Source organism: Bidens hawaiensis, unplaced genomic scaffold (assembly GCF_021521415.1).
Source record: "Bidens hawaiensis isolate Kalapana, Puna unplaced genomic scaffold, B.hawaiensis_p1.1 tig00064036_1, whole genome shotgun sequence".
Lineage (NCBI taxonomy): Eukaryota > Viridiplantae > Streptophyta > Magnoliopsida > Asterales > Asteraceae > Bidens > Bidens hawaiensis.
The window spans coordinates 1-62,566 of record NW_027501460.1 but is presented as its reverse complement, the minus strand read 5'-3'; the positions used below and the strand labels follow the sequence as shown (position 1 = coordinate 62,566).

Below are 62,566 nucleotides of genomic sequence, written 5' to 3'. Positions count from 1 at the left end.
CATTTTTGCATGTAATTAAAACTGAAAAACCCAAACTAAACTTATTAATTTTCATTTTTTATTTTGAACTTTAAGTAATTTATTAGAATTTAATATACAGTTAAACTCAAATATTTAAGCTCAGATAATAATCAATCATATTTAAATATTAACTAACAAAAAAAATTTAGGCTAAAACTCAATATCATTGGTCAACTTTTATTCTTGACTAAAAATTTTCAAACTCAAATATCAAAATTGAAAAAACCAAAACCTAACGAATTTTAAAAATCTTAAAATTCAAATTATTTAGTTTTAGCTTAAAACTAAACTAAACAAAACCATGCACATGCACACCCCTGAAATACACGTCAATGTGAATGTGTTATAGAAGTAACTAAGTTTTACGGCCGTATAACACGTGTCAATATTTTATAGGCGACTAAAAATTGAAACTCAAATATCAAAATTGAAAAAGCCAAAACCTAACGAATTTTAAAAATCTTAAAATTCAAAATTTCGATTTTTATTTAGTTTTAGCTTAAAACTAAACTAAACAAAACCATGCAGATGCACACCCCTGAAATACATGTCAATGTGAATGTGTTATAGAAGTAACTAAGTTTTACGGCCGTATAACACGTGTCAATATTTTATAGGCCACTAAAATATTTAGTCAATATGCTATGCACATGATATATTATACTTTGTTTCAAAATGTACAAAAAAAATCCAATCCAATTAGCAATTTGTCACATATAATAATAATAACACATGAATATTACTTTTGTTTGTGCTAAAACTTTTTTTTTCTATTTTTAACGGCTAAAATCCCCCAATAATTATAACAATAATATCGTACCTTAACAGCGCGATTGAGCAGGATACGAGAATAGCCCGGGTCACGTAACCTAAACACAATCGATGCGGCTGCCAAAGCCGCGGCAGTCTCCCCTGCCACGTCAGATCCCGGGTGGTTCCGATCGATTTTGTACACCGTACGCAACGTATCCATGTCCTCGGGTCGCTCCCAACAGTTATGATCCGAAATAGCGTCGCCTACTTGAACGTAAACGACGCCTTCGGTTGCGGTTGCTTTTAATAAGTAATCTGTTCCCCATTTAACTGCTTTAACTGCATTTGTTAGTTCACTTCCCATTATCCTACCGAAATCTATCACACTCCAAGCTAGCATTGTTGTTGTGAATGCCATTGGGAACCCGAACTTAATGTTGTCGCCTGCGTCGTAGTATCCGCCTCTCAAATCGATCTAATGCGCAATAGTATGAAATCGAGATCATGATTTGTTCGAATTTGGGGTGTTTACGGTCTGGTTTTGACGGTTTTTTAGCCAAACTGTTAGTAACGGCTTTTGGTTATCGAAACCAAAACCGAACTTTCAAATATAATTTTAAATAATTAGAAATTCTAACGCACATTTCACTAAATAATTAGAAATTCTGACTATTTAGCGAAATATAGGGGTGTAAAGTGTAAACGAGCTAAGCTCGAGCTCGTCTAGGCTCTAGCTCTAGCTCATGAGTATTTTTCAAGCTCTCATTTGCTAATTATTTATTAATTAGTTCGACTTAATAAATTAATTCGAGTTTGGGGTGTTCACCGTCTGGTTTTGACGGTTTTTTAGACAAACTGTTAGTAACGGCTTTTGATCATCGAAAACTGAAACCGAACCGTCAAATATAATTCAAAACCAAACCAGACCGAACAGTTACAAGCGCACAATCAATTCTAACACACAACATTACGTATGAAATCCTGATTAAATAGTAACCTACATTTCGCTAAATAATTAGAAATTCAGACTATTTAGTGAAATGTAGGGGTGTAAAGTGTAAATCGTCTAAGCTATAGCTCATAAGTATTTTCAAGCTCTCGTTCGCTATTTATTTATTAATTTACCTATTTATTTTATTTTACTTATTCTATCATAATTTTATATATATTAAATTACAAATTATTTTAAAAATATATAATCCATATATTAATTAAAAATTAGTTAAATAATAGACTTGTTTAGGCTTGTGAGTCAACAAATGAAGCTCAAATTCAGGCTCTTGTCATGCTCTGTTTCTAAAACTCGAGCTTGGGTCATTAGTAGTTTTTCAAGCTTGGCTCGTATATTATTTAACATCTATTAATTATTTTACTTATATTCATACCTATACACTTTATTTCACTTATTTTTATCATAACTTTATATATAACAATTGTAATAAAAACATACATACCTGATATACTAATTAAAAATTATTTAATGAGCTCGAGCTTGAGCTTGGCTCGTTAACAAACAAGCCTATCACAAGCTCAAGCTCATGCTTTTAACGAGCCTAAAAGCATACGATGTAAAATGTAACTACTTACACCAGCGGAAGCTCCGTCGTGCAATGCGGAGTGACTCCGCCACTTTACGCGCTGGTCCGGCGGCAGTTTGCCGGACCGCTGGCCTTCGAAGAACATAATGCACTTCCGTAGAGCATCAGAGTAGTCATGAGCAATAGCAGACGTTAATAATAATAATAATATCAAAATAATAAAAGTTGCCGGAAATTTTGCCGGAAAAGTCGCCGGAGAAGAAACTGATTTTGGCGCCATTTGGAAGTTGCGGGAGTGAGAAGAAAGGAATGGATAAAAGTGAAAGCGTCGTCGTTTGATTTATAGAGAATAATAATAATAATAATAATAATAATAATAAGTGGGTCATTGGATTCTTGGGTTTGGGTGAATGAGAGTGTGACACGTGGCGGGGTTGGAAGTGATGGGTCACGCTTTTGTTGACTTGTGTGGTAAATGGTAATATGGTGTGACTATTCGGGTCGGGTGGGAGTAGTGTAAGTAAGTAACCGTTAGGTGGGCCCACAAGAAATTGTGTCGTCTAGGGATGGCAAAAATGTATGAGTCCTGGCGTCCGGCATGTATACCTGAAACTCGAAACAAATGGAGTGGGTATATACTCGAAACCAGATGGGTATGGGATGGCATAGGATTAATGAACTTTTCATAGGTACGGGCCGGGTATGAGATTAGATGATACCCGACCCGATCACCTGAAAACACATACACGTTTACCCGAACATATACCCGAAAAATTCTTTGTATTCCGTAGGTTGTGAAACATTTAAATTGGTAATAATTGTTGTGTGAATAAAAGGCATACAATAATTATAGTGATAAAAAGATATACTTGAAAGTCCCAACGGTTATACCCGATTTCCACAAGTATGCTCGATACCCGAGGGGTAATGGGCCGGGTATGGGACACGATTTTATAGTCGAGTATGGGTATGTGATTCCCAATACCCGACCAAACCTGGCCGGTTGTCATCTCTATTGTCACGGGATCAACGCGTGAAGTGGCAGTCACTCTGTGTTACGTGATGAAACGAAAACAAACCGTTGGTGTAGTAGTTATATTTTTATAATGTATTCTCGAGTTTTTTTTTAATGAGCCGATCTTGTAAGTTGATCGAGATCGGCTTGGTTTTTTGCTCGAGCTCCAGCTAGGCTTGTTTAACAAATGAGGGCAGAGCTGGAGTGAATATTTAAATAACTTTTTTTATTAGGATATTATGAGTATTGAGTAAAATAGAATATAAAATTATAATAATAAGAAGTGGGTCATTGGATTCTTGAGAATGGGCGAATGAGTGTGTGACACGTAACCGGGTTTGAAATGATGGGTCGGGGTGATCACAGGCTTTTGTTGACTTGTGTGGTGTGACTATTCGGGTCGGGTTAAGATGGTGTGTGACTATTGAAAGTAAGTAACCGTTAGTTGTCCCCACACTAAATTGTGACCGTTTACTACGATACAATATTTTGACATATTCTCACTTTTGTGGTGAATCCGTGACAAATAATTTAATAATCATATTTGATTAAATAAAGTTATAAATCTGGTTTTTCATTAATAAGTATCCAAACGATTTACAAAGAAGTGGCGGGTAAACGGAAAACGATAACCCCTTTTAGATAGCAAATTCAATCCTACTCAAAACAAAGTTTTGGTCCGGGCCGATAAATTACTATGCACGACCCATTGAAATATAGTTTTTGTTGTTAAAATTAGTTTTGCTGATTGATTTTCTTTTCTAATAATTCTGCTCAAAAACCTCAAAGCCTGAGTAATGTGAAAATAACTTCGTGATATTGATAAAGATAAACAATGCCCTAAGAACAATGACGGATTCATGATTTATATTCATGGAAAATAACCGTGGGGTTTAACAAAATTTTATGGGGGTTAGTTAAGATTTTCGAGTATAAATAATACTAATTTTCTTTTATGGCGTGTTGTTGCCCTCTATGGTGTCTATGTGGGTGGGTACTGGGTTCGCCCTAAGAATTTAGGGGCGGACACATGGACTCAAGCAATGGAAATAAGAGAAGGAAAAAAAGAAATAATACTTACTTTTTTCAAACAAAAAATTTACTTAAATAAATCGAATGAAATATAGTGTTTCTTTATTCTTATTTTCGGTGTAGTATTTATACACTCAAGAACAATTCAAAAAAGTGTTGAACTCTGGTGTGTACAACAGGACATTAGATTTTTTGTAACGATGCATTATCGTGTTTTACTTTGTATTGTTGTCAGAATTTTAGGTGCATTTTTTCTCACCCTGTATTAGGGCACGTGATGCCTTGTGGATGTTCATAATGTTTTTTTATGTTTCTTAGACCGTGTGCAGTTGGGCTCTTTGTCCATCCGAAAAGCCCCAAAGCATCCGGCAACACCGCCTCCCTTGGGCTACTGAGGCGAATAGTGAAAGTTTGGTGGAGACTAATCGGTGGTTGATTAATTTGTTTTTTTAATAAAAAATTAAAAAAACAATAATTAGGTAATTAGTGGAAACACCCCTATTAGAAAAAGAAAAAACCTATAATGACATGACTCCAAATTACACAAAATACCCTGGAAAGACTTCATTCATTACACAGAGTCTTAACATTACTAAATAACTAAATGATTCAATGCACAATCAATTGATCAATTTAAGTATAAACATTCAAGACCACGACTATCTTTTATTTCAATTCCAATATATAAGAGATTTATGTAACCTGATTTTATCGCATTTTTCCCAACTATTATGATACATACTAAACAATATGTATAACTTTTAGCATACCGATACTAGCCTATCCCGGCTTTTAAACTCATTACAAATACCAACAAGAATGTGTATAAGTACGTGACACTTTGGATCCGATACATTAATCCTTTATCGTATAATAGGTAAGTGACACTTTGGAACGTCAATTTTCAATAGCCACGCTAACCCTAAAATCACAATCACGCGAGCCGGTCTTCGTCCACCTCTGCTCCCATTGATTCCGTCCACATTCACCATCACCGTTTAGCAATCCGTCACTGTCCACGTCCACCGTCCACCGTCGAAACCACCATCCACCGTCGCTTATTGTTGTTCACAGGTTTGTTTAGCCTTTGATAATAATTGAAATTGGAATTGAAGCCAATTGATCAATTAATCTTTGAAATCGAACAAATTAATCATCAATACGAAGCTTCAATCGATCAATTTTGACTTTGATGATGAGTTTTAACCATTGAAAACATATATTTTAAGTCTGAACGCTTTAGGTTTTAACCTTTAACGTTTTAGGTTGAACGTTTTTTTTTGTTTTAAATCTTGAGCGTTTTTCACGCACGTAATATACGTTAAGTGATTATTGTGCGTTAACTCAAGAAAGGTATATCTTATGTAGATATTATATCAAAATAACAAGAATTTCTAAAAAGAAAGTTAGGCGACAACACTTGTTTCTAGACTTAGAGCCAAATAAAATCTTAATCATTTGAGCCAACATAAAACATTTACCATATTTGGCTTTTGCCTTGCGCCCCTCACACCTTCACGGTTTCACCGACTTTTTATGATCTTTACCTTAAACTTTGTGCTATTGTCTACATCTTATTTCTTTTATTTCTTCTATAAAATAAATATATTCGAGTCATTATATCTTTGGAATATTGAAACTAACAAAAGGTAGAGCAAGCAAGAGCACAAAGTAGAAGTTAATATTACATTATTACTTATTAGAGATAATGGCGGTTTTTGTCTTTTGGGTTTGATCAAATATCTCCGCGCGGGCGCTCGCGGGGGCGCGGGGGGGAGGGACGCTGATGAGTTCAACAACCAGAGTTCATGAGGTTAGTTGGGTCGGGCTTAATTGCATGTGAAAACAAAGCTATTGGATGAAAATCGTAAATTTAAAACTATTGTACTAAAACCGCATATTTGATCAAACCACGATGACGGAAACCACAGTTCTCTCTTAATATATTAAGGATTATAGTATTATACCAATTGCTTTCGATCTAAAAATTGCATATTCACTCTAATTTTTCGTTCACAAAAATATGTTTGTCTATATCTCACCGCTATTTTGTTTTGGAGAAAGAATAAAAGATTGTTTCCTTTCAAAACTTCCCCTGCCTTCCAAATAAACCACAAAAACACCACCATTATACTACGGTTCAAGGAAAGAGGACGGGAAAACCAACACATCTCTTGTTGTAATCCAATTCGAGCCCCTAATTTGCACCAACCGAGTCATTATATGTGATGTAAAATTGTGTTATAAAATAGTAACTTATATTTTAAAACAATATGCAATCATCTATACATCCTGCATTTTATTCAAGTTTTTATGTATTTCCATTCATATAATTTATTAGTTTAATCTATAAAATATTAAAATGCGTCGAATATAATAACTAAAAAATTTTAGAAAAAGTTTTTACAAATAAATAAAATTAATATCTTACACATATCCAATATACTCGACTAAGATAACATATAGTCAATGAATATGATACAACAGAATACAGGTGTTGGTTGTGTTGAGCCCACCAACCATGGCTCCAACGAAATACGTTTGGGTCTTGGCTAAAGAAATAACAAGACCCAACCTTACAGTTTATGTTAGCTGTATGGACTCTAACGTGGGAAAAAGAACTGGCCCGGTGATGAATCCTTTTGAGTTTTGAGGGTAACAGGACAGCATCCTACCATGTAAGACATTTTCATCATATTATCCCTGAGTATATGTATTTAGTTCACATGTGAACCTGACAAAAGATTCAGAATTGATAGAATTGCATAGGGGTGAGCAATTCGCGGTTCCGAACCGCTAGAACCGAGAAACCGGAATCGAACCGCTAGATCCGAACCGTATTATTGTATTTCGGGTCCGGTTCCGGTTCTTAAATTTGGCTGAAAACGGTTCCCGGTTCGGTTCCAGTTAGAACCGACGGTTCCAGTTATAGAACCGCTAGAACCGAGTTAGGTTTGAACTTTGAAGATAATATTTAAAATCTAATTTATTTAGTAGGCTTTCATACTTCCATGTACGAGTGACCATCCACGTTCTCACTTTCCCCGTTACATTAAAACCCTTACAATATCATAAACAATAATCATCTTCCATGGCCCTAAATCTGTTTTAAAAGATAATTATTTTCTGAAATATTTTGAGTTATTCTAATCTATTTTCAATCTCCTTTATTAAAATATAATATGTTGATATGATAATGTTTTATTTTATGCTTTTTCTTGCACTTTATATTTCATATTTAGAATTTTAATTGAAAACCGGTTCTGGCAAGAACCATTTAACTCGGTTCCGAACCGAACCGGAACCGTTAAAATACGGTTCGGTTCCGGTTCTTATATTTAGCATTTAACGGTTCCGGTTCGGTTCTCGCGGTTCTGAACCGGCACAGCCACAGAATTGCACATATTATGGAATATGGACGCATAATATTTGGGCTTGATTGGGCCCAAATCGGGCTTATTGAAAACAAGCATTCGGGCCTTTTTCAGAAAGACCCAAAATATGCGTTGAGCCCTGTTGACTTGAGGCCCATGAATAAGGGAATGCCTGTGCGTACAAGTTTAGCTAAACTTATCCTGGTCATTCTTTAAGCAAATACACTAGATCAATATTTAAGCAAACACACTTGATAAGCTAAAACCGTAAAATAGACACCGTTAGCCTCGCCACATGAAGGAGGTTCACTTTGTGTCTACACTCCGACATAAGAATAAGTATTGGTCCTTTATGAGAGAAAATTAATAGAAGGTGCTAAATATTAGTGAGAGTATTCATGAGTGAATACCTTTGCTTTACCTCATCATGCATGGAATGTTATATAGTGGATGCATTAGGGCCACTATCACATGATTGTGGGCATGAGAAAACGGTGTAAACAGTTTGTGATAGTGACATCTTGATTAATATTGGTTGTTATCATTCCTTTTGTCATGTGGACCATCTCTACCATGTAGTAGGATCACAAATTCCGGGTCAGGTACCTATGGGGCATGGACCGAAACCAGGTCATACCTCTTATCAAAATTCGTTCTCTTGTAGTTTTTGGTTAAAAGCGACTAATAAATTTGTTAAAAGGTTTCTAAGTTCCTAGATTCATCAACCCTTTTGAGTTTAATAAAGTGTACGCATCAAAACCCCAAATCTTCAAGTTCTTAGCCTACTTAACTCTTCAACTTTTATATTTTATACCTATTTTAATCTCTATACAATATGTTATTAGTTTATCTATACATATTCAACAAACTTTATATTTAGCGAAATACAGTTTTAAAACCCATATTTGTTACAAAATAAAAACCAATTAACTAAATACTAGTAGAAAAGCCCACGCGTTGCGGCGGAAACACAACGGGAATTTGGTCGGTAGCGGTTTGGCTCGTTATATAGCAAGTCTATCATATCGTTATCTTGTTTTCTGAATAAGTATTAGCGTTAAATCTTATCATTATATTTTTAGAGATCATCTTAGATTGGTAGAACCAAAATTAGATAGCAATTAGGATTGGTTTATATATTCACTTGAAATTAGATAGCAATTACGATTGGTTTATAACTTTATATATTAACTTGCTTTGATCATCAAACCAATAATAATTTTAGTTTTCTTAAGATCCAACCAAAAAGAATAAAAATGTGTGAATTTTGCGCAACTAATTTCATCATAGATGGTAATTGAAAGATGCCCAAAATCTTGTTAAAATGATAACCACACAAGGTGACTACCTCAAATGCGGAAACAAGAGGTGTTTTGATGTAATTGCCATTTGGTGCACCTCATAAAATTCTCCAAGATAAATGCAATCACATAAATTCAAACTAATTAAGAAAGAAAAGGAGCTAAATATTCATTAATATGTTTAAATAAGATATACACTATATTTAAAGATGGTAAATGTGTAAAACTGGTTGCCACTATTTACAACTCAGTAATTAGAAACAAACATGACAAGTCATCTTCTTATTTGGGTTCCTCCACCAGCCTTATTTTCCATATAGCTGCTACCAACATCCAATCTACCATAAAACCAAATGAAAATTAAGCGAATGAATTGGCGCAAATATATTTTAAAAAACCGACACCGATCTATAGTATGCAAGTTTTTGGTTTTTGGTTTTCATATGGGTTCAAGGTGTCTGAGTGAAACCGAAATAGCCATACCCAAACGAAAACCATCCTTTTGGTTTTGTGTTTGGTTTAGCATGAATAAAAACTAAAAAAAGATTAATAACTTACGAAAGTTTAAAAAGGTGAAAAATGCTTAAAAAGTTAAGAACTTCAAAAGATACCTTGCTTAGAAAGGTTCTCATGGTCACGAGAGAAAACTAGTTAGTATGATTTCTTGTTGGAATATAGTAAGTTTACTCTCAAAATAGAACTGAAAAAGATGTAAACTTCATTACTTTGTGCAGCACAAATTGTGTAGTAAGCTCTACATGGATTTTAATCTGCAATACCATTCCAAGAAAGTCAAACACCAAGTCAATGTATTGCCTATATTTTTGTCATCGTGGACATGATATATAATAATACAGTTAACTAATATTCAAGAAAGAATGATCCTCACGACCTGTAACATCCTAAAATTTATAATGTTGAATAAAGAAAGTTACGTTTAGTGATTTCGCGTTATTAATTAATTAATATCGAGTAAAGAATGGAACATGGACTTAGATTAATTGAGATGGGTTAAATGAGAATGGGCCTTAGGTCCATGGGCTTTAAGGGATATAAATATCCCCTAAACCAAGCTAAAACCCTAAACCCTCATTTCATTTCCATCATAATCTCTACACACTCCAAACACACACACACACCATAAACGAGCAAGACCCGAGAGAGAGTAAACGTTAGTTGGTATTAGATCTTATTACACGAAATCTAGAGTGCATAAACAAGCTAACCAAGATCGAACGAGCGCTAAAGGTATGTTCTTGACCTTTAAAGTTTACGTTTTATTGAACGTTTAGCCTTTTGAATGTCCTTAAGCTTAAAGATCCAAGCTTTATAGTATATACGGGATATATATACGACCGAAAATGGTTAGGGAACGTTAGTGGGTGATGTCGAACCATAACAAGGGTATTAAAATCGCCAAAATGCTAGATAAAAACCAAACCCGTAGCTGAACTGGGCAACTTCGCCTGCGAACTGGGCAACTTCGCCTGCAAACTGATAACTTCGCCTGCAAAAGCTTAACTTCGCCTTCAAAGCTTAACTTCGCCTTCAAAAGCTTAACTTCGTCTTCAAAGCTTAACTTCGCCTTCAAAGCTTAACTTCGCCTACGGCCAAGTTCGCCTAACTGGTAACTTCGCCTAAGGCCAAGTTCGCCTAATTGATAACTTCGCCTACGGCCAAGTTCGCCTAACTGGTAACTTCGCCTAAGGCCAAGTTCGCCTAAATGATAACTTTGCCTAAGGCCAAGTTCGCCTAACAGATAACTTCGCCTAAAGCCAAGTTCGCTTAAGGTTTAACTTCGCCTAAAGTTAAGTTCGATTAGAAAATAAATTAAAAACCTAATGAAAAATGTGTTAAGACAGTTAATGGAAATAAAATTTTTCCAAGCTGACCTGGCAGCTCGACCCCAGCCAGGGGCTCTGCCCCTTGGACCCTGCTAGGGGCTGCCGCCCCTAGACCCCGCTGCCAGGGGCGCTGCCCCCGGACCCCCGTTCGTTGTGGGTCATATAAAGATAGAAATACAACATAAGTAGTAGTAGTTAATTGATACGTGTAAATATTATACAGTTAGCCGTGCACAGCTCAAGAAGGGAATAACTATTAACGGAGAGCGTAACAGGATTCAGGTGAGTTTCTAGCCCCATTTATGTGTTATGTTTTCGGGGCTGTGTGCATACTCGATATGTTTGTTAATACGCTTATCCTAAGAGATAAGTGTATGCCTTATGTGAATAATGTGATATGTATGAATGATGGCTTGACGGTACGTGAACGATCTTCGGATATTGCACGTACTGTCAGGTTGTAACGCTAAGTATAAGGTAAGTATGATATGTATGCTTATGTGTATGAATGTGATAAAGTTAATAAAAGAAGGAAAGGATTGTTGTATGGTTACGAAGAGGGTACCGGGCCCTAATAATACTCGAGGTATGATGTATGGTTGTATGGTAACGAAGAGGGAATCGAACCCTACTAATATTCGAGAACTAGGGAACCGAACCCTACTAATATTCGAGGAAAGAGGGTACCGAGCCCTAATAATACTCGAGGTATGATGTATAGTTGTATGGTAATGAAGAGGGAATCGAACCCTACTAATATTCGAGAACTAGGGAACCGAACCCTACTAATATTCGAGGAAAGAGGGTACCGAGCCCTAATAATACTCGAGGAAGGAGGGTACCGAGCCCTAATAATACTCGAGCCTAATAATACTCGAGGAAGGAGGGTACCGAGCCCTAATAATACTCGAGGAATGTAGGGCGTAATGCTCTTTATAACGTAAGATATGAAAGTAAGTTAATACAAAAGAAAGTATGAAAGTATGAATGAAAGAATATAAGTTTATGTGTATTGTATAGTGTATGATTAACTAGAACTCACTCAGCGTAGCTGACTTTTAGTATGCACGCAGGTGAGTAGGATGAGGCAGCTCGCTTGAGGAGACACGTGGCACTGAATAAGAGGCTGGCATCGGAAGACTCAAGACGTTTAAGTTTAATGTTTCGTTTATTTTGAAAGACAAAATGATGTTTTAAGACAAGACGTGTTTTGTTATGAAATGTTTTATGAGAGCTTTTATATTCCGCGAATGTTTTAATTAACTCTGATATTTAGAACTGCGTTTATGAGTAAATCCAACACGAAAGTAGGGCTACCGGTAACGGGGTCTTACACAACCATTATAATTAACCCCTCATTTTGACCAGTTTCTGCCAAAATTAAAGACACTACCATTTGACCTGTTGACTGTTTCAACTAAAGTTAAAGAATTTACCCATTTGACCCATTTCAGCCTAAACTAAAGAAGTTCCCCTTTTTGGGTCGTTGACTCGTTTCAGCCAAAATCATAGAATTACCCATGACAATTAATATGTTGTATACCGATAATTCAATTTAATATTTCTCCTAGATAAAAAATATCTTGTGTGCGGTTGATCTTTACCTTGTAGTTGAATCGTCTCAAAGAAAATGTGTTTTGCTGCCGGTTCTCAGATAAATACATCGGCAAAAATAATAGAAAAAAGTAACTTGTTCCACAAGTAAACAAGCAATTAAATATTAAGAAAAATGTTTACAAATATGGTACCAGCAGGAAAACAATCAATGACGCTTGACCCCTTTATTGTAAGATAATTGAAAATTGGCTCGCTCAAAGCTCGAATGAAGACAAGGTTAAACAAGTTTGAGCTTGAGACAAAAAGTAAGCTTGTTTAATAAACGAGTCCGACCCGAACTTCACTTATCGAACTCAAGTATGCTAGAGAGCCTGAACAAGCGTATTATATTTCAGATTTTGTTTCAGTTTTAAATATAAGTAATTAATCTAGGCATGTATGCACAAGTAAACATCAATACTATCATTTTAAATATATGAAAGCAATATTATATTTTCACTAAACGGTAACGAAATTTCGGTCCAAAGCTTCTGTTGTCCCTGAATCAAGTGGGCCTGTTGGACGGGTGCAGATACTTCAGCAACTGATGCTGGTGTTGCTGTTGTCTAAATCTTTGTTGCAGGTTCCATTTTATGATCAGTTTCAGCATGCGCTGTTGTGAAGCGCATTACCCAGATAATCTTGTTCTCAGATGATGCAGTCTCCACTAACAACTTACAATGGAAATATTAATATTTCAAATAAACTTTAACCACCGGAGACTTGTACTAAGCCATGTGTAGACATGCTCGAAGACTTCAAACACATTTAATATAACTATGTATTAGTAGTTTACTATTTTATCCTTCCTATCTCCATTATATAACAACAACAACAACAACATAGATTATAGATCTTCGAAATAAACAACATCAGTAAACATAAAGCATTTGGGTGAATTGTACACATGACACCAGTTTTAAATAAATTTAATCCGGACCTTTGGAGCTCAATTAGTATTTATTAGATTCAAAATAGAGGGCTTGACAATTGCAAACCAAACAGAGATTTAACTCGACATAAAATTAATCCATATTCAGAAATTAAAATATCACTACATTCAAGAGCAAAAACAAACAGAAATTACTAATTTCAAATAATCCGAATAACTAACCAGTGTGGGAGAGATGGTGTTGTGTTTATAAGCATGGCCTGATACAAAAGCATACAAGAATCAACCAATTAAGAAGGTCAAATGCAATATAACGAAAACCTAAAACCAAATTGAGATAGCGGCAGGTATGTGGGAAGTTTACCTATAAACAGTCATCGATTGTGGGCATAGAAGGAGCTATGGTTATAAGGTCGCTTTGTAGGAGGGCATGATTGAAGGTAGCACGTCTTCATTTGATTTAATGTTTCACGCAGAGGGGTGGTAACGTAACGTAACGAGCGAGCATCTCAATGGATTTTCAATTGATAAAATTAATGGGTTGTTAATGCCATAGGGTAACAGTCGCCGTTGAATTGAATTCGCCGGAAAACATTGAGGATGCTCCCGGAGACCTTAATGTGCATTTAATTCAAAGGCGAGAGAGTGTATAGGAAGATGAAAAGTTGACTACATGTTTTATAAAGTAATATAGATATAGATATAGATATATAAATGATATATAATCTAAAACTTTAAAAATGTGATGGGCAGAAACAAACTATTTGATGGCCATAAACAAACTATTTGTCAGGGGTGTGAAAAAAGTTATGCCGCTCGCAAGCTTCTTAATACCGGAGCAATAAAAAGCTTGAAATGAGCTGAGCTTTATTCGACCAGAGCCTCAAATTAAGTTTTAGAATAAACATAACTAAATAATATATATTACTTTATACATCAAATTATAATAGAATGCATATTTAATAATTATTAATTAGTATATATATAATTTTATAAAAAAATAAATAAACATAACTATAATTACACAAAAAATAATTGATAGATAGTAAACGAGCCGAGCTCGAGCTTGAGCTCTGTGTAAGTTAAACGCTTGGCTCGGCTCGTTTGCACCCATACCCACATTTTATCTTCCATTTCTTTTTTGAAACAAAAAAATCAGCCACACTCGATTTAAGAAAATTTGCATGAGCAACTTAATTAAAACATTTCGTTTTCGTAATTATTAAAGTCCAATTTGCGAATAAAATATACATTTTCTAAGGAAAACATACTACTAGTAGTCAGTAGTGAACCATAAAATCCCAAATAGAAGATAACATCTTTTAAGCTTACGTGCAGCAAATACTCACAACAAACTAAAATGCTTAAAATCTCCGGCACCGGTGGCGGTGTAGGCCAGATTCTCGCCGCCGTCGCGGCGGCGTTACTCCTCCGCCTCTTCTCCGGCCCCGGCCCCGGCCCGGCGTACTTGCCGGAAACCGAAACCGAAGAAGACGAAACCGAAGGCGCGGTTTCGGATTCTGAAGCTTCGGTTTCGGATAAAGTGTATCCGGTGACTGTCCAGTGGACGAATATTACGTGCTGTGTGACTGATAAGGCATCTAAATCGGTTAGTTATTGTTTATATGTTTATAATAGTATAATTAGTTAATTATTAGTTGATTATTACTGCATGTTGATTTAGGAGTTTATGTGATTGATGTAGTTAGGGTTGTTGATAAGTGATTAGTTAATTTTGTGTTAATTAGGTGTAATTGTGCGGTTGATAGGTTTATCTATGGTGCTTGAGATGTAATTCGGATCATATGCCTGATATGTTTGTTTGTTAAGCTTTTATAACGGTTCATGAACACATAACTGAATGAAATTCTGTGTCTGTCACTCAGGGGTGCAAACGAGCCGAGCCGAGACACATAGCTCGAGCTCGGCTCGTTTCGAGCTCTATTTTCAAAGCTCGAGCTCGGCTCGTGATTAGATTTTCAAGCTCGAGCTCGGCTCGTTTATTATTTATCAATTGTTTTTTATACAGTTATAATTATTTTTATATACTGTTTTCTATTGTGGTTTTATGTATAAAATAATATATATTATTTAGTTATATTTTTTTTTTACACAATGTTATATATATTAATTAATAATTATTAAATATATATTCTTAAAAATCATATAAATAGCAGGCTCATTTAGGCTCGCGAGCTGGCTCGAGATTGATAAGTGAAGGTCGGGCTCGGGGTCGTTTATTAAACGAGCTTACTTTTAGGCTCGGGCTCGATTAAGCTCGGCTCGATCGAGCTTTTTAACGAGCCGATCTCGAGTAGCTCGCGAGCAGCTCGGCTCGTTTGCACCCCTATGTCTGTGTTCGTTTGTTAAGGAAATGATCTTGTTCAGGTTCGTTCGCTAACTTTAAACCAATGCAAACGAACGTAGACAAACATATTAATTTGAATGTATAAAACGAACGCAAATGGACGGTTCGCGTCTCGCGAGAACATAACTGAACGGAATTTTGTGTTCGTGTTCGTTTGTTAAGGAAATGAACTTGTTCGTGTGTGTTTGTTAACTTTCTAAACAAACGCTAAACGAACATATATTAATTTGAAAATATGAATGTATAAAACAACATTGTTAGTCCGAAGCATTAGATATAATAATTTGAAAATATAGAAGTATAAAACAACATTGTTAATCCCAAGCATTAGATATAATAAACAATTAAACATAATCATTGTTATAAAAAAATAGTGTGAAAGGTCTAAGTTTCCCAAAGTTTGAATGTTTGGATAATAAACTAAAGAATATAAAATATAAAAAGCCTTTAATTTTAATGAAGGAACATAAACAAATGAACATGGATGAATCTAAACAAACGAACATAAACGAATGTCTACAAACATAAATGAACGAAACATGACCTTTGTTCATGTTCGTTTATTTGATTAATCGAACCGATTTTATTATTCATATTCCTCTGTTTATTAAACGAACGTAAATGAACTTTCCGCCGGACGGTTTGTTGAACGTATGGTTCGTTTACAGCCCTAAATTAAGCTCTTGCGATTTGATTTGTGCCATTGCTTGTAAACTAGTTGATTTTAGTGTTAATAGAATATTTTGCTCATTGATTACTTTGTATCAGATTGAATGAATCAATACAAGCATAGCACTCCTTTATATAGGAAGCTAGATCAATCTAACTAACTGTTCAAGTACCTAAAGCATACACAAGAGAAATGTATGTACAAGGGTGAACAGCTCAGTAACTAAATAACTAACTAACTAACTACCTTACTAACTAACCTTGACAATTTTCAGGTGCGGTTTTTGCTTAAGAATGTATGTGGAGAGGCAAAATCTGGAAGGCTGCTTGCAATAATGGGCCCATCTGGATCAGGGAAGACAACCCTCCTCAATGTGCTAGCGGGCCAGACTGCAGCATCATCTAGGCTACACTTATCAGGCCTGCTGGAGGTCAATGGTCAACGGATGTCAAACAAGTCCTTCAAGTAAGCCAAAGCATCCACAAATCTCATCATTTTTTCTATGAGGAGTTAAGCTATTTATTGAGGAATTCTTACTTTATAAAATCCGCACAGATTTGCTTATGTCAGACAAGAGGATCTTTTCTTCTCACAATTAACTGTTCGGGAGACATTGTCTCTTGCAGCTGAACTCCAACTGAAGGATACATATTCAAAGGAAGATAAAGATGAATATATAAACAATCTTTTGTTCAAACTCGGCTTGGTGAGTTTCACTGATTTCTTCACCTTTTATCTGATAAAGTAGATTGATAACTATATTAGACAAAAGTCATAAGTGGATTATGAAATATCATTCTCAATTCCTGTGTTGTTTACTCTATTGCTTTAAAAGGTTAGTTGCGTGGACACCCGAGTTGGTGATGCCAAAGTCCGTGGAGTAAGTGGAGGCGAGAAAAAACGGTTATCAATGGCTTGTGAACTAATTGCTAGTCCTTCGGTTATATTTGCTGATGAACCAACAACCGGTAGGCATAATTTTTTTTAACAAGTTTCTTCATTAAGGTGGTTTACATGAAACCATCAAATAACAATAATGTTGATTATGCTTGCAGGATTAGATGCATTTCAAGCAGAGAAAGTAATGGAAACTCTTAGACAACTAGCACAAGATGGACACACAGTAATATGCTCAATACACCAACCGAGAGGTTCAGTCTATGCAAAATTTGATGACATCGTGTTGCTGACAGAGGGTGAACTTGTATATGCTGGTCCAGCAGGCGATGAATCGCTAACCTACTTTTCAAAATTTGGGTTGTTAAATGTTAATAGCTGAAATATTGCGCATTGCCTTGTTATTGGTAAGATTACAAACTGATAATCTGTTACTTTAACAGGTATGTTTGTCCAGATCATGTAAACCCTGCTGAGTTTCTAGCTGATTTGATATCAGTTGACTATAGTTCATCTGAAAGTGTTGACTCTTCTCGCAAACGGATTGATAGCCTCGTGGAATCGTTTTCTGAACAGATTTCTTCAACCTTTTATGCATCAACAATCACCAAAAGTGTGGTCTTGAAGGATAATAATAAATTGAAAAGAAAATCTAAAGCCAAAGGTGTTATTGGTTGGAGGAGGCAATTTTCATTACTTCTTAAACGTGCGTGGATGCAGGTAACAACAGCTTCTATTCATCTTATGTTTGTTCGTTTATGTTCATCTCTGTTTGTTAGTTGTTAGTTTACGTTTGTTTTAAGTTTGTTCGTTTATGTATTAATATAAATCGTTAGGCCCATTACAATTTAGTCTAGTTTTAATAACTTTTAGGCCCAACAGATTGATATTCACATTTACTTTTAATTGATGCTTTCTCAGTTATGTTCATTTCTCTGTGCTTATTTATATTCGCTCATTTAAGTTCATGAACCGTTCGCTTATGCCATCAACGAATGAACATGAACACATTCATTATCTTAATGAATGAACCACAAACAAGAAAATCCCGTTCGTTTAGCTGTTTGTGTTCAATCGTTTGTTCAGTTAACCTCTTTTGACCTGTGATTCAACTCAACCATCTAAACACTTATGGGTTATAATAAGCGAGCCATATTTTATATTCATACGGCTAACATTTAGTCTGAAATTAACCAGGCTTCCCGTGACGGACCCACAAATAAAGTCAGAACAAGGATGTCAATCGCATCAGCGCTAATTTTCGGGTCGGTTTTTTGGAGAATGGGAAAGTCTCAAACATCAATACAGGATAGAATGGGCTTGCTTCAGGTATATATTCTTGCACATATAAATCTTTTGATAGCTTTAAAACCTGTAAAGTCGGATCGTTTAATACACGTTTTATTTAGTCACTTGAATACACATACATAGGTTGCTGCTATAAACACTGCAATGGCTGCACTTACAAAAACTGTTGGTGTTTTTCCAAAAGAACGTGCAATAGTCGATCGTGAGCGTGCAAAGGGTTCTTATTTATTAGGACCGTATTTATTATCTAAGTTAATTGCCGAGATCCCCGTTGGAGCTGCATTTCCATTATTATTTGGCACGATTCTTTATCCTATGGCATGCCTCCATCCATCTCTATCTAGGTAAATATATTAACCGAATATTATTAAATTAAAATTTTCTAATTGGTTTGAAGGCATGTGAAAAGGTTATAATTTTTTTTTTTAGATTTGGGAAGTTTAGTGGAATAGTGACCGTGGAGTCTTTTGCTGCATCGGCAATGGGTTTAACCGTGGGAGCTATGGTTCCAACCACTGAAGCAGCTTTGGCATTGGGCCCGTCTTTGATGACCGTGTTTATCGTGTTTGGTGGATATTATGTGAATGCCGATAACACCCCTATCATCTTTCGTTGGATCACACGTGTTTCTCTCATAAGATGGTTGAGTAGATTTTATTTCATGTTGCATTAAAAAGAATACTTTTAGTTCATTACGAGATAATATTTATCGTCTTCGATTATTGTTTCAGGGCGTTTCAAGGACTTTGCATTAACGAGTTTAAAGGCCTTCAGTTTGAACATCAAAATTCTTTTGATATCCAATCTGGAGAACAGGTCAGTAAATCACACCCATCTTTAGTTATGTAGACACAAGTCAAACCCGCATTGACCCGAACCGTTTATAAATATCGTGATACAGGCTCTAGAGAGGCTTTCTTTTGGCGGTAGTACCATATCCGAAACAGTGATGGCTCAAAGCAGAATTCTGTTATTTTGGTATTGCACAACATACTTCCTTCTAGAGAAAAACAAACCCAAATACCAACCACTTGAACCACCGCCAGCTGACCAGCCCGAACCACAAGTAGAACCCGAAGAGCTGGTGGAAAGCGACGACTCACCGGGCCAGTCATTTGAGATACTCTAGACTCCAAACGCTGACCAAGGTAAATCCGAACCACTGCAGCTTGAATCTCCTCCGGCTGAAGCCGAACTTAGTCTGTTTGAGCTAGACGGTTTGTGATTATTATCATTATACTTTCGCGTTGATCTCATACAGGTTCTTGAATTTAAAGAGTCTGCATGGTGGACAAATAAGCGACATACTTAGTACTACATATGTTCTAGGTAAACCTCGGTAGCGGTTTTAATGATTCCAAATTACATATAAGAAAGAAAGAATCTTTCTGTCCAATGTTGGATTCTTGACACATACTAGTGACTGGATCTTTTTAATAGAATCCTTTATGATATCTTGGTTGGTACATATTTATGTGTTCATGTTTGGTTTAGTTATGTTCTTTTACATATTTATGTGTTCATGTTTGGTTGGTACATATTTATGTGTTCCTTATTTTTATTGAAATTTGACGTTGTGGGTTCAGGCCTACCTGACTATTTCTATAAATATAAAACTAGCTGAGATTGAGCTCGGCTTATCTCATTTTGAGCTCTATATCAAAGCTTGAGTTTGAGTTGTAACTTTCAGTGTCAGGCTTTGTTAGTTTGTTATTTATTAATTATCTTATAATATTTATTTGTACGAGTATAATTATTTATTTGTGGAGTAAAGTGTCATTTTCGTTCTTATGGTTTGGCAAATAATGCGAATTTAGTCCAAAAGGTTTTTTTATTTATTTTTATTTTTATTTTTTGCATATGGACCATCCACGTTTCTTAATTCCCCAATTACATCCAAATCACTAACCTTCTTAAATTTAATTGTTAAATCAGGGGTAGAAATGTCTTTGTACTCTTTCTTTATTATATGATTTATTATATGAGTAAGGTGTCAAAATTGTCCCTAATGTTTGGTTTCATTTGCGAATTTCGTTCAAAAGTATTTTTTTTTGCAATTAGACTCTCGATGTTTCGGAACCGTTGCCAATTTCGTCCAAATTGTTATCTCGGTCTAAATTCAGCGTTAACTCAGGGTGTTACTGCCATTTTGCATGTTTGTTTAAATTATTAATTTGTTATTATTATTATTATTATTATACGTGTATACAGGCATATATATATATATAATTATAGTTTTATATATTAAGAATAATATACATTATTTAGTTATTTTTACCATGATAATTAATTATACATAATAATATTTATAAAATTAATAAACTTGTTTGGGTTCGTAAGTGTAGTTAAAGTTGGGTTTGGGCCTGTCGCATTTGTTTAAACGAGTTTTATAAATTAAAGCTTTTAGCATTACGATCTCGAGTGTCTTATGAACTGTAATCGAGTCATTTAAAGAAAAACATTCGTATAATTTTTGTTAAAAATATAGATCATGATCTCAACAAAAATTAAGATATTAAAATAATTTTTGTTTTATATTATGTGTTTAAAATTTACATTCATCAACATCATATTCATTGTCAACATCAGGTCAACGTCAAAAAAATGTTTCATAATATAGTTATAATGTTATATAGATGATTCAATTATAGTACAAATAAAGGCAAGCCTTTTATCTTACTTTAATTGATTATTTAATTTTCTGATAGAGATTGATCTAATGAAACAAACTTAAATGAAGTATCCTTTTATTGTTAGTCCTTATCTTCATTTTTATGTCTTTATTGTGGATTTTCTGATGTTTATAAATAAGTTTTGAAAATATATAAATTCAATATATTTATTTCATACATATTCCTATAAAAAGCTTTTTATTAAAAATAATCAAATAAACATACATTTTAATATAAGTAAATTTTAAATATTAAGGATGTAAATGGTGGTCCACCAACTCCATGCATCCGAGATCCCCCACCCCATAAACTAAAAAAGGTGCTAACTAATCTCTTTTAACTAATCAAAACATTGGAATTTTTTTTTTTTTTTGGACATTTAAAATTTAAAATAAATAATATTCTAATATTCACTTCTAAAGTATGCTCTTTTCTATCTTCAAACTCACACAATACTTTATTTTACCTTACATTATTAGTAGGTATTTTGTTTCTTTTTGTTTTATAATATCATTTTGACATTATTAAAAATAACAGGTTGTTGTTTGGTTTTTCAAATAGAAATAACTATGTTATGATAATATATTACTATCATATAAGGTTAAACTGTTATTTGGACCGTAAAGAACTTGAACTTGCAATAAAGCAAAATTACACAAATTGTACCTTTTTAAAACTTGAAATTCAATCTATTTTTAAACCCCAAAAGAAAAATCAAAGACTTATCATTGATTATTTTTAAAACTTGAACTTACGCAAACCGCCCCCAAAGGGAGGAAATGTTTGCTAAGATTGCCTCCAAGATTAAAGGCAAATGTAATGGAAAGCTTTGTCGCGATGACCATACTGCCCACGTGTCATCGACAGACATAACGGGTTGAATAACCGAAGTTTGAGGAAAACCTTCAGAGTGGTTTAGCGCGCGCTGTCATAGGTGACACGCAGATTAACCCATTATGTAACATAAGTATATGTGGACAGTTTTTGAATAAGATATATCAATTAGTTGTTCACTTGTTCTAAATATCAGTTGGATACTTGGATGATTTAGAAGATTAAGAATTAGTAATAGTGTATATGTGGTGTCTAACCCGAAATATACGAAAAACTGCGTTTATATGCTTAGCGAACCAATACAGCGTTTCACTGAAACGACACAAAGTTTCATGAATAAGTGCGTTGTCTGGTAGGTAATTCGGTTGGCGTGAACTGATGCTGTGACGTTGCCCTCTTGACCAACCTTTGCTAAAGCCGAATATTAGATTAGTTTTGGACAACCATGCACTTTTAATGATGTAGTTTCGGAAGCGATTAATAGCTCAAAAAACTTGCATCATTTAACCTCTTATCAAAAACTAATTAAACAATAAACCATTGATCTCAACCTATAGGATAGAATCACACTTAAATTAGGAAACCAAACAAGATAAAATAGGAAATTCAAATTAACTATAAAAATAAAAGATATCCGAGATAATCCTGCATCATTTAACCTCTTATCCCGTAACGAAGCTTATTTGGGTAACTTTTAGTTTTAGTTAGACGATGTGTAGTGGATGGAGCCCCTATGGGGGCGTTTTGCGTCATGTGGCGTCACGCCACCGTAGGGGTTTTTTTTTTACTAAAATAGGTGTAGTCAGTAGTGGATGGAGCTTATTCAAATCATTACCTCACTATTATTTTATCGTTTTTTATATTAAAAAAAACAACCAATTACCAGCAACACCCCCCCCCCCTCAAAAAAAAAAACGCCCCACTACGCTCGTTCTTAGTCCTGGTTACATAAAAACAATTTTCAGTCATCAAAATTTAAAAGTATATATGTATACACATATATAGTGATAAACAAGCTTTGTATTATATAATAACATATCATATCACTTTTATAACATATCAAATCTAAACCTAACTTTCATATTTCTAATCCTGAATTACTAGGGCCGGCTCCGAGAATTGAAAAAAAAACTGGGCTGAAGGCGAAAAATATTTTGGGCCAAAGTAAAAATAGTATTTTGTTTGGTTTAAATAATTTATTTTTTAAATTGATTTCTTTGGTTGTGACTTGGGTTGTGTAAAAAACTAATGTATAAAAATAAGCTTAATAATGCATCAAATGAGATTAGAACCCATAACATTTGGGTTGGAAGTCATACCTTTTACCACTAAACCAAGTTAGTTGTTACTTAATTAAGATTAAACATTAAGTACACATATAGTTTTTTTTATAAAAATACATATAATTTAAAAAAAAAAAAAACTCGGGCCTAACGGGTAGTCGGACCTATGGCCGTCGACCCCTCTGTCATATGCCATGGCTGGCCCTGTGAATGACTAACCAAAATACTAACTACTATATCCAATTTACCATTCTATACTTCACACAAACCGGTTCCTCCATAATCGTATCCAAAACCGGCTTTCGAGACCTACAAACCGCCAACCTATAACTAAATTCCGGCACATCCACCACCAACCTCGGCTGCTCGACTACATTCACTTCACTACCACCAACACCACCACCACCACCACCGTCTGTTGTTAATATTTGTTTACGCGTGTTACCACCTGTCATCCAAAAAACACCCATATCCGTGGGAGTAACCATTGAGTTCACTCTCCTCATAGGAAACATAACATAAACATTTCCCATCTCCAAATCCTCGTCCGCCAAAAGAGGCGTGAAACAACGGTTGATGGTTAACGTCCGTGCGTTGACCATGAAAAATCCCGGACACTCGAGCATGACCTCCGCCACCTTCGTAGGCTCCTGAACCACCCGAATTTCGCCCGAGGGGAATACAACTCTAGCCGGCTTATTACTTTTCGCGATCGAAACAACGATGAAACTGCATGATGATGCATAGTTACCCATTTTTTTTTTGTTATCAATGATTTAGTAATTTAGTTGTGTGTTAATGTGTTGCTTGTTAGTGTTGGTAAGTAGACATATAAATATGTTATTGTGTGCATAATTACGCGTGAAAGAAAAGTATAGGAAAGGGGAATACATTTTGACATTGTAAAAGTTGTGGTGTGACAAGTATGCGTGTGGGCCTATTTTGTAACAAAATAGTATCTGGTGAATAATAATAATTGGTCAAAGTTTATTTTGGATTTTGGGAGAGTGAAAGGCTGCCTCAGTCCTCAAGTACTTCCTATTTTAATTTTTAATACAATATGGAATGAATATTAGTTTATAGCTTATACTATTTATAATATTATAATAATATACATATATTGGTTAATATACAGTAATGGTAGATTAAAATTATAATGTGACTTTACCATATTTATTAAATAAGTTTATTGAAGTGATTAATCAGATGTAAGTTACTATTAAGATGGTTAAGAACTTTAATTAATTTTTTTTTTCTGATATAGAAACAACTAAAGTTTTATAAGTTATTCATTTAAAATGCTATGGTATCTAATTATATGGTATAACAAAGTTAAAAGTGGTTGTTAATTATATATTAAAGAGTAAGCTGCGGTTTTCGTTCATATGGTTTGTTCGAATCTACGGTTTTAGTCCAATAGTTTTAAATATGTTATTTTCGTCAATGTGGTTTCATTTAACTTGCAATTAAACCTGACCATACTAACCTGTTAAATGGTGATTAAACCCATCAGTGTGTTCCTTACGTGAAGAGCAGTTTTGTACTTTTTCTTCTCAAATAAACCCCAACTCGTTTTTCTTTCCCTCACTCGCACATGAGTATGTCGTTGGTTGAGGTGATTTTCTGATGTTGGACTCTCAAGATCAACCAGTTTCACTTTTTGATATAAACTTCTTTTTTCCGAATAATAGTTTGGCAAACATAATATATGACGTGGCGTATTGAGTATTTACATAGTTCTTGAATAAGTATGTACAACAATAATGTGAGAAACGACCAAGACCGTATCTTAAGTTGAAGTGGGATAATAGATAGTTGACATGGACTACCTCTTCTTCTGTGACTAGGTTGTCTTTGACTTTGACAAAACTTGTCACTCTAGTGAAGATCCTTGGTGAATTATTACCACATTTTATGTTCCCACTTAAGTCATTAGTTTTCACTAGACGTGGTTCAACACCAAACACTCTTTTAATGGTGACGTCATATATACCAATATAATGGGTTGATGAATGATGATGATACCAAGGAATAACCAAAAAAATATATGATAAAATAACGTTAAATTGTTAAGTATAATTACCCCACATTTTATTATATTTGTTCGTGACTAACAAAATTTTAATGATGTTAGTTGCAGGTCTTCGGAAAATCATTTTTGTTGATATTTTTTTTTCTTTGGGAGAAACTCAACATTGTCGTCTCGAATATCTTTGTAACATTTGATCAGACTTTTAGGAGCATTTTTCAAATACCCCCCCCCCCTCTCAATTATTGAGGTCGTCGGAATCCCAAATCTATCGTGTCTAATTAAAGTTATATGCAATGTTGCAAATGTTGGAATACCATATGCCCGAGACACATAATTATGTTAATGTGGCTAGCCGTGTTTGATCCAAGACGGGTCATACCCAATAACGAGTTAGACACACACCAATTATGTATTTGTTAAGATAAGATCTATAGGACAAATACAGAACACGACTCATTCAGAAAATCGGGTTTCTGAATATTTACTTGAAAGTGTTAAATAAATTCATTGGTTAATTTATTTATTCAAATAATTATTATTGGAATGATTATTTAATTATATGTTCTTTTATAAAATGGTTTATAAAAGATGGGGTGTTTATATATTTTATAATGTATAAAATAAATAAAAAATATATATATATATATATATTGGGGCCGGTTTTAGGGTGGGCCCCACACCCCATGTCTTGGTCAAATCTTGAGTATGGGTTACTTAAACCAAAATACCTAACATCATGGGATTTTGAATGATGATAAGAAATGATGATCAAGATACATTTTTGATATATATATATTTCAAGTAATCATAATCAAGACTTTCAAGTAACATCAACTATAACAACAACTCTTTCTTTCTTTCTTTTGGGGTTCGGCCGAAATCAAGAAGAAAGGTTGAGTCTCGGTTTTTCGTGTTCAAGCTCCCTAACATAGCTCGGTGTGTGTTGGAGGCTCGGGGTATATTCTGTTTGAGGATTTTCCCTTTGAAAGTCTAGCATCGACATCATCATCTTCTTCAACATTAACTACACTCTTAAAAGGTTAAGAATGTAAGTGTTTATGGCTTTGATAGTTTAGTTTTTCCGTATTACTTGATCCTTGCCTCGGGTTTCTAACATATAGATTATTGGTAATCTTATATCATGAATAAACTAGGTTATTCATGAACATATATTATATAGTTTTGTAATATATACATATATAAACACATGTGTACATAAGTTTAGTTTGTTAATATCTCGCTTCCGCCTTAATTGTGACTAGTTAAATGGTTAACTAAATTTATAAATTCCATAGAAACCCAACAAATGGCATCAAGAGCCGGGATACGGGAAACTAAGCTTCGGGTTCTCGGTTTTATATTTTTTCCCCTTGAAAGATTTTATACAAAAATTAACATGCATGATTTTTTTTTGTATTTAATCTTGTTATTGTTTTTGGCTTTGTTCAAAAAAAAAAAAATTAAAAAATTAAAACCGAGTAAATGGGCCGAAGCCCAATTCGGGTGAATTTGGGCCGAAGCCCACTTTAATATGGTTATTGGGCTAACCGGAAATTAAAGGGAAAAGCTATATGGGCCGAAGCCCATTTTTGGTTAAATGGGCCGAGCCCATGAGTTTTTTAATTGGGCCGAAGCCCATGTGTTTTGCACATGTGGGCCGAAGCCCATAATCTAGTTATTGGGTCAAGCCCAAATGGGTTGGGCTAGGCCCGATAAAGTCAAGGGGTTTTGGAACGGGTTCCTAAAACATAACGGGTTATGTTTGTTAAAACTAGACCGAGCCGTAGACCAAAGTGGATGTTTGTTTGTGGTTGATGTTGTGATTGTTGTTAATTATTCAAAGTTTCGGTTTGTAATAATTAATTAGGGGCTATTTTGTAATTATTTATTCATATGGGTATGTAATAAATAGGTTATTTGTAATATCTTTATTTTATAGAAAAAATGTATTAGGACATTTGATTTTGTAAAATTAAAGAAGATTGCAAAATTGGAAATTTGGGCCTAATTGGGCCGGGTATGGTGATAATGGGTCTCACAAGCCCATTAAAGGGATTCAAGCCCAAAAGGACCTAAGCCCACCAATTAAGCCCAAATGGAAGCTTATGGAAGCTAAGGCCCAAGTTCAAGCCCAATGGATCACAACGGGGTTGAAGAAGATGCTCGAAGCATTTGGATGCGGGATCGAGTGGGAGCTACAACATCCATGTGTCATGTGTCCCTTAGGATCGGACCTAAGACACACACTTGTTTCGGCTAACAAGTGTGGTCTAACTTAGTGGCTCGTGTCTAGTATAATTGTGTATGCTTGTTAATTAATTGATTGTTTGATTGTGTGGTTGTTAGATATTAGGATATCAACTTCGTCACATAGAATTAATTAACAAAGCATAAAACGGGTTCTAATAATTATCGGTAATTACGTGACACATAGTTTAATAAAATGGATTTATTAACTAGCCGTCTCACGCCCATAATAAAATGGCTTTATTATAAATTAGAATTTTGAAAATGGTTTCAAAATATCATGTTACTAAATGCATGTTAGAACATGATTTAAAGTTTTACAACTAGAATTATTAAAACTAAAAATCCCTTTTAAAATTAAGGATAATAAGTTAAACACCATCCTTTTGTATAACGCTTAACATATTAGTAAGCTCTTAGTTGGAAAAAGGTCACCTAACCGCGTAAGAGTAAATTAATATGTTAAGGTAATATTGGCATATAAATGGGAAAAAGGTCACCTAACCGTTTGTATGTTAATATTACAAGTTGATACAAGTAGGACGACTTAAATTAGAACCATGTGAAGAGGGTCACCCAAACATGGGGTCTAATAGGTGTTGATGGGATAAACATGCCGACACGAAATATGATTTCGAACCGGTCCCATAAACTCTAGAAGTTGCAAAAGGGTTTGCAATTGTTATGAATAACTACCTTGATAAATCGACAATGGGAAAAAGGTCACCTAACCGGAGTCGGGTTTATCGTTGGATTCTAGATTTTAATTATTAATTATATTTGGTATATATATAAAAGGGTATTAATAATTAAAAAGGTAAAACACTAAAATGAACTTAATTAAAATTCTGCAGATGGCCGCACACGTCGACGACAACATAATCCCTAACGTCCAAAATGTCTCTCTCCGATCTATTCTCGCTAAAGACCGCCTTAACCACAATAACTTTTCGGATTGGTTCCGAAATTTAAGGATTGTTCTAAAACAAGAAAAATTATATCATGTTTTGGAAACACCTATCCCCGAAGAACCGGAAGAGGGTAGTGAGGTCGAATATATGAATTGGGTCAAACTTACGGAAGATTCCATTCAAGTGTCATGCCTCATGTTGGCGACTATGGTTCCCGAAATCCAAAAGGATTTCGAAAACCATAATGCATACGACATGATTACTCAACTTAAGGAAATGTTCCTTAAGCAATCAAGAGTTGAAAGGTTCGAAACAGTTCGAGCCTTGCATGCATGTAGAATGGATGATAATCAACCAGTTTCAACTTATGTACTTAAGATGAAAAGTTACATTGATCGCCTCGCCAAACTCAATTGTCCCATCTCAAAAGAGTTAGCAACGGATTTGATCCTTAACTCTTTGTCGAAAAGGTTCGACACTTTCGTGTTAAATTATAACATGAACGGCTGGGACAAAACCATTGGAGAACTTCACTCAATGCTTAAGACAGCCGAGGCGAGCATGGGTAAAAGGGTTTTACCCATGTTTGCGATCAATGAAGGCAGATCCAAGAATCGATCTCAACCCAATCCTAAGGCTAAGGTAGCAAAAAGAAAGGGTCCACCTCTGCATCTTAAGGGTAAGGGCAAATCACCGGTTATGGCAAAGAAACAAAAGGTTATGGAACCGAAGGGTCATAAGGATGATCCTTGTTTTGGTTGTGGGGAGACCGGACACTGGAAACGCAATTGTCCGGTCTACCTAAAAGAGCTAAAAGACAAGAGGAATGTGGCGCATACCTCGGGTAATGTCTTTATGATTAATGTTGAGCTAAATCTTATTTCTTCTAACACATGGGTATTGGATACCGGATGTGGAACTCATATTTGCAATTGGTTGCAGGGGTTCAAAAGGAATGAAGACTTAAAGAAGGGCGAAGTGAATCTTTTCATGGGCAACGGTGCAAGGGTGCACGTGGTCGCTAGAGGAGACTTCACTTTATCGCTTCCAAGTGGTTTGGAAGTTGTTTTGAAAAATGTTTTGTATGCTCCTAGTTTGACTAGGAACATTATTTCTGTGCACCTTCTTAGACAATGTAACTTTGACTTTAAATTTGTAAGATCAGAAATGCATGTCTCATCTAATGGTATCTTTTATTTTAAAGCTGTACCAAACAACGGTATTTATGAATTGGTTCATGATAATACCTCAAATAGCTCATTATATCAAACTTCTACTAAAAGACTCAAAAAGGATTTGAGTGATTCCTACATTTGGCATTGTCGCCTTGGACACATAAACAAGAATCGTATAAATACTCTCCAAAAGAAAGGTCTTTTGAAAACAAACGAGTTAGGTTCGTTTGATGAGTGTGAATCTTGTATTCAAGGCAAGATGACCAAAGAGCCTTTCAAAGGTACAAATGAAAGGGCTAAGGATTTGTTAGGTATCATACATACGGATGTATGCGGACCTTTCAAGCCAGCTAGTAGGAATAGTGAAAGGTACTTCATTACCTTTACCGACGATTTTAGTCGATATGGGTATGTGTATCTAATGAAACACAAACATGAAGCCTTTGAAATATTCAAGGAATTTCAAAATGAAGTACAAAATCAGCTCGACCGAACAATCAAGGTACTCCGCTCCGATAGAGGAGGCGAGTACCTAAGTGATGCTTTTCAAAGTCATCTTAGAGATTGTGGAATTATTTCACAGCTCACTCCTCCTGGAACTCCTCAACATAACGGAGTATCCGAGAGGAGGAATCGAACACTGTTGGACATGGTTCGATCAATGATGGCACGAAGCTCACTACCGCCGTCATTTTGGGGATATGCGCTACTTACAGCGGCTCGTATTTTGAATATGGCCCCGACCAAAAAGGTGGATCGAATACCCTATGAAGTGTGGCATGGAAAGGTTCCATCTTTTTCATATTTAAGGGTATGGGGATGCATAGTTTATGTTAAACGTGACACCCCAAATAAGCTTGAGGCTCGATCCATCAGGTGTATCTTCATAGGATACCCAAAGGATGATATAGGATATATATTCTATGATCCTAGTGAACAAAAAGTGTTTGTTTCACGCAAAGGATACTTCTTAGAAACTAGGTTCCTTATGGAAGGACCTAGTGAAAAGAAAGTGGAACTTGAAGAGGTTCAAGAATCACTTGATGATACACAGTTGGTCGATACTAGCTTTCAACACGAGGATGTTGAAGATGATCAAATGGTTGATCATACACACGTTGTTCGCAGATCTAATAGGATTAGTCGACCTCCCAAGAAATATGGATTTCTTGTGGATGATTGTTACTTGGTCGATTCGGATGAACCGATCTCCTACAAAGATGCTATGTCACAACCTGATTGTGACAAGTGGCTTGAAGCCATGAGCGCCGAGATGCAATCCATGCACGATAACCAAGTTTGGGAATTGGTTGATCGTCCACTTAACTCCAAACTGGTTGGATGTAAGTGGGTCTTCAAAAGGAAAACCGATATGCATGGAAATTTAGATACTTACAAAGCACGACTTGTAGCAAAAGGTTTCACGCAAACTCAAGGGATTGATTATGATGAAACCTTCTCGCCGGTCGCGATGCTTAAGTCGATCAGGATATTATTTGCCATTGCAGCTCATTTTGATTATGAGATATGGCAAATGGATGTCAAGACCGCTTTTCTAAATGGATATCTTGAGGAAGATGTCCATATGGTTCAGCCTGAAGGTTTTGTCGATCCATCTAATCCTGATAAAGTTTGTAAGTTAAAGAAATCAATCTACGGGTTGAAACAAGCATCACGGATGTGGAATCATCGTTTTAATGAAGAAATCAAAGCGTTTGGTTTCGTCCAAAACGGTGATGAGGCGTGTGTGTATAAATGGGCTAGTGGGAGTATAATCATTTTCCTTATTTTGTATGTCGATGATATACTTTTATTTGGAAATGATATACCAAGTATGGAAAACGTTAAAGCGTGGTTAAGTAGTCGTTTCTCAATTAAGGATCTTGGAGAAGCGACATATATCTTGGGAATAAAGGTCTATAGGGATAGACAAAGAAAATTGATCGGACTCAATCAAAGTGCGTACATTGATAAAATCCTGAAAAGGTTCAGGATGGAAAACTCTAAGAAAGGTTTGGTACCTATTCCAAGAGGAACCGTGTTAAGCTCATCCCAAAGTCCTAGCTCTAAGGAAGAGCAAGATAGGATGAAGCATGTTCCTTATGCTTCGGCAATAGGATCTATTATGTATGCAATGATGTGCACCAGACCGGACGTCTCATATGCTTTAAGCATTACGAGTAGATACCAACACAACCCAGGTGACAGTCATTGGATGGCTGTCAAGAATATATTAAAATACCTTAGAAGGACTAAGGATATGTTTTTAATATATGGGTCTGGTGAGGAGGAACTCGTCGTAAAGGGTTACGTGGATGCGAGTTTCCAAACTGACCGAGATGATTCTCGGTCACAGTCGGGATATGTCTTCATCTTAAATGGAGGCGCTGTCTCTTGGAAGAGTTCGAAGCAGGATGTTGTCGCGTTATCCACTACAGAATCTGAGTACATCGCCGCTTCAATGGCAGCCCAAGAGGCTGCATGGATGAAAAAGTTCATCATGGATCTAGGGATTATCTCTACCATTCAGGAGCCCCTAGAGATATTCTGTGACAATGAGGGTGCTATTGCACAGATCAAGGAGCCTCGTGCTCATCAGAAAACGAGGCACATTGAGCGCAGATTCAACTACATAAGGGATGAAGTTGAAAAGAGAAAGATATGTATTCATAAAGTTCATACCGATCAAAATATTGCGGACCCACTCACGAAGCTCCTCGATAGGCCAAAGCATGAGGGTCATGTTTGTGCATTAGGACTTCGGTATTCTAGTGAGTGGATTTAATCTGTGTTTAGTGTTTGTATAAGAACGAATGTAATGGGTATCTCATGTGATTAATTATGTTTTAATTATTAAATGAGTTATGTTCTATATTTGCATGTTTAATCCATGAATGACTTATGTTGTTCTAAACGTCCGTAGTCGATCATGCTTGTGGGAACAAGTATGAAGGTAAGACTATTATGAACCCGGATTGGTTGATATTCATGTGATGAATATAAGGCATAGGTTTGCCACCAAGGTTCATAGATATTTGTGGGATACAAATGTTGGACATGATCCGCTCTCAAGGATCACTGCATGGAGTTAGTGCAACTGATCATAAGTAATCCTTGAGTAAAGGCGAGTATCATTGTGTCCTTTGACCTGAGATGCATATTAGATCTGGTTTTTCATCAAGTCTGATAACTTGACTCTCTTCTTTGTTTTTCGGTAACACGATGACGTTTAAGAAAGAGCTCAGATATCATATGAGATGTCAACAAGGATGTATGCAGTCAAGATGGGATTTGTTTCTCTTATGTGTTGAGAGTTTAGATGTCTAAGGCCTGTTAAGTTAAATCATTGAGAGAATGATTACTCTGTGTCTCTTCGATTTGACAGGACATCTAGTAACAAAAGGATGTAGTGATAAGACTTACCTATATCATATCAAGTATGGACTTGAAGGGGATGATGTTATTGAATGGCACTTAGTCAAACACACTAGAGATGGTGACCTGTTGTTAGGCGGTATTCACCATTAACATTAACTTCTTATGAGTCACGTGCAAGTGGGAGATTGTTGGAATACCATATGCCCGAGACACATAATTATGTTAATGTGGCTAGCCGTGTTTGATCCAAGACGGGTCATACCCAATAACGAGTTAGACACACACCAATTATGTATTTGTTAAGATAAGATCTATAGGACAAATACAGAACACGACTCATTCAGAAAATCGGGTTTCTGAATATTTACTTGAAAGTGTTAAATAAATTCATTGGTTAATTTATTTATTCAAATAATTATTATTGGAATGATTATTTAATTATATGTTCTTTTATAAAATGGTTTATAAAAGATGGGGTGTTTATATATTTTATAATGTATAAAATAAATAAAAAAAAAAAAAATATATATATATATATATATTGGGGCCGGTTTTAGGGTGGGCCCCACACCCCATGTCTTGGTCAAATCTTGAGTATGGGTTACTTAAACCAAAATACCTAACATCATGGGATTTTGAATGATGATAAGAAATGATGATCAAGATACATTTTTGATATATATATATTTCAAGTAATCATAATCAAGACTTTCAAGTAACATCAACTATAACAACAACTCTTTCTTTCTTTCTTTTGGGGTTCGGCCGAAATCAAGAAGAAAGGTTGAGTCTCGGTTTTTCGTGTTCAAGCTCCCTAACATAGCTCGGTGTGTGTTGGAGGCTCGGGGTATATTCTGTTTGAGGATTTTCCCTTTGAAAGTCTAGCATCGACATCATCATCTTCTTCAACATTAACTACACTCTTAAAAGGTTAAGAATGTAAGTGTTTATGGCTTTGATAGTTTAGTTTTTCCGTATTACTTGATCCTTGCCTCGGGTTTCTAACATATAGATTATTGGTAATCTTATATCATGAATAAACTAGGTTATTCATGAACATATATTATATAGTTTTGTAATATATACATATATAAACACATGTGTACATAAGTTTAGTTTGTTAATATCTCGCTTCCGCCTTAATTGTGACTAGTTAAATGGTTAACTAAATTTATAAATTCCATAGAAACCCAACAGCAAAATCCCGACCAGGCACCGATTAATCCCCGACTAATCGTCAGTCTCCACTTCACTGATTAATTTTGGGCTAGTCGGCCAGATAATCGGTCAACGGTCAATCCGACTAAAATCAACGTTTCCGGCGAGATTCCGACCAAAATAAGCAGTTTCCAGAGAGATTCCGACTAAAATCAGCTGTTTCCGGCAAAATTCCAGCAAAATCCAGCGGTTTCTAGCGAGACTCCAGCCAATTTCCGTCCAAAATATGTTTTTGTATGTATAAAACTAAAAATTACATAAAAAAATGTGTGCGTGTATATATCAAACTGAAAAAGATACACTAAAGTCCGATCCGATTAATCTCTAGTCCCCACCACACCGCCCAACTAACGCCTAGCGGTTTTTACAACACTGGTTAAATGGAAGAACACTAACATGCCTTTCTCCGTGTTCGTTCGTTTCGTATACCGACAAAAAATTATAATATATTACACATTGATCCTCCATCGTTTCACTATATACTTATTACCCCCCTCATCTTTTTATCCGCAATTTCTTCAGCACTCGATACACTGAGACTGAGACCTAGGGTTTCAATCGGACTTCAATGGCGGTTCTATTTAACAAATTTCAACAGGTAATTCGTTATTTAACCATCAATTTCACATTTGATCTGCAACGGCGTACTGTATTCGTCAATTTCCGTGAAAAATTAGGGTTTTGGAGCTCAATAGTCGAATTTAGAGTATAATTTGCTGATTTGTTGCTTATAAACTGTTGTAATGTTGACTGGTTTACAATTAGGTTTGAGTTTTTTTGTGAAATAGGTGTTTTGTTGGATCATTTTGTTGTTCGATAGCTTGAGCTCGGCTCGTTTATTATTTATTAGTTAATTTATATGCAGTTTTTTTTTATATATTTTGGGAAGACCTTTAAATGAGACTAGACTCGGCTGAAACACGTGTGCGGTAGCTTAAACGAGCCAGAGCTCGGATCGTGATCGGTTGTGTGGTGTGAAGTTAATACATGTAATCACTATTCAAAGTATATTTTGCTGATTGTTTACTTATAAACTGTTGTAATGTTAACTAAGTTGTAATTAGGTTTGACTTTTTTTTGTGAATTACGTGTTTTGTTGGATCATTTTGTTATACGAGAGCTCGAGCTAGAGCTCGGCTCGGTTCGAGCTCTTTTTCTAAAGCTTGAGTTTGGCTAGTGAGTTGTTTTTTCAAGCTTGGGATTGGCTTGTTTATTGTTTATTTATAACTTTATGTACAGTTTTTGCTATTTTTATAAGTTTTGAGAAAACCTTAAACGAGGCTAAGCTCGAGCTCGTGTGCAGTACCTTAGATGAGCCAAAGCTCGGATCTTGCTCGGTTGTGTAATGTGAAATTATTACATATAATTCCCATTCAAAGTATATTTTGCTGATTGTTTACTTATTAACTGTAATGATATTATTATATGTTTGAATTGTTGACTGTTTGTAATTAGGTTTAAGATTTTTGCGAATTGGGTGTTTTGTTGGATCATTTTGATATACGAGAGCTCAGGCTCGAGCTCGCCTTGTTTCGAGCTCTTTTTCTAAAGTTTGAGCTTGTCCGGTGAGTTGTTTTTTCGAGCTCGGGTCAGCTCGGCTCGTTTATTGTTTATTTATAAATTTACATACAGTTTTTATTACTTTTATAAATTTTGAGAAAACCTAAATGAGGCTAAGCTTAGTTGAGACACGTGTGCAGTACCTTAACCGAGCTAAAGCTTGGATCGTGCTCGGTTGTGTAGTGCTTGGCTCGTTTATTGTTTATTTATAAATCTACATACAGTTTTTATTACTTTTATAAATTTTGAGAAAACCTAAATGAAGCTAAGCTTGGCTGAAACACGTGTGCAGTACCTTAAACGAGCCAAAGCTTGGATCGTGCTCGGTTGTGTAGTGTGAAATTAATACCTATAAATACATTAAATTCAAAGTATATTTTGCTGATTGTTTACGTTTTAACTGTTGTGATGCTATTATATGTTTGAATTTTTGACTGATTTGTAATTAGGTTTCAGCTTTTTGTGAATTAGGTGTTTTTTTTGGATCTGGATTTAATGAAGTTGTTTTAGGGGTGCACATGAGCCTATCCTGAACTCGAGTGAGGCTCATTTTGATTTACAAGAGCTTGAGCTGGGCCTGGGGGTCGTTATTTCAAGCTTGGGGTCAGCTAATTTATTGTTTATTAATTAATTTACATACATTTTTAATATTTTTATGTATTTTGAGAAAACTTTAAACGAGGGTAATCTCGACTCGAGGTCGTGTGCAGTATGTTACTGTATTTGCCAATTCCGTGGCATTTAGGGTTACTGAGCTCAATCATCAAATTCAGAGTATAATTTGCTGATTGTTTGGTTATTAACTGTTGTGATGTTAATGTATGTATGAATTGTTAACTAATTTGCAATTAGGTTTGAGATGTTTGTGAATTAGGGTGTTTTGTTGGATCTAGATTGAACTACGTTGTTTTAGCTGTGAAAATGATTGTGAATGTGCAGTTAGGTTACTTTGGACTACAGACTATGATATGAATTTGAACTTGTAAAGGAAAAAATGGTCACATAAATAGGATTTTGCAACATGTACCGTGAAATTAGGGGTGCAAACAAGCCCAAAAGTGGCTCATTTTGAGTTACGAGAGTTTGAGCTCGGCTCGTGTGTCGTTTTTTCAAGCTTGTCTTGTTTATTATTTATTAGTTATTTCATATACAGTTCTTATTATTTTTATGTATTTTGAGAAAATCTTAAACGAGGTTAAGCTTGGCTCGAGCTCGGTTGTGGAGTGTGAAATTAATACATAAAAGACCAAAAGAGCTTAAATGTAAAACACACAAGGCTCGACTCGGGCTCGATAACGGGCTTTATTTAAGGCTCAGGGTCAGCTCGTGCTCAATAAAGCTCGACTCGTTTTGAGCCTTTTGTCTATCCGATATCGAGTAGCTCATCAGCGGCTCGGCTCGTTTGCACCCTTAACCATGATCAGAATGATTGTTTGCTAGCTTGAATATTAAGAAAACTCACATTTCATTTAACAAACTTTGTGATATTGGCAAGGTGAATAGTTTGTTTCTATTTTATGCTTAAAGGTAGAATAAGAATCATGAATAGCATCTTGGTTTAAAACGTGCGCCTTGAGGCGATCTAAAAACTGCCTCAGGGCCTTTGTGCATGTGGGTCAAAGTTAGGGTGTGTAGGAGGTTCATCTGTAAAAATGACCAAAATGATGAAGTGATTATGAATGGTTGTACATAAGCCTTATTGGTTGTGCATATAGCATGCCATTATTGTGTTAATATGCTGCAACTTTTTTGTAGTTTGTGTCAACACTTGCCAAAAGCCCGACATTTGCAAAAGATCCAAGACGCCTTCAATTTGAAACAGACATAAATCGGCTCTTTCTATATACCAGGTCATGTTCGTTAAAAGTCAAATATAATATACATGATTCTTTTGTTATTAGGTGTGTGATGCAAGATATTGATTTAGTAATCTGTTGTTTGCAGCTATAACCGTGTGGGGAAGGATGCTGAAGAAGCTGATATAGAGGAGATCATAAACATGGCAAGTAAATCTGACCTGGCAGATCAAGAAAAACAGGTTCAAGAAAACATTCATTCTCAAATTACAAACTTTTGCACATTTATGGATCATATTCTTCTTCCCGAATCAAAATCCCATGATGAAACATCTCAAAAGCACCCCACTCGTCGGAGTGGCCTTAGTCTTGCAGTTGGTCAAAACGCCCCACCGAACACGAAACTTGGTAATTTTTTATCACTCAAGTCTATAAATTCAAATATTATAATCATAATAAGATGTTGCTGTTACAGTTTTTAATGATGATAATTTCAGCACAGATATCCCCGAGACAAAACCGTTGACTTTTGCAGAGTCAAGTCAAAGGTTAAAAGATCTAATGGGATACACCCTTGAGCTCAAACCATCTCAAATTCCCCATGAACAAGCGGGCCGCGGTTTATTTGTAGATGGTGAAGCGGATGTTGGCTCGGTGATAGCACTCTACCCAGGTGTCATATACTCTCCTGCATATTACCGTTATATCCCTGGATACCCGAGAGTCGATGCACAAAACCCGTATCTTATAACCCGTTACGATGGGACCGTAATTAACGGTCAACCTTGGGGTACGGGTGGTGAAACTCGGGAACCTTTGTCTAGTGTGTATCGGTCCAACCCGAGTGAACCACCATCTGAGATGGGGTCGGACCGGGTGTGGAAGATGTTAAGTAAACCGTTAGAAGGGTCACGGTTAGGGTTCAACGGTGAGGTTTTGGAGAGAAGAAACCCGTTAGCGTTAGGTCATTTCGCAAACCACCCTACTAAGGGTACGGAACCTAATGTTATGGTTTGCCCTTATGATTTTCCTTTGAGTGAAAAGGATATGAGAGCTTATATACCAAATGTCGTTTTTGGGGGTGTAGAGGAAGTGAAGATGAAAAGATTTGGGAGTTTTTGGTTTAAGTCGAGGGGCGAGTCAAACGATGGTCAACTAACGGGTCCAGTTATGAAAGGTCTTGCACTTGTAGCCACTAGGTTGATATCTAATGAAGAAGTTTATTTGAATTATAGATTAAGTAATTCAAAGAGAAGACCTTCTTGGTATACTCCTGTTGATGAGGAAGAAGATAGAAGAAGATGGAGCTAAACAAAACAAAGAGGTTTTTTATTTTTATTATTATTATTTCTATTATTTTTTTTAATGTTTATTTTGTGGTTTAATAAGAACCAGAATGAGCAGTTTTGGATATTTAGAAACAAAATATTACCATTGTTGTTATGATGTGGTTAACTCACTTCAAAGACTAAGTGTTTTTGACTTGGTTCTGTTCTTCTATTGTTTTATTTACATTTTAAAATTGATTTCCAATGTATTGTAGCATGTATAGGGTTGCTCACGAGCCGAATCGAGTGAAGGCTTGCTCGTTGATTGGCTCGTTTACAATCGAACCGACCGGATGAAAATCGAAACGAGCCAAAATCGAATTGTATATAGTTAAACAAATTAGTAGTTTTAGATAATGTTTAGTATGTTGTAAATTTTTAGGAGAAATAAGCTTGAAGAGTTGAGATATAATAAGAATGCAAACAAACTTCTAGGATATGTTTGGTTGGAGGTAATGGAATGAAGGGGGAATGAAATGGGAGAAGGAATGGAATGGACAAGGAAATGAAATGGATAATTACCATTCATTAACCTATAGGAATGAAATCATTTATTAATTTTTATCGTTTGGTATCTAAAAAAATTGTAGAAATGAAATAGAAATAATAAAAACACTTCTATCTCAAAATACTTTTTAATCTCCCCCCCCCCCAAAAAAAACCTACAATGGCGACGGTGGTAGCTCCGACGACGAAAATAGTGGCGATGGTGGTGGCAGCGGTGGTGGTGTCGGCGGAGTTGGTGGTGGTGCCGATGGTGGTGGTGGTTGTTAGGTGGTGGTGTTGTTAAAAAAATAGGGTGAAGGAGGAATAAAATGAAAAAAAATAAGGGGGTGAGAAGGAATGGATTTGATGGAATGAGATTCCATGTGTAATGGATGATTCCATTGAGCAACCAAACACCACTTTTTTCATTCCTACGTAATGAATCATTCCATTCCTACTGTCATTCATGCGTATCAAACGCTACCCTAGTATTCTGAACACTTGAATCAAACTAATAAAACTATAAAATTGACAGAATAAGAACAATTTAAAATGATTTAAAAAATTGTATTCTTATATTTTATGTGTGTTGTCTATATATTTATATATTTGTTCATACATTTCGAGCGAGAAAACGAGCGGACACTTTCCGAGCAATTTCCGATAACTTTAGTTAAAGTGAGACAGTGTGACATGTGTCAGCTTGGAAAGAGCCAATATTCTTTTCTTTATTTTTTTTTTGAACAACAATTTACATTAAAAAGGCAAAGCTAGAAGCTACAATAAAAATAAGAATTAAAAGGAAAAGTAACACCACTCGTTCCAACGTAAAGCCTTAAACAAAAGCCTATTTTTTTTTATTCAAAGAAAATGCAAAGATATAACGTTTTCCACCAACTTTGATATCACTATCGGTTTGTTGGAGAAGGCTGACTTATTTCTCGCCTATTAAATACACCACCTATTAAATACACCACCACACAGTCATAATAATACCTTGAAAGACTTTATTCTTTTTATTACAAAGCCAATAGGTTAATGAACCGAAATCAAGCCAATAGGTGAAGTGATGCTTGCCAACATTTGTAGCTCACAAATATGACAAAGACTGATTATATATTTATAATTTTTACATATCTCAAGTTTCTAATAATTATGTGTTTTCGCTAATATATAATTTAAAGAGTAAACTGCAGCATTTGTTCTTGTGATTTGTTCAAATTCGCTATTTCAGTTCAAAAGTTTAAAATTTGCTAATTTAGTCCCTAAGGTTTCATTTACGTTGCAATTTTCGTCCATAAGGTTTCGTTTTCATTGCGATTTTTGTCTCTATGGTTTGCTAAAATCTCTTATTTCAGTCCAAAATATGTTAACGAAAAAGACAGAAATTGCAATGAAAATGAAACACTGGGAACGAAAATAGCAAATTTTAAACTTTTGGACTAAAATAGCAATTTTGAACAAACCACATAAACGAAAACCGTAGTTTACTCAAATTTAAACTCTAAACCATAAAATCACTTGACTAATAAAATATCATCTTAATTATTTTTTTGTGTAAAAAAATAATAAATAATTCATTTAAAAGTTAGTTTTCAAATGTTACAAATAAATCATATGCAGTGAAAAATAATATTAAATACCAATTAACTTTTTTTTTTTAAAATAGCAAATTTCATAAACCACAAACTAGTAAGCAGCTAGAAAACAAACAAAAAAGTAAGGTTAACTTAATATAAAAAAATACATCATCACTCCAATTATTTTCATTGCAACATATAGGTAGGGGCAAGGCTACTTCCTTCATGGCTTGCACATAACCTTTTTGCTTTTCGTACGCTAAATAATGTCAAAAAAGGCTTTTCATAAATAAAAAAATATATACTATAAAAAATTGAGCGTAAACAAGAAGCTTGCCAAGACTTGAGCTATGCTTGTTTAAATTATGAGAGCTCGAGTTTGGTTTATTTTAAGCTTTGTTTCTGAAGTTTGAAATGATCTCAAATAACACATGAACAGCTTAACTCATTAACACCCTTATTCAAAATCTATCATACTTATTTTCTCCTCTAAATATAGTGTATTGACATTCTTAAATTTGTTAAAAGATGTATGAGAAATTATCTCTAACCTAAGTTTTGTATATTAATATCCATACTTTCTTATATTCCTTGTAAATTAAGCATAATTTTAGCACATTAAAGGTTAAAATTTTGTCATAACTATACGAAAAGGCGTGCTAGTTTAAATTTTATCTGTTAAAATCTTTAAATTTCCGGCAATAAACTTTAACTTAACTGACATTGGGGGGGGATTGTGATAGATGCCACAAGGTCTTAAGTTTGATATTTTAACTCAATGGGTCTTTGGGCAGCGGGTTTTCCTCGAAACAAGAAATGATAGGCTTGAGCTACCCGTGACGAAGGATCATTAGGGCAAGGGGTCCCCCCCCCTCCCCTCCGGTTTTTGCGCAGCAGTGTAAATTTAGCTGTTTTTGGCCCGAATTTTTTATATGTAGTGTAAATTTACCTATTTTTAACCGAAAATTGAGCCCGACTCCCCTCTTTTATAAATTTTTTTGAAAAATAAATTTTGAGTCTGGCCCCTCCGGCCATCACGTGCAAGCTTCGTCACTGTGGGCTACCTGAACGTATGAGATCGATTTTTGCTATTAGATCTCGCTGGATAGTCAGATTTTATTGTTTGGTCGTTAAAATAAATAAATAAATAAACAACAAAAATAACTCAAGTGTTTCAAATAAAGAATAATACCTTGGGAAAATGTACTTAACTAAAATAACCACAAGTGCTTCCTTTTGATTCTTTTAAAGTACTTTTGAACATTTCATAGCTCAAGAAACACAGAAAAGAACCTTTTAACAATTAAAAAATTACACAACAAAGTTACTTTTTTTTAAATCTTTCACTTCCAAGAAAACTTGAATTATGTTTTTCCATAAAACTTGTAAAACTAGTCAGAATTACAGCAATAAAAAATTTATCTTTTTTCTGAATTTCCCATTTTACCCTTGTGTTCAGTCAGAGTGCTACATTACATATTATTCTGTCTTGTTTCCTTCTTTTTGCTCAAAACACCACTCAAGAAATGGCTAAAGATGAAGACTTTAAGCTTCTCAAGATCCAAGTTCACTAACTTTTATCTTTTTTAAACTTTTATTTTTTTTATATATTTTCCTTTAATATTCTTCACATTCTTGATTTACTGTTCTTCATTGTTTGTATTTATTTATTTTATTTATTTATGTACTTTTATCTGCAGACTTGTACTTTGAGAGTAAACCTGCACTGTGATGGTTGCAAGCACAAAGTCAAGAAAATTCTTCAGAGAATTGAAGGTGAGTTTTTTTTTTAAGCTAGCAAAAATGTAACTTGGGTTTTGATAAATTTGTTAAATTTATGCAAAATGTGGTTTTCTTTTGAAGATATTAAATCTAGAGGAATGTACAATTTTCTATACATAATGTACTAATTATCTCTGAAAATGAAGTTAATTAAATAATTATTACATATTCTACTATTTCAAGTATAAAGTGAAATGGGATTTTGAAAAAAGATTTATAATTTATGCAAAATGTGGCGTTCTTGTGATGTAATGCTTTTTTCAAGTCCTTTTTCATAGATAATGTTGCTAAAAGGCTAAATCCTATAATAAGTACAATGTTGTACATCTCTCAATGCATGATGTACAAGTCATGTTTTTTGGTTTTGCTTTGGATTTGTGAGCTTTTGAAGAAAAGATACAAATTTGATGTTCTTTTCTTGTGGATAGCTGATTTGTTTTGATGCTCAATAGGCCCTGTAAATGAACCGAACGAACACAAACAAGGGTATATTCGTGTTCGCGTTCATTCATTTATCTTTAAACGAAAACACGAACATAATCGGACAAATATATGTGTTCATGCTCGATCGTTTAAAAAGTAAGCACGTTAGTGTCGTTTATGTTCGTTCATTTAAAATCTAAACAAACTGTTCACAAACATACATCGACAATGGCGAAGGTTGCTTAGGGCCTGGGTCCCCCCCTCCCCCTGCACTAGTGTAAATTTACCCGTTTTCGTCCGAAATTTTTTATACATAGTGTAAATTTAGCCGTTTTCGGCCGAAATTTTTTATATGTAGTGTAGAATTTAGCCTTTTTCGCCTGAAATTTTTTATATGTAGTGTAAAATTTAGCCATTTTCAGCCGAAATTTTGTATGCATAGTGTAAAAATAGCCGTTTTCGGCTGAAAATTTGAGCACGGCCCCCTTCGTTTGTGAAATTTTGTATACATTTTGAGTCCGGACCCCCCGATGTCTTAGTCCAAGCTTCGCCACTGTACATGGAGATAATTGAACAAAAGATAAGCAAGCATTTATGAACAAACGTAAAGGAACATAAATGAACACGCTTAAATGAACACAAACGAACAAATATAAAACATTAGACGATCACGATTCATCAAAAGTTTTATCCTAAAATGAACATAAACAAACGTACATAAACGAACTAAATTTACCTTCACGAGCTTAAATGAGCGAACGAAACATGTGGTCATGTCCATTCGTTTAATAAAATGAACGCAAACTTTTTGTTCATGTAATTGTGTTCGGTGGTTTATTAAATGAACAAATATAAACGAACTTCCCGCCGAACGGTTCACTAAAAGCTCAGTTCTTTTACAGGCCTAGTCAACATATCATATAATATACATGTGTTTGATACACTAACTGTGTTATAATATTATATATAGGTGTGTATCACGTTAACATAGATGCAGAGTTACAAAAGGTAACAGTTTCAGGAAGTGTAGACCCTGCAGTTTTGTTAAAGAAGCTTGTGAAAGCTGGTAAACATGCTGAAATTTGGTCAAACAAGTCAAACCAAAGTCAAAGTCAAAATCAGCAAAATCCGAAAGGAATTTGTAAAAAAGATGACAAGAAAAACACACCCCAGAAAGAAAAATTCATCAAAGGCCTTGAATCTTTGAAAAAACCGGAAAAGATTCAACCTTTGACCGCCGGTGACGATTCGTTTGAAGATGATGAGGATTTGAGGTTTGTTTGTGGGAAAGCGAGTCAGTTAGGGATTTTGAAGCAGAAACAAGAAGCAGGTGCGGGTTTGGGTAATGTACCAAAAAATTCAAAAAATAAAAGTCAACCCAACAATGCAAATGCGAAGAAAAGTCAAAGCGCGGGAGGGCAAAAGGGTAATTTTGAGAATTTGAATGAGGGTAAAAGTGTGAGTGACTTGGCCTCCATAATGAATAGTCTTGGTGTCGGTGCTGGTGTTGGTGCTGGTGGTAATCTTGGAGCGTTTGAACCGGCTTCGGGTGGTCAACATATGATGATGAACATGAGTGGTTTAGGATTCAACCACCACCACCAACACCAGCAAGAGTACAACAACCACTCGGTTGTCGCCCCGTCATTAATGATGAACCTTCAAAACCGGCAATCAATGTATCAAAGGCCTCCTATCATGCCACCAACCACTGGCTACTACTACTACAACTACCACTACAACCCCGAGCCTTACCCTTACTATGACCACCCTAACGACGGCTACTACTACGCTAAGCACCCTAACGACGGCTACTACTACACGGGTGGCGGCGGTGGTGATGTGAACATGATGAGTGATGAGAACACAAGCACTTGTGCTATCATGTGAGGGGCAAAAGTGGAAAAGATTTAGGCTTTTAAGTATGGTAAAAGAAGTAATGGTTTGATGTTGTTGATGTTTTTCTTTGTTAACCATGTTGAAATGACTTGTTTAATAATGGTTGATGTTCTTGTGTTTGTAGTGTCATCAATTGTTACATTTATTTATTAGTTTATTTGGCAAATCCTGTGTAATATACGGGTTCAAAAGCTAGCTGCCTATATAAGGTAATGTGTAATGAGGTGTTATAAGGGCATATATGGGTGGGTAAGGTTCCTACACAGCTAAACCATCTCGGGGCATTATAAGGACGTGTGCGTTTTCACCGTAAAGTCTGTATGTATTTTGTAGTGGTAATGATTGAAAAGACATTATCCATTACATATGTTTTTTATTGAAGAAAAAAGTGACAATGACGTGGCAGAAACCCTTAAACGAAATTGACTATTATGCATGGCCAAAGCGAAATTGTTCAATCGATATTTCTTTGTTAATCATAAATAAGAGGAGGAGCGTAAAGTGTTACACAGATATAGATATTACGTGTTAACTTTTTTAAAAATATTTTTATTTTAAAGTTTGTTTTTCAAAAACAGATAATGTTCGTTGGCGTGAGACTTCGTAACCACAATACAAATATATTAAAGTCAACTCTGTGTCATTTGGGATGGTGGGACAAACCTTGGGAAGGACAATCCGTCCATAAGTGACGTATTATTAACAATCGACACACATTTTATATTGGTCCGGACATGATGAGTTCTAAAGGACTGTTTGATCGCTATTACTACTAATTGCTATTGAGTACATTGGCCATGCATACTAACTCAAGAAAAATAATGTGCGAGCTACTTGTGGTGAAACAAATATATCAATATGATGACGTGTTGGTGTATTTGAAATGCGATGAATGAAGCCATCTTCTTAAACAAAGAAATTCTGACTTCTAATTTCTAAATTGGTGAATGGTTTTAAATCTTTGGGGTTTTCTTTGGATGCCTTCATAGCCTTTGGGTTTTTTGGGAAGGCGTATAACTTAGAGGTGCACAAAAAACCTAAACCCGGAACGGGTTTTTTTTATACCCGGGTTTTACCATCCGAACCCGTACCGACCCTACCCGTAGGGTACGGAAGGGTATTCATTATAGTACCAAAATCCGTAACCGGAACTGGTTTGTAACCAGTAATACCTGAAACCGGAACCGGGTTTTTCAATTTCCTTATTTATACCCGAAATACTCAAAAAATACATGAAAAATACTCTAAAAAAGGGCAACGCCTTGAAAATCCAATCTATACCCGAAAAATACCCGGAAAAAACCAAAAGTAAGGTTTTTCAAAACCCGGAAATAGGGTATTCAAATACCCTGTTTTAGAATACCCAGTTCCATACCCGACCCGAACCCGGTGCATAGGGTATGGTTTTTAGAGACAATAACTCGACCCGAGTATGGCCAATACCCGATTTTCCAGTACCCGTTCATACCTGAACCCGGTTCCATACGCGAGACCAAGTATTAGGAAAACCCGATTTATAGGCCTCACTCTAACTCCTTGCTAACCATGCTCCACGTTGCTTTTTTAATGAAATTTGTTGTTAAAAAAAAAGACGAAGATAATTGTTTGTGTTTTGGAAAATTTGGTTTATTTATGAACAAAAAAATAAAAAATTCTTTAATACTCCATGTATGGTTTCAAAGCTTTTGTCTGATGAGTAATGATAGCTAAATGTCTCGTGCAGTATTTAATGGTGTCCAATCGAATAGTCAGTGGCGGAGCCACGATGTACACACCATCCCGTATTTTTTTCGAATTTATATATAGCCTGTATTATTGAATTAACGATCGAATTCGTTATTTTTCGGTATGCAAACCCAGTATCATTTTAAAAGAGCATTCGAATCCATTGATTATGAAAATTTAATTAATATTTTTAGCAATGAATATTATTTTTATAAATATAAAAGCTTAAAAGTATAAAAATCACTATCAAACATTATAATGAGCAAAAAATCACTCATATATAGATTATAAAAAAAAGGCCATGTTCATAAAATGGTGAATAAGCCCAACCCAATTAACCTTATTAATTGAATATAACACATATATAAGAAAAAAAAACAAAAACAAAAAGAACAACGATCAATTTCTGTTTCCATCGAGCAGAGTCAAAATGTCGTTGTCTCGTCTTCAACTCTTTGCCAGCTCGTCTCAAAGCTTCAACTATCGTCTTACCTTCAGACTTAAACCAGACCACAACGACCTAGCCAACTCTTTGTTTGCTGCTTCAAGACTAAAAGGTTTCAATTGATTATATGAATGATCGATTCTTGCATTTGTTATAGTGAAAATGAGTTCTTTTTGAAAGTCACGATTAAAATGTTATGGATCATTTTCAAAACATGAAAACATGTTGGGAACAACAATAATAATGGGAAATGTTAAAATACAAAGGGGAGACAAAAATGAAAAGTGCGAGAAGGATTTGTGGCCATACAAAAAATATAAATAAAAACAAAAAAGTTTAAAAACCAAAAATGTTTCCCTCGTCATTCTCGTTAAAAAAAAAACTTCGAAAAGACACAATGAAGAAAATGAACAAAAGACACAATTATAACTAAAAAAGAGACAATAAATCGCAAAATGTAACACAATGCCGAACAAAATATAACACAATGTTGAGTAATATAACACAATATCAAGAAAGAAAGACACAATGTCAAGGAAAAAAAACACAATCAATTATGAAAATAAACACAAAACACAATGATAAACAAAAAGAAACAATGGTCTTTTTCACTCAACATTGTGTCTTTTTCGAGTTTTTTTTAAGAACGAGGAAAACGGTGGAAACATTTTAGTGTTTTTACCATTTTTTGTTTTTTGTTAAATTTTGAGTTATGATTTTTTATTTATTTATTTTTTATTTTTTTGAAGGGTTTTTTTTTTGTGTGTATAAATCCTTCTTATTTTTGTCTCCCTTTGTAGAATAACTTGACCCTAGGTTAAAATAGGATGTTTTGAGTTTTGTAAGGATCAGATATTCTAGTCCATCAATTCTGGATTTAGATGTGTGAGATTCGTCTAGAAGAATGATCAAGTGTCATATAAGGGGAAAAGTATACAAGTAATAATACACATTCGTTGAGTTGCTACTTCATATGCAACGCACCCCCCCCCCCCTTTTCTCTTTAAAGCGTTAATACCTTTTTACACGGCAATTTATTATTATAAAAAAATCACCATAATAACGAACATCTTTTTTATCTTTAATATGGGTAACATATTGCTATATAAAAATCAAAACAAAAATAGACTACGATTAGCGGCGAGCTTAAATGGTAGCGCTTCACCAACTCCTTAGAGTAGAGGTGCACAAAACAACCGGTTTCGGACCCGACCCGACGGTTCCTACACGGAACCGAACCTACCCGTGGGTATGGACCGGGTTTTGGATTTCCCTATGAAACTGTACCCGAAAACAAAACTGAACCGGACATGGTGGGAACCGGTTCCGCCAATACCCGGTCAAAACCCGGTCGTACCCTACCCGAAACCCGAAAAAAAAAACCCGATGGAACCGGTCAAATACCCGACTATACCCGGACCCAGTTTTGACTTTTGTTGACTATACCCGGTTCCGGTTCCTGAGAATACCCGGTTTGTGCACCTCTAGCTTAGAGGATCCAGCCCTACTAGTTAGGCGAACACCACTCTGTGCGAGAGGTGTGAGGTTCGACCCCAGTCACTGGGGACATATTTTGGTAAATGCGATACAAATTAACAAATCAAATGGATTAAACGAACACATGCATTTCACGACAACCATTGATCCGGTACAGTAAGAAAATAACTGGTCATGGCCTTTCGAAACCTTCTTTTGTACTGTTTCGGAGATATTATCGTTGGTGACGCATTCTTGGGCCCACCAAGAATCCCGGACGCTTTTACCCATGTTTCGAGTTGCTTATCCCATGTATATTGTCTCATGAAATCAATAATCCCTAGAACCAATTCTTTACTCTCGTCGTCAACTCCAACCAACAACGAGTAATCCATCACGTCAACTGACTGCACAACCACAAGATTCACGTTAAATCGATCAAAAGTACCAACTTTCAATGCATGTAATACAACTACTAAAGCATAAAGTTGTTTGCATAAACGGGCCTAGTAAAGATTTCAACTTTATTCTTTATATGAGATTTCTTGATCTAGTATTGAGTTTCTTGGAAAAGTCAAATAATGTGAATCTTGTGTAAAGACTAGAACTTAATTTGTATATAATAAAATACCAGCTTCAAGAACACTAATAATCTAATATTATTTAAAAAGCAAATTGCTTTTTTGCCCTCGCGGTTTAGGTTCCATAGCCCTTTCAGCCCAAAATAGAACGTTTAACTTTCGTTGCAGTCTCACCAAACCCCCCCCCCCCCCCCCGCCAATATATATATATATATATATATATATATATATATATTCCATCCAATTATTACAATTACATGAGGGGCAAAATGGTCTTTAAAAAGAAACTTAACTCAATAAAATTGTGTGAACTTAAAAGGAAAAATATAGTAATATACTACATCGTTTTAGTTTTTCGTTTCAACTTTTTTTTAAAATGTTTTTAGCTATATACGCCTTATTTTATAAGATTATTAGGGGAAAAACGTTACCGCTAAGAAAGATGTGTCATTCCAAACAGCTCTTTCAAGGTTTCTCTTAGCTTTGCTTCCGAGAAAGAGGGGGTTCGTACACAAGGCTTCCAATAAGTTCATATCGAGCATCGTCCCTTTAATATCCGAGTTGTAGCGCGATCTTGCAGACCCTTTAAGATCATAAACCCGAGAAATATTTTTCTTGAAGAACAAATTCTCCATAACCATCACAATTGTTTTTGATTCTTTCCCACCTCTCAAATGCTTCACATTAACCTTTCATCATTAAACATACATCATCAAATTCACATAAAAATAATAATAATAAATCTTTACTAAATGACTAAAAAGTCAAAAGGTAAAAAAGTCAACCTGATAAATACCGACGATTTTAGCAAGACAAGTTGGGCTCCCGGTGTTTAGCGAATCGGTCAAGTATTTGAAATATTGTGGTGCGAATTCCTCAAACGAATCTAGCTCGGTTTTCGTGACACCCTTTATTAAAAATCGATCATCTAAAGATTTGGCAAACTGGGCCCCACTTTTCCCTCCTTGTGCAACCCACTTCTTGCATCGGCTCAAAGAACGCATGTAGTCGAGTTCGTTACGACAACATTTCTTCCTAAGACCATCAAATTGCTTTGCAAAATAACAAGTGACCGAGAACTTGACTTTTCCACCGGGGCCAGATTCATCCTCAAAAGAAATTGTTAAATGATGAGAGCTTTTAGGCTCGGGATATAACAATCCGCTTGAGGATGATGAATTGTCGAAATCATTATTAGAGCCAAAAGATTGCCAAGATGAAAGCTTTGGAGCCAGTGAATGGTTTTGGTTGAGATACGGTTTCAGTGAACCAGTCTCCATATTCTTTGGAAGCAAGGGCGTATGATATTATGCTTGTCGGCTCATTTTCGTATACAGCAATGACTACGTGTTGACCACAAATTAAATGGGCCCCGTCAGGGAGAAAAGACGTTTGGGAAAAGAGCGGTTTTGAACTCCATAAGAGTTCGAGTTTCTGATCTGCATTGGGGAGAACTTGTAAGTAACTCCTGTGTATGCTGCAAACAGGATCTTTGACTTTGACTTTGACTTCGACCATGTGGGTGCGATTTCTCGATTCTTCGTCCTTCATTCTTTCTTGAAGAGCCATAGCAGAATCAAAGGAATAGACCCGAGCAGGTGTGGAAGTCAACCTCCGATAACGTGGATTCCCCAGTCGGGTCAACGGTCCGGTCCATGCAGAGTCAATCTTGTCAGATAATAATGATGCATTCCCTTCAATTTGACTATCACCGGTTTCTTCACTTTGGTCAACTTGATTAAATTCTGGGTCAACGGCTGCACGACTATGGTCAACGGTATCTTCAATTGCCGAATAACTTCTTTGGTGTTTGTAGGTTCCCTGGACGGATCGCACGAGATATCTCGATCAATTCAGGTGCGGAATCCCTGCGTAGATCGTTACGAGTATAGAACACGAATCACACGAAACGAACATACGTTATATAATAACTCAAACACGTGATACGATATCACTATTACAGACTCTCGTCCTCACGTTACAATGAACTTGATAAACTACTGAAACGAACAACTAACTGGAACCTAACTACAAAACCAAGCCGTAACCTAGGTATATAAATACACGACAACTTCGCCTGGCATGTTCAGGCGAAGTTGTCCATAACTTCGCTTGACTAACAAGTTCGCCTGTTAAGCAAACTTGTCAGTAACTTCGCTTAAACATACAAAACATAATTAAACATTACAGACTCGATTACAGACACTAGACTATGAACTACTGACATTATGCACCAACAGACTCCCCCCTTGGCAGTAGCTTCATATCTTGATCTTTAAGCACTTGTCTTGTAATCTTCAACCTTGTATCTTCACGCATGCACTCCTTCTCTAACACAACTCTTTGATACTTCCTCGCTTCGTCCTTCCAAGCAGGAATATAAAAGATTTTCATCTCATTGAGCACCTGCAGATCAGCTTGCGATAAGTTTACCAAATGCATCGGATCGTAAACTCTTAGGAGCTCTTGTTCATCCTCGTCTTCCATCACTGCCTCTGCTGTCTCACAATCCACAAACCACCACTTTAGGTCTTTAAGCACATCCTTGGGCATAAGCTTCATCGGTACTTCTTTCAAACACCGGATCGGTTTATACTTCATGACCATCCAAGGTTTTCCATCAGCTCTCAAACCTCTATCCTTGTCTTCAACAAGTTTTCCCTTCTGCGGTTTCAACAGCTCAAACTTCTTCTCTTTTATACTCTCTCTCCATACAATTTTCCAAATAACTCTAGCCATATTATCGTCACTCCGATTGATTAACCCCAATCTGGCTAAGTCTTTCACTTCACATTCCGGCAGTGTATTCAACGACCTTAACATTCTTTTAAAATACTGAACGCCGTCATACCGTTTAATCACAAAGAGCTTCAACTGCTCATCATAGATCCAGCAAATAATCCCTTTCTTCGCTTCAGCATAGCCTTTAATATTGTAACTCTTCTTAAACATTGTAGGGACCGCCGGTTTCTTCGTTTTGACGAACCACTGAGCAAAGCCTTCCTTCCACCTAGGCTGCTCTTCCCATTCAGTCTCATCGATTACTGTCTCATTACCCATATCTGCTCTCTCCACACCTGGAATGTCATGCTCCACATTCTCTTCAACAGCTTCTTCAATCACAATCTGAGCACCAATCTTTTCAATCTCTTCGACTGGCAATACATCATCATCAAACAACACATCATCACTAAACATATCATCATCTAATTCTTTCAAAGCATCAATCACATCATCTCCCATTTCTTCATCATCAACCATCACCACTTCATCACCACCAGAACTGCCAGCCGCACCTGCAGATTCCCCCTGAGCCGTGGAAGTCCCAAGAGCTTGAGTAGTTCTTGGCAACTCACCACCTGCACCTTTCGATGCATTGGGATCATCGTCTCTATCATTTCTCTTCTTTGTCCTTAACTCGTCGCCTTTACAGCCTGTCTCCCCCTGAGATGCCAATAACTCCTTCATAGCATCTATAATTCTCCCATGTTCAACCAGGAGGGACGACTGTAGTTGATTTTCTGCTACTAGGCGTTGAATAGCCTTTACAGCCTTGATTTTCTGCTACTTGGCAGAGTAGTTGTGTCACCGGAGGAGGAAGTGGACCTTGATGCAGAATTCGGAGGTCAAGGATTCTTCGATATGGATCGGGTGGATCCAGAGGAGAACGTTCAGATCCCAGTTGAACGTGTCTCGACTGTGCGTATTACTAGAGCAGCTACGACGGTGGCTGACTCAGATCTTGATGATGTTATGGATGAGGCGAGAAGGATGTTGGTGACTCAAGAGAAGACGTTTGGAAAGAGAAAGAGGACAGCTGATGATAGTGAGTCAGAAGAAGAAGAGGATATTCACAAGTTGATTAGACGTTCAAGACGGGAAAGGACAGGTGCAGGTATGGGAGCTGGAGAGACTTCAAGAGTTGTACGTTTCGCTCCGCCCGCACTGTCAGGTATGTCGATTGTTCTTACATCACTACAGGTCACAAGTTTAAGCGCCACCGATGTACCCGTGGTGGCTACAACATCATATGTTGGCCTCCCGTCTATCACACTCCAGCTGACGACTCCAGATATCGTATCGTTGCCGCCTCCAACGCTTACTCCGTCGGAGGTTGTTGCACAATTTGTAGAGTCCACAGTCGTTGCAACTGCAGGGTTGTCGGTCACGATACCACCTGCGGTTACGTCCACAGCTGCTTCTGATGTCCCGGTTTCATTCGAAATCCCTGCTGAGTATACTCAAGACACATCTCACATGAGGTTTGATTTCAATGCAACCCTCTCAGACTCGGAGAGAATAGCTGCACTTGAGCGGGTCGTGGCAGAACAATCAAGGGTGAATCTTGTCCAGACCCAGGCTATTCAACGCCTAGTAGCAGAAAATCAACTACAGTCGTCCCTCCTGGTTGAACATGGGAGAATTATAGATGCTATGAAGGAGTTATTGGCATCTCAGGGGGAGACAGGCTGTAAAGGCGACGAGTTAAGGACAAAGAAGAGAAATGATAGAGACGATGATCCCAATGCATCGAAAGGTGCAGGTGGTGAGTTGCCAAGAACTACTCAAGCTCTTGGGACTTCCACGGCTCAGGGGGAATCTGCAGGTGCGGCTGGCAGTTCTGGTGGTGATGAAGTGGTGATGGTTGATGATGAAGAAATGGGAGATGATGTGATTGATGCTTTGAAAGAATTAGATGATGATATGTTTAGTGATGATGTGTTGTTTGATGATGATGTATTGCCAGTCGAAGAGATTGAAAAGATTGGTGCTCAGATTGTGATTGAAGAAGCTGTTGAAGAGAATGTGGAGCATGACATTCCAGGTGTGGAGAGAGCAGATATGGGTAATGAGACAGTAATCGATGAGACTGAATGGGAAGAGCAGCCTAGGTGGAAGGAAGGCTATGCTCAGTGGTTCGTCAAATCGAAGAAACCGGCGGTCCCTACAATGTTTAAGAAGAGTTACAATATTAAAGGCTATGCTGAAGCGAAGAAAGGGATTATTTGCTGGATCTATGATGAGCAGTTGAAGCTCTTTGTGATTAAACGGTATGACGGCGTTCAGTATTTTAAAAGAATGTTAAGGTCGTTGAATACACTGCCGGAATGTGAAGTGAAAGACTTAGCCAGATTGGGGTTAATCAATCGGAGTGACGATAATATGGCTAGAGTTATTTGGAAAATTGTATGGAGAGAGAGTATAAAAGAGAAGAAGTTTGAGCTGTTGAAACCGCAGAAGAGAAAACTTGTTGAAGACAAGGATAGAGGTTTGAGAGCTGATGGAAAACCTTGGATGGTCATGAAGTATAAACCGATCCGGTGTTTGAAAGAAGTACCGATGAAGCTTATGCCCAAGGATGTGCTTAAAGACCTAAAGTGGTGGTTTGTGGATTGTGAGACAGCAGAGGCAGTGATGGAAGACGAGGATGAACAAGAGCTCCTAAGAGTTTACGATCCGATGCATTTGGTAAACTTATCGCAAGCTGATCTGCAGGTGCTCAATGAGAAGAAAATCTTTTATATTCCTGCTTTGAAGGACGAAGCGAGGAAGTATCAAAGAGTTGTGTCAGTTTGTGTTAGAGAAGGAGTGCATGCGTGAAGATACAAGGTTGAAGATTACAAGACAAGTGCTTAAAGATCAAGATATGAAGCTACTGCCAAGGGGGAGTCTGTTGGTGCATAATGTCAGTAGTTCATAGTCTAGTGTCTGTAATCGAGTCTGTAATGTTTAATTATGTTTTGTATGTTTAAGCGAAGTTACTGACAAGTTCGCTTAACAGGCGAACTTGTTAGTCAAGCGAAGTTATGATAATCACTTTCCTCCTTCGCTCAGAACCTCTTCGCGAACTTGTCTAGGGTACTCTCAATGATAGTCTAGGGTACTCTCAATGATAATCATAGTCTAGGGTACAGAGAGTTATGATTAACAAGTTCGCCTAGACTAGGGTACCCTAGACTAGGGTACTCTCAATGATAATCACTTTCCTCCTTCGCCTGTTAAGCGAACTTGTCTAGAGTACCCTAGACTAGGGTACAGAGAGTTATGATTAACAAGTTCGCCTGTTAAGCGAACTTGTCAGTAACTTCGCTTAAACATACAAAACATAATTAAACATTACAGACTCGATTACAGACACTAGACTATGAACTACTGACATTATGCACCAACAGTGTTTGACCTCACATTACAGTTCTTATTATATAAAGAATCTAGCGACTTCAGTCTTCGATCCCAAACATGCAAACTGATTGTGAGGGAATGTCTCAAACGATTAAGTTCAAAAATATCGATTTCAGTCTCACATTCTTCAGCACATGAATTAAGCAGACCCTATATCAAGAATCAAAAGACGAGCGGTAATTAATAAACAAAAAACAAGAAAAAAAACAAATCTTTTTTACTTTTTCAAGATCGGTTTTACTTACCATGTATACATCTCTTTCTTTGACTAAATCTTTTTTCAACTCCTCGATTTGTTTACTTAACTCACTTGTATCATCTTTACCAATACCAGAAATACCGTTCTGTCCAGTCTCGTGTAATAAATCAGATATCTCATTGTACAACACTTTTGTCTTGCTCAAAATCTCTACTACTTCTTTCTTTAACCAATCCTGTTGAACATGGCCACCGAACTGTAGTACGGATGGTGGCAAACTAACGGAAAGAATATCAATTGGAGAATACCGGAAAAACACAACCATATCACCCAAGCTGTATATGTCAAACGCAAGTTAAGTTAATCACATGCATAAAGTCATAAACACATGCATATGTACATATAATGTTAAAAGACGCTTTTACCCGTAGAAACGAAGGCAGTCTCTTTGCAGAGAATGACCGCAGCCCGCGATGCGATTAGCAGTTGCGTGATTTGAAAAACTAAGTTCCAAAAATTTCCCGAAAGAAAGACCCCATGCAGCATTAGACATAACCACCCCAGGGGTTGCGGGTGGGACCCCGTTTACAGGTGGACATCTGAGACACCTGTGCCACATCCATATCTTTCCATCTTTCTCCCCGGGTGGGTTCAGGGATGGAAGCCGTTTAACATTAATTGTTAAGTTCCCCTGTGGGTGAGTATAGCATATCACATGGGCTTCAGCTGGCTTGTTGCAAGATCGACATGATGATGTCTGAATGAAAAACCCGAATCAAATCCAACCGGAAAGTGATAGAACAATTAATATTATTATTAACAAAAGGATAAGGATATCATTAATATTAACTATACCTAATATAATGATCATCTAGAAGGTCAAGGTTCAATCTCAAATTTTTTTGTTAATAAGTGCAGTTAAGGCAAAAAAAAATTGTATTATTTGTTACCTAATAAAAAATGGTAATCTTGAAGGGTAAAGGTTCGATTTTTTTTGTTAAGAGACGTAGTTTAGGTAAAAAAAAAAAGGACAGAAAGAAAGAAAGAAAGAAACTGTCAAACTTTTACCTGATCGAAACGATAATCTTGAAGGGTAAAGGTTCAATCTTTTTGTTTATACATGCATGATACTCAAGATCTTGAAGGGTAAAGGTTCAACATTACATGCAATTGACACATATAACTTATATTTATTAATGTTACCTGATCAAAAAGATCATCTTGGAGGTACCTCCCGAGTGGTTTATCAAAGCATCCATAGAACTTTATACGCAGAAGTCTCGATCTTTCACATACGTTACCATTTAACACACATCGGTTAGAAAACGAAACTAAAATGCTCTGATTATTATTATCCGTTGCTGAATAATATTCATTTGAGTCGTCAGGTTACTTCAGTTCTTTCGGTTGATTCACATGACGTTGTTGCTTCGAAGACAGCAGCGGTAGATACAACAGCTCCATTCATTGTCATATCATCAACCGCAACATCATGGTCATCAGGCTTGGGGAGGTCGGTGATTTCCGAGGGCGTTATCATCAATTTAGGTAAAGTAGCACCCTCGTCTGCCAGGAAAGATGTCTCTAGTGATAAATGATAAGCAGCAAAGACCGGCATACTGAACAACATGTTTGACTTTCTTTAGTTTCTCATGGCATGACCCTTTTAGCAAGACCTACAAAACCAAAAAAAAAAAAAAAGATAATGGTCAAAATCAAGAAAAAGTGAATGTTACTATTGAATGGGTTGATTTGGGGTTAACTTTAATATTTGTGAAAACGGTCGTTTGGAGAGTTGACAATTTTACCGTGCAACCTAACCGCCTGGGGCAACTATCGAAAAACATCAATGTCTTGGATGGTTTCTTGGTGAACTGAGTGGCGGCTTCATGGTGTTCGGTGAACTTTTCCAGTCGAAATAGCTCGCATTGGCCCAAACGCGTGGTGGTGATCTTATCCATAGATGGAGTTATAGAAGTGCCTGTACACCTGGCAATACGCTCCAGTAAAGGCCGTTTGACATTTGAAACCAATGAGATCTCTTTGGCTAAAAGATACTCTTGTGCATACGGAGATACACTCTTTTCTACCAGTAGCGCGTTTGGACAACGCGCCCCTATTTTTGAAACAATCATCTTCAAATGATCAATTTCCTGTTTTAGCATTAAGTTCATTAACTAAAGTTACTTTCTTCAAACTTTGAAAAAATTTAACAATGAAATATTGTGATTTTCATGAAATACAGAGAATATAAGCAAAAATAACCTGCTGCAGTAGCGTCTCCATAGAAGCTAGCTGATTTTGAGCCCGTTGATACTCGAGGGCCCCGCCTAATATAAGCAATCTAGGGTTCTTGTACTGGGAAGTCATGCGTTTGTGTTTTATATTTTTCGTACAAACTACTCCTTTAACAAACATGCTGCATAGAACGATAGAAAGAAAAACAGAAGAAAAGTTTAATCGCCATGTCATATTTTTATTTGAAGAAGGAATCAAACTTCAAGAATATTATTTTGTCGGTAACTCGGTACCTTTCATTTGGGCTTCCCGAAGCTATACATTTAATCTTCACATAATCACCAGGATCCATGCTGCCACCCTCTGCTAGTATCCGGTTTCACAAAGTTAGCAGCTTGCCATGCTAAAGACGTAATAACATCAAGCCAATCATCTGCCGCCACGTATGCAGATTGCAATAGTTGAGATACAAGAGCCCTAAAATGACCCTGAACTACATTTTCCAGAGGCTTTTTAAGCTCGAAACTTTTGTCGCTTTCTGAAAGAACACTCATAAGCGTATCACTAGATGAAAAAACATCACCCACGGGTCCCATTTCATCATCATCGTCAGCATACGAGAAGAAACCGGCTTCTTCATTGTGTAATGGCAGAGATACCAAATAAGACCGTTGTTTTCAAAATCTAACGGCTCGTATGGTCCCTAAATGTTGGTGAATCATCACTAGTGGTTCTATTATCAGGTTCTTGGGTCCGCTTTGGTGGCTTTCTAAAACAGTCACCAACGGTTTGTGGTCAATACGACCATCGGTTATAGGCCTAGGAGTTCCCTGGTCATCGGGCTGTACAGAATAGCTAAGTCTAGTGGAAGTAAAGTGGGCCTACATGGGCGTCTGATGGGCTCGAACCAGCAGATGTTAAATTGTGAAATTCATGTCTAGTGTTGGCACTACCGGAATCAACGTCTGAGGTGTCAAGATTATACGGGCTGATGATGTTTTTCGAAGAATATTCTCCTTCGTCTTCGTCACTCCTGCCATCAAGCAGAATAACGTAATCAAATAATTAGTTGTTAATAAGTTGATCAACAAAAGTCAAAACGCGTTTATGATCGGTTTCTGTTCGTGTTGAAACCAGTTTCTTGACTGGTTTACGATCGGTTTCGGTTCAGATTTTGATCGGTTTTGGCCCGGTTTTGGTTCGGTTAACCGGTTTTGGTGGAGAAAATTACAAACCGGTTCCGAGCCTACGATTTCAATCGGTTCCAAACCGGTTTCTGCATAACCGCTTCCAACCGGTTCGGTTTCGGTTCGGTTAACCGGTTTATTTGCCCACCTCTATCTAAAGAAGTAGTTCAGGAGTTACATATGTTTTTTCAATGACTTATAATATTCATGATTAATTACATAATACCATCAAACTGTTAATAGTTAGAAACTTAGAAACCATGATCCAATCATAATACACATAAAATAATTAAACAATAAAACAAATCAAAAAAATATCAAAATCAACAAAAAAATAAAATTAACATAAAAATTTGAGCATCAAAAATTCAAAATCATTTGATTCAAATATACACACAAAAAAAAAGTACCTGCTCGTGGAGCAACAAACGGACACTGCTTCAAGAGATGATCCGTCAAATCTCTCACTCGAATAATCTGATGACGGTGAATCACAAGGATGTATCTTATGACTAAACTTGCCCCCAAACTTCTGCTTAACCTCAACCCACCACAAAACTTGCACGATCCGACACCAAGCCTTTATCATCAACAACAACAAACAAACCGTGTCCTCGCACACAGCTCTCGCAAAACAACCGGCTACACTTCCGACAACCGCAAGACTCCGAAACTCTCACTCCACATTCACAACATATAAGTTGACCAACATTATCCATGTTGACTTCACCAGACATAGAATTTGCATCACTTGTTCCCCAATAAATTAAAGTTACAAACTTTATCATCAGATATTAAAACTCACCCAATTCTTGTTATAATAATAATAATAATAATAATAATAATAATAATAATAATATCCTATATTATTAATTTCCTATGTCAATAAACTAAAAAAATAAATGATTTAAGGAACAAAAAAGTCTCCTTTAAATCATAAATATTATATACACACATACAACACAAATTATTATACAAAACCCTAAAGTACCAACCCTAGATACCCAATTCCAGAATCTCATCAATATTTGAAGCTCTGAAACTCAAATTGAACATTAAATAGACAAGACCCACAAGTTAATTGCTTCAATTGACGTAAAGATTTGTGATTCGAACACGAAGAACTCACACTGAGCTTCAAATTCATCAAAATTGAAGTACGGAATCGAAAAATTGAGCAGATTGTAATGAAATTGATGAAGTGGAGTGTGAAATTAACCGATTAAAGAGGTTCAATTTCGGTTCAAACAGAGGAAATTAGGTTTTTTTTTTTGCAATTGATATTAAGCTTCAATATAATCAAAATTGAAGAACTAAAACAATCAATTGAGCAGATTTATGACAAGATTGAAGATGTGGGGTATGGATTCAACAGATTAAAGAGGTTTAATTTCATCAAAATCATCAAAACAGAGGAAATTGGGGGGGGGGGGGTTTGCAACTTCAAATTCATCAAAAGTGAAGTTCAGAATCAAACAATTGAGCAAATTAAAGCAGAATTGAAGAACTAGAGTACTAAATAAACTTATTAAAGAAGAAATTAGGGTTTGCAAGTCCATATGAAGTTGAAGTTGAAACTTTATGTGTTGCTTTACCGAAAGTAGCGGTAGTGCTTTCATTTTCAGTACTCTGAAACTGTATTTAAAATTGTAGAGTCATTATATTATACACACACATAATAATAATAATAATAATAATAATAATAATAATATTATTATTATTATTATGTAAAGGGTGACGAGAATGAGAAGTGTGAGAATTGTGGATACACCAAAAATCCCTAAAAAAATTCGAAAGAAAATAACGTAAAAATCATAACCAAATAAATATATAAATAATGAAAAAATTTAAAAACTAAAATATTTCCCTCGTCATTCCCATTCCAAAAAAAAAACGACGAAAAGACACGATGCCGAGAAAAAAAAGACACAATACCGAAAATGAATAAACAACACAATGATAAACAAAAAAAAACAATAGATCGTAAAATATAGCACGACGCCGAACAAAAATATGACAAAATGTTGAATATTATAATACAATATCAAGAAAAAAAAAGACACAATTAATGAGGAAAATAAACACAAAACACAAAGATAAACAAAAAGTCACAATGATCTTTTTCACTCAATATTGTATATTTTTCGAGTTTTTTAAATTTTTTTGAGAGCGAGGAAGACGACGAAACATTTTTGTGTTTTTACATTTTTTGTTTTTGTATTAAAATTTAAGTTATGATTTTTTTTAATTAATTTTTCATTATTTTTTTATGATTTTTTTTTGTGTAACAATTCTTTTCATTTTTGTCATCATTATTACTGTATTTAGTAAACGCTAATTAGATTTATGTCTCTGTTTGGACTGTCTTAATCACTATCTAATCTAAGGAGAATCTTTGACAGGAGTTTCTAATGGCCCACCATTGTTTCACTTTTTGAATATTATTTTACTTAAAACCCCCTCAAGTGTTTGACAAGTTATTTATGTCACCATTTATCTCTAGATGAGTTACAGTTAAGGGTAGTAGAGGCGTTTCCGGGTATTCCTTTGCGGGTAGGCTTTGTCGAGCGGGTACACCCATCGCCAGCTAAGCGGGTATTTGTTGAAACCATGTTAAGTGGGTTATAGTAACCGAGAAAAGACGAGGAGAGAGAGAGAGAATTGTGAAATGTGTTGGTGTCTGGAGAGGAAAGAGGTAGACAAATGGTTAGACAGGTAGGTGATAACACAGCTTATGATAATGCATGCTCGACGGGTACCTTCGGTTTGCAATGAGTTGTCTAAGGGGTGTTGGATGTTAGTCAAGTTTCTAAGAGGAACGCTTCGTCCCCCCCCCCCCCCTAATAGTTAAATAAAAGGGTTGCGCGTAAACAAGCAAGATAGAGCATAAGCTTAAGCCAGCGAGCCAGTATGAGCTTGCTAAGTGAAGCTAGGATCCAAGCTTGAGCTTGAGATCGTTTAAGCTCAGCTTAATTCAAGTTTTCTGCAAGCATATCTCGAGTAGCTCGTGAGGCTTTTATTTAAACCTCTAACAGCATTTCTGGAATATGTAACATAATCCACGTTAACTTGGTGGTTTTGATAGTTGATTTGTGTCATTGAGTAATTGCTCGTAGATAGCTTGATGAAAAGATTATAATTTTTTTATTTTTAATGTAGTTTTCAGTATTTAAAAGTTATTGTGTATGAGTTTGACTAACAATATAATCTTGCCTGGTGGTTATGTATTTTTACCATATCGGTGAGGTTATATACCAGAGTGTTCGTAGCTGGTGGTATTGAAGTGTGTGTGTATGGTGATGTCGCTCCTGAAAGATTA

The 62,566-nt window shown here is 36.0% G+C and overlaps 4 protein-coding genes and 2 pseudogenes across 5 annotated transcripts; 3 read left to right on the top strand and 3 right to left on the bottom strand.

Annotated features, from left to right (window-relative positions):
* Positions 1-841: 841 nt before the first annotated feature.
* Positions 842-2,617, bottom strand: LOC143604147 (endoglucanase 8 pseudogene; annotated as a pseudogene).
* Positions 2,618-14,707: 12,090 nt separating this feature from the next.
* LOC143604149 (ABC transporter G family member 7-like) lies at positions 14,708-19,738 on the top strand. Its single transcript, XM_077080718.1, has 11 exons — positions 14,708-14,975; positions 16,679-16,869; positions 16,960-17,110; positions 17,240-17,372; positions 17,460-17,661; positions 17,745-18,021; positions 18,499-18,630; positions 18,733-18,953; positions 19,039-19,251; positions 19,341-19,425; positions 19,511-19,738. The coding sequence occupies exons 1-11, from the start codon at positions 14,727-14,729 to the stop codon at positions 19,736-19,738; spliced, it is 2,082 nt and encodes a 693-aa protein (XP_076936833.1). The 5' UTR covers positions 14,708-14,726.
* A 3,893-nt stretch (positions 19,739-23,631) lies between these two features.
* LOC143604146 (uncharacterized) lies at positions 23,632-24,153 on the bottom strand. Its single transcript, XM_077080715.1, has one exon. It carries the CDS (start codon positions 24,151-24,153, stop codon positions 23,632-23,634), a length of 522 nt encoding a protein of 173 aa, XP_076936830.1.
* Positions 24,154-34,855: 10,702 nt separating this feature from the next.
* Positions 34,856-39,033, top strand: LOC143604148 (uncharacterized). Its single transcript, XM_077080716.1, has 4 exons — positions 34,856-34,957; positions 37,675-37,769; positions 37,864-38,123; positions 38,218-39,033. The coding sequence occupies exons 1-4, from the start codon at positions 34,928-34,930 to the stop codon at positions 39,024-39,026; spliced, it is 1,194 nt and encodes a 397-aa protein (XP_076936831.1). The 5' UTR covers positions 34,856-34,927; the 3' UTR covers positions 39,027-39,033.
* Positions 39,034-42,623: 3,590 nt separating this feature from the next.
* On the top strand, positions 42,624-45,227 carry LOC143604150 (uncharacterized). Its single transcript, XM_077080719.1, has 3 exons — positions 42,624-42,674; positions 42,810-42,885; positions 44,285-45,227. Exons 1-3 carry the CDS (start codon positions 42,636-42,638, stop codon positions 45,202-45,204), a joined length of 1,035 nt encoding a protein of 344 aa, XP_076936834.1. The 5' UTR covers positions 42,624-42,635; the 3' UTR covers positions 45,205-45,227.
* A 3,784-nt stretch (positions 45,228-49,011) lies between these two features.
* LOC143604151 (putative 1-phosphatidylinositol-3-phosphate 5-kinase FAB1C) lies at positions 49,012-60,035 on the bottom strand (annotated as a pseudogene). The gene is made up of 11 exons (XR_013148231.1): positions 59,658-60,035; positions 58,354-59,093; positions 58,088-58,241; positions 57,631-57,975; positions 57,026-57,498; positions 56,248-56,579; positions 55,869-56,157; positions 55,627-55,773; positions 50,226-51,261; positions 49,872-50,129; positions 49,012-49,266 (listed from the first exon to the last, which is right to left on the bottom strand). The product of XR_013148231.1 is annotated as a putative 1-phosphatidylinositol-3-phosphate 5-kinase FAB1C (transcript).
* Between the last annotated feature and the right edge of the window lie 2,531 nt (positions 60,036-62,566).

Excerpts from the sequence above, each read along its gene's own strand:
- LOC143604149 (XM_077080718.1), top strand. The coding sequence starts at position 14,727 with ATGCTTAAAATCTCCGGCACCGGTGGCGGTGTAGGCCAGATTCTCGCC. Across the intron at positions 17,373-17,459 it reads TGCTGATGAACCAACAACCG|GATTAGATGCATTTCAAGCA; the intron begins GTAGGCATAATT and ends TTATGCTTGCAG. Across the intron at positions 17,662-17,744 it reads ACCTACTTTTCAAAATTTGG|GTATGTTTGTCCAGATCATG; the intron begins GTTGTTAAATGT and ends TTACTTTAACAG.
- LOC143604146 (XM_077080715.1), bottom strand. The coding sequence starts at position 24,153 with ATGGGTAACTATGCATCATCATGCAGTTTCATCGTTGTTTCGATCGCG.
- LOC143604148 (XM_077080716.1), top strand. The coding sequence starts at position 34,928 with ATGGCGGTTCTATTTAACAAATTTCAACAG. Across the intron at positions 37,770-37,863 it reads CGGCTCTTTCTATATACCAG|CTATAACCGTGTGGGGAAGG; the intron begins GTCATGTTCGTT and ends TGTTGTTTGCAG. Across the intron at positions 38,124-38,217 it reads CCCACCGAACACGAAACTTG|ATATCCCCGAGACAAAACCG; the intron begins GTAATTTTTTAT and ends ATTTCAGCACAG.
- LOC143604150 (XM_077080719.1), top strand. The coding sequence starts at position 42,636 with ATGGCTAAAGATGAAGACTTTAAGCTTCTCAAGATCCAA. Across the intron at positions 42,675-42,809 it reads TTAAGCTTCTCAAGATCCAA|ACTTGTACTTTGAGAGTAAA; the intron begins GTTCACTAACTT and ends TTTTATCTGCAG. Across the intron at positions 42,886-44,284 it reads AATTCTTCAGAGAATTGAAG|GTGTGTATCACGTTAACATA; the intron begins GTGAGTTTTTTT and ends TATTATATATAG.